General features: G+C 37.7%; 3 protein-coding genes across 3 annotated transcripts; 2 read left to right on the forward strand and 1 right to left on the reverse strand.

Moving 5' to 3' along the window:
• Positions 1 to 16,039: 16,039 nt before the first annotated feature.
• LOC139711179 (L-rhamnose-binding lectin CSL3-like) lies at positions 16,040 to 18,163 on the reverse strand. Its single transcript, XM_071623094.1, has 2 exons — positions 18,091 to 18,163; positions 16,040 to 16,680 (listed from the first exon to the last, which is right to left on the reverse strand). The coding sequence occupies exons 1-2, from the start codon at positions 18,161 to 18,163 to the stop codon at positions 16,040 to 16,042; spliced, it is 714 nt and encodes a 237-aa protein (XP_071479195.1).
• An 11,175-nt stretch (positions 18,164 to 29,338) lies between these two features.
• Positions 29,339 to 45,551, forward strand: LOC139711180 (cholesterol oxidase-like). Its single transcript, XM_071623095.1, has 8 exons — positions 29,339 to 29,368; positions 33,477 to 33,529; positions 36,651 to 36,889; positions 40,906 to 41,039; positions 41,520 to 41,713; positions 43,320 to 43,494; positions 44,027 to 44,460; positions 44,954 to 45,551. Exons 1-8 carry the CDS (start codon positions 29,339 to 29,341, stop codon positions 45,549 to 45,551), a joined length of 1,857 nt encoding a protein of 618 aa, XP_071479196.1.
• Positions 45,552 to 52,066: 6,515 nt separating this feature from the next.
• LOC139711181 (EEF1A lysine methyltransferase 4-like) lies at positions 52,067 to 57,566 on the forward strand. Its single transcript, XM_071623096.1, has 4 exons — positions 52,067 to 52,238; positions 54,560 to 54,716; positions 55,825 to 55,951; positions 57,255 to 57,566. The coding sequence occupies exons 1-4, from the start codon at positions 52,067 to 52,069 to the stop codon at positions 57,564 to 57,566; spliced, it is 768 nt and encodes a 255-aa protein (XP_071479197.1).
• The last annotated feature ends 7,078 nt before the right edge of the window (positions 57,567 to 64,644 follow it).

The following is a 64,644-nucleotide window of genomic DNA, read 5'->3' on the forward strand; positions in this document are numbered from 1 at the left end:
TCAATCTGCTTAATTAGTTGCTTTTTCTTGTAAAGTATTTGCATTTCGCAAATGAAATTGCTTTATCGATGATTTCGCAATATACACTACAACTGCACATGCATTTTTATTGATTTAAGAGAGTCATTAGCTTCTGCGCATGTACACTGCAAAAAGTCCGGTGTTAAATAGTGAACACCGAGCTGGTGTTAAATTTTAGGTGCTCATTTATGGTGTTAAATTAACACCTCCGGGTGTCATATCCAAATTTTAAACTGTTTTTTGAAGAGTTTCTTAGTAACTGCACTTCTTGTTGATTTTTAATTTAAACAAGACGATCAAGAATTTTACATTAAAATACTAGATTTTTGAAAAAAATGTGAAAATAAATTTACACCAAAGTAACACCAGCTGGTGTGGTCTCTTATTGAAGCTGGACGGGTGTCAAACCATTGATATTAACACCAACAAATATCAAATCAACACCATGTGGTGTCATTTTTGAATTAACACCAGTACAGTGTCAAAATAACACCAGGTACAGTGTCAAATTAACACCACGAAGTGTCAGGTGAACACTTTTCAACACCATCACAGTGCATTTTTAACACCTGTGGGTGTGGTCCTTTATTGAAGTTTGATCGGTGTTAGATTTAACACCCGTGGTGTTAAATCTAACACCGATGTTTTTGCAGTGTAGTTTTTAGATTTCTCAAAGCGCCGTCTTGTTTTTATCCAGGCTGGCTGTCGGTGGTCGGTGGACAACACTGGATCAAAGAAGGAAAGCATGTTCAAAATGTTTTTGTGACGCTTTTGACAGAAACAGGTGCACGAATTAATCAACGAGCGATGAATGTCCATGCGTTGTAGGTCCATGGTTATACACTACATTAACAGTTCACTGAACTGATAGGCGATGTCACGCCACCTATTCAGAGTATGAACAAAAGAAAAAAAAATCTCATGTCACAAGTAATCGTCACGCAGGCCATGGTCATAACACGGTGCAAAAGATTTCTTCATGAAAAGGAAGAGAGGGAGAACGAGAGAAAGAAAGTACGAACATAGCACGCAATACACTGTGAATGTCGTCTTGAAAAAAAGCAACGAAATGAACAAACATAAAGGTATTTGGGTTATTATGCATGATACATTGCTGGGCAAAAGAAGAAAAGAAGAAAAGATCATCTTTCAAATACGACGTGCTTTCAAGTAGAATTAGCACATTCTAACAACAAATAATGCCTATGCAAATCAAATACGTTGGGCTGGGAGTGAAAATAACACCTATAGCTACAGACAGAGCAAAACAGGATCAATCAGAGCATGGACCTACTAGTAGGTCCATGATCAGAGCGACACCCCGCTCAATCAGGCTCGCGGGATTACATAACGTCACTGAGTCAAACGTATTGAGTTGGTCTACTTCCTCACCCCAAATGGTGTAAAGCGTGCCTCCCTGGGGATAATGACTACATGGGATCACCTGTTGTGCTTGTACAAAATTAGACTGGTTACAATGAAAGAAAGAGACAGAGAGAGAAATAAAAGAAAACAACGAAGAAAAGCGAACAAGCAGAAGAAAGACCCAAGTAATAAACAGGTGCAGGAGCATGCTTCATCACGTACCTCATTACATACAAGGTGTAGAAAAGTGACACATTGCTTCACACGTAAGGACCATTCAAATCCAAATTGCAGAAGTTTGTATATGTATATGAAAAAATCAATTCCGTGGTTTTATCGTCAACAATAAAGATGTAAGAGTACGTTAGTGTCAAAATTGAAGAAAATCGAAAAGGGAAAGGAGTTGAGTGCAAGAGCACGGGGTCATTCGACTCCATCCAAGGACTAAGCAAGGACTAAGCAAATTAAAACCCCATAGGAAAAAAAAAAAACCAAACCAAACACGTAGTGCTGTCAAGCGTCATGTACTTATCACTGTCAATTCATACCAAACCAGATTTTCAAAGTGAAGTAAGTTTCGGTAAGCTATTTGAAAGCGTATCTGCACCTATACCAACAAATCAACCAATGGTTCGCGTTTATGCCGATTAAATTCGTCGCAAAAAAAAAAGAAGAAAGAAGGAAAGAAAGTAAAAAGAAAAGTATGGTTTATAGTGACCTCGTCTACAGCCACTCTGTCTATTTTCCAATTGGTCTACTGGCAAATCGTCTAATACCGATTCGTGTAATACCCATTTGGTCTACAACTTGTTTTGTCCAGTACACATATTGTCTAATAGTCACTTCGCCCACTACCCGTACTGTCTAATACCCAACTCGTTTAAGGAGCATTTCGTCTACTGAGCAATTGATCTAATAGCCAAGTCGTCTATACTCACAATGTCTACTTGTCATGTCGTCTAATATCCATTTCGCCTACTGCCACTTTGTCTACTCCCACCTCGTCTACAAGTCATCTCGTCTACATTCACTTTGTCTAGTTATCATATCGTCCAACCCTTAGTTCGTCTATACCCAACATGGTCTATACCCATCTGGTCTACACCCAACTCGTCTACACCCAACTCGTCTACTCCCAACTGGTCTACGTACACCCAACTGGTCTATACCCAATTGGTCTACTCCCATCTGGTCTACTCTCAACTCGTCTACTCCCAACTTGTCTACTCACATCTGGTCTACTCCCAACTCGTCTCCTCCCAACTCGTCTACACCCAATATTGGTCTACTCCCAACTGGTATACTCTCAACAATTTACCCAAACTGATCATTCCCATCTGGTCATGCTAATAATGAATATACCACTTTGCCTAGTGTGCAGTCCGTCTCACTGTCACGAACTATTCGTAACCCTGCCCTGGTACAAAAATCAACAATAATCTATTCTTTAAAGTTGTTAATTATTCCGCACGTGCTGAATATAACTTAGACATACTAATGGTGAGACACGACTATCCAGTCAACATCCTGGCCGTAAAATAACTAAATAATAATAAACTACACTGTAAAAACATCGGTGTTAGATTTAACACCACGGGTGTTAAATCTAACACCGATCAAACTTCAATAAAGGACCACACCCACAGGTGTTGAAAATGCACTGTGATGGCGTTGGAAAGTGTTCACCTGACACTTCGTGGTGTTAATTTGACACTGTACCTGGTGTTATTTTGACACTGTACTGGTGTTCATTCAAAAATGACACCACATGGTGTTGATTTGATATTTGTTGGTGTTAATATCAATGGTTTAACACCCGTCCAGCTTCAATAAGAGACCACACTAGCTAGTGTTACTGTGGTGTAAATTCATTTTCACATTTTTTCAAAAATCTAGTATTTTGATGTAAAATTCTTGATCGTCTTGTTTAAATTAAAAATCAACAAGAAGTGCAGTTACTAAGAAACTCTTCAAAAAACAGTTTAAAATTTGGAAATGACACCCGGAGGTGTTAATTTAACACCAGAAATGAGCACCTAAAATTTAACACCAGCTCGGTGTTCACTATTTAACACCGGACTTTTTGCAGTGTAGTTCAGTTACACTCCTCCATCACAAACGAATTGTCAGTCATACGAAACAGAATTACATTTCGACCGCCCACCCCGTCCACCCCCGTCCATGCATGCAGCGATCTTGACGGGATCCCGAATGAGGAATTATCGAGTAATATTTCATCGCGTTTGGTAGACAAGTAAAGGTACAACGATCCGAGTGATGTGTGCGTGTAGTTGGATTGACACCGGAGGCACGCGTATAATTACACATTCAGCACCACAACACAGCAAGTTTTTCACACTGTGACATTATTCTTTTTATACAAAGTCATAATTAGTACAAAAAAAAAAAATTAAACCGAATGGGGCACCAAGAGTGTTCAACGTATTTCAATGGGAAAGGAAACTAGATGAAGTAGACTTAAGTAAGGAGTTTGGAGTAGACAAAAAAACAACAACTATATAACAAGTAGGCCAGTTGGGAGTAGACCAGTTGTGTGTGGACGAGTTGGGAGTAGACCAGTTGTGTGTGGACGAGTTGGGAGTAGACCAGTTGGGATTAGACCAGTTGGGAGTAGACCAGTTGGGTGTAGACCAGTTGGGAGTAGACTAGTTGGTAGTAGACCAGTTGGGAGTAGACCAGTTGGGAGTAGACGAGTTGGGAGTAGACAAGTTGGGAGTAGACCAATTGGGAGTAGACAAGTTGGGAGTTGACCAGTTGGGAGTAGACCAGTTGGGAGTAGACCAGTTGGGAGTAGACTAACTGGTTATTAGACTAATTGAGTATTAGACAAGGTGGATGTAGACCAATTGGCTATTAGACAAAATGGGCTGTATACTATTTCATTCATAGACCTAGTGATTAATAGACGAAATGGTCAAAAGACATAATGGGTATTAGACGAAATGTGACTTAGACAAATTAGAGATTAGATTAAATGGTTAGTAGACGAAATGGCAATTAGACTAAATGGCATTTAGACAAAATGGTTGGTAGACGAGTTGGTAGTAGACGAAGCGAGTTTAGACGAGATGGCATTAGACTTGGTGAACAGTGGACAGTGTGGTTGTAGACGAGGTGCCAGTTTACCCAAAGTATTGAACAGTGGTGCTATATACGGGATCATGCACATGCATCGCTTAATCCTTGTCAGGATTATCAGCAACTACAACTCATAACATATAACTGAGTTGTGGTATTCATCCAATTCATGGATTACATAGAAAACGTACTCGTGCAAAAAATCAGAATAAGAAGTTCTCGAATAAGAAGTATTCCGACATGGCTGGTACTAATATAGCTAATCGAAGTCCATTTACATTAGTGTGAAGATTCCTACTGGGTATTGAACATCTCTGCACGTGATCGTATTAGAGGATCGTTATGGATAGAAAAGCAAAACATAAAATAAACTTAAAAATATATATATAATGAAATATATTTCAATTCAATTCAAATTGTCTCTCTCAGTGGTAGTAATCATTTCTATGAGTGAAAATTCACAACTTTTCGGGTAATATCAATCTGAATAAAAAAAGTAGGTATATATATGAGGAAACGAGAGTCATGAATAAATTGCACTGGTGTAGAAATATTAAACATTTCAAAGACAAAATTTGCACCATTTCAACAACAAAAACCCCAAAAACAAACAAACATGAAACAAATAACACACACACATACACGCACACAACACTAACGACGTGCATACAAATTCAGCACATACACACACACCCACACACACACACACACAAAAAGAGCGCGAACATAAAATCAATCAAGATCACACACCAACAAAATTGTATTTCCTTTTACGTTCTAGATTAACATGAAATTGTTTTATCGATTTGCTTGGATAACTTGTTTAAATGTCTTATATATTACAATACCATCTCCATCGAGATTTTGTTGTATAAGCCGCAATTCATGAATTAAGTTGATGAGTTACCTGGATATGCGTAGACGTCAGATGAAAGGAGTCTATTACAAGAGCGAATAAAGGATAGTAGACGATAGTGCGAAATCTAAACCTTCAGCGTCGACCTTCAAATTGCAAAAAGAAGCAATGTCTGTGCAGCACGATCGTCGAAAGAAACAGAAAACGCCGTCAGCGACCACTAAACGCAGGAGATACGTATTTCTTGTGTGTGTGTGTGTGTGTGTGTGTGTGTGTGTGTGCGTGTGTGCGCGCGTGTGTGTGTGCGGGCGCACGAACGTGTTTTTTGTTTGTCCCCCTTTGTATTCACGCGTTTCGTTTCCTTTCTTTTTATACTTTTTTTTGGGGGGGGGGGCGAGGAGGGAATTTCAACGTCTTTCGTCTTAGCTCTGTCTTTGCTTGTATAACACTTTAGTTTGTAATGTTAAAATCAAAATGTCGTCAGAGTGAAGTGTTCACGAGAACAAAGTTGTTTCGATCAGTCTTTATCTGATATATCTCTCCTTTTATTAAATCGTCACATGGGCTATTTTTCTGCTTTTTTATGTGTGTATACGCTGGTATTGGATTTCTCGTATTTTGGCGTCAAAATTACAAGATGAATTGCAAATGAGAAAGGGAGGAATTACATAGATATGCTAAAGATGTACGTACACTGCACAGAGTATAGACTAGAGAGAGATAGACAGATAAGGGTAAAGATGGCGCGAGTTCAGGTTGAATCAGCAGGTTTTCTAGAGTTAGCGTGCTTTGTACGATAGATGGCGTACTGTTTCCCAACCACTTGACAACCATTGGAAATCATTTCTTGTGAAGATAATCCATAGTTTATGGGCAGGTTGACAGATAACCATCAAGTTTACGAAACAAAAAAAAAAAAGAAATGTCAAATCATTTCGATTGAAAAGGATGTACATTGGCAATACCGTGCGTCTCTAAAATCTACCTGCAGGCGAAAATATTTCCTAAAATTACGCCTAGACGTAAATACACAAAAAAGACAAAAACCCGTCTACAAAATACTTACATGCATGTCCTCAAGTTGGACTAAAAACAACAACAACAACAACAACAACAACAACAACAACAACAACAACAACAACAAAGAACAAACATGACAACGCTCTCTCATCACTGGAATAAGAACACGCACGCAGACATTTTGGAATATCAACCTTGTCTTATTGTTTACTTGTTTCTCCTTTCACCGCAAAGCAAAGGTTGATATAGATGACACGGAAAGCAAAGTATTTTTTAGTTACCGTAGAGGGAGAATGACAGCCGAAGCTACATGCTTGAAAGATCGTTGTACGTCTTATTTTATTTCCTGCTATGGCGAAGGTGGAATATGCCAAAAATGGACACGATTATAATTATAATGATACTGAAGAAAAAAATGTGAACAACAGGTTGTACTAGACGTATTGAAAATCATGAAAGAAATCAATTACGATTATATAACATTCAAATAATACCGTAAACCACGTGTTATATATCCATGTTAAAAACCATGGAGGACTGATTATATGAATATACGTGGATTTTGTAAGTCCATTTCGTAAATAAACTCCCAATGAATTAAGGAAAGGTAGAGAGAGAAGCTTAGATTAATCATATTATAGTCAATATGCATAACGTGACATGGTGACTATGTGAAACGGTGTCGGTTATATACTTGCTCATTGCTGTCAAACGCACATGGCATCTGCTTGTAACTTCAAAATCCGCCAAGATTTAGAAGCAGCTTTTAACAATGATAGAGTTTGGGTGTCAAACTGCTTTTTATTTTATTTTATTTCATTTTTTTTTTGCACAGTCACTTTACTTTCTAAACTTCAAAATGTGATCACACTGTGATTAGCGCAGAATTATAAACCGGTCGGTACCTTTTAACAACGTCTGCATATAATTTATGAAAATTATGTATATCAAAACAACGCCAATCAGGGTGAAAGCGATGTGATCAATCATTGCGATTTAAAGGAGAAGTTCACCTTCATAGACATGTGGGTTGCGTAAATGCAGCAATACTATAAGAACACATCAGTGAGAGTTTGAGGAAAATCGGACTATCCATTCAAAAGTTATGAATTTTTGAAGTTTCTGCTCACTCAAGGCTGGATGAGAAGACTATTATAGCTTGTGATGTCACATGTGTACAACAATACAAAGAAAGTATAAAGAAAATTCAACATATTTTCACTTTTCTCGCATAACAAAAGAACATTCGACTTCTCTCCTTCAGAAGGCAAGGGGAATAATATTACCCTTAACATAATTATGTCAGTAACAAGTCGAGGAAATGTGCACTTTATTCAAATAGTAAAGTTTTGTGAAATTCTCTTTTTATTTCCCTTATATCGTTCTACGCATGTGACATACACAGAAGTAGTCTTCTCATTCAGCAGTGATTGCGTAGATACTTTAAAAATTCATAACTTTGAACGAATTGTCGGATTTTCCTCAAACTTTCACAGTTGTGTTCTTTACTAATATTGTTGCATTCACTCAATCCACATATCTTATGAAGGCGGACTTGTCCTTTAACGTTGACTAAGCAAATTGAATGTCGTATCAAAGACTGTATGACTGTAACCTGCATTTACTGCGGAGAGCTAGGTCTTTTATTGAACAGCCAACAACATTCTGGTTTTATCAGGCTTCAATCTAAAGTCATTGCCAATCAGAAATTAGACCAGTGAATTTTTTATACTTTTTCTGTATTTCAATGCATTCCTGTCTTTTTACAGGGCAATTTCGCATCTCTCGCTATTTTTTTTTTTCAATTAGCTTAATTCTTTTGTTAAAGGGAACACAAACCCAAAGAGCAATGTGGATTGAGTAAAAGCAGTAACATTAATAGAACACATCAGTGAAAGTTTGAGGAAAATCGGACAATCGATGCAAAAGTTATGAATTTTTAAAGTTTTGGTGTTGGAACCGCTGGATGAGGAGACTACTAGAGGTTATGACGTATGAGAGGACCACAATATAAAGAAAATATACAAGGAATTCCACAAAAATTCACTTTTCTAGCAAAATGAAAGAGTTCTTGACTAACCGCTTTCAGAAAACAGGGGGAATAAGTGCTACCCCTAACATATGTCAGTATCAAGTCGATGGAATGTGTAATTTTCATGAAAAATGAATTTTTATTGAATTTCCTTTTTATTTTCTTTATATTGTAGTCCACTCATACGTCATAACCTCTAGCAGTCTCCTTACCCAGCAGTTGCAACACCAAAACTTTAAAAATTCATAACTTTTGCATCGATTGCCCGATTTTCCTCAAATTTTCACTGATGTGTTCTACTAATATTACTGCTTTCACTTAATCCACATTGCTCTTTGGGTTTACTTTCCCTTTAAGTTTCAGTGATTTAAGCTACGCTATAATAGATTACATTGTACATTAGATGTACAAACTGTTGAATAACTTTGTTCTTACACATTAGATTTTTGAATTTCCTATATGTTTGTTTGTTATGAAACAATAAAGTAGTCAAAAGATGGGTAAGTTGCTCCGCCAAGATGCCAGAGGTGGTCAACACACTGAGAGAAGTGTACAGGTTCCAAGGTCGTTCGTCGTCCGAAGAGGGCGTAAATCCGTTTCAGCTACATCCTTCCTTACGACTACCGGATGCCTGTAAATGTGAACGGTAAATGGAAACGTACGACGATTTCAGTCCGTCCCAGGGGAAATACTTCTTCGGTGTAGACAATAATAGATTTTATCAATATATCTGCGAAAGATGTATAACAACGTTGTGAATTTACATACATGAAAACACGTGCTGTCTTAAATAACAACAAACGTCTAAGTTTAAATTGATTTGCCCAAAGTGCATTGAACAGAGAATCAATTACAATGAAAACAACTCGATGCATAAAAAAAAAAACAAATCATGAATTTTAATAATTACACAGCTCCCGCTGCATGCTATAAGGATTACATCCAGTTGACTGGCTGTCGGGTGGAAGCCCGGTGCATGGTCTAATGGAAAAGACACCTATCCGGTTATCAAGAAGTCGTAGGTTCGAATCCTGCCTGGGTATTTATGCCCATGATGTTTTGATCATGGCTACCACTAAACACTGATTAATTGGATGCTTATTTACATAATAGATTTAGGGCAATCTGTCGATCAGTTACAACAACAACAACTCCACGCATAAAATTAACTAATTTGAACATTTGCAACTGTTGCGGAGGAATCAGTGAGATTCGGTTCACTTTTGTTACATTTTTGTTTGGTTATTTGTACACTGTAAAAACATCGGTGTTAGATTTAACACCACGGGTATTAAATCTAACACCGGTCAAACTTCAATAAAGGACCACACCCACAGGTGTTGAAAATGCACTGTGGTGGTGTTGAAAAGTGTTCACCTGACACTTCGTGGTGCTAATTTGACACTGTACCTGGTGCTATTTTGACACTGTACTGGTGTTAATTAAAAAATGACACCACATGGTGTTGATTTGATATTTGTTGGTGTTAATATCAATGGTTTAACACCCGTCCAGCTTCAATAAGAGACCACACCAGCTGGTGTTACTGTGGTGTAAATCCATTTTCACATTTTTTCAAAAATCTAGTATTTTAATGTAAAATTCTTGATCGTCTTGTTTAAATTAAAAATCAACAAGAAGTGCAGTTACTAAGAAACTCTTCAAAAAACAGTTTAAGATTTGGAAATGACACCAGGAGGTGTTAATTTAACACCATAAATAAGCACCGAAAATTTAACACCAGCTCGGTGTTCACTATTTAACACCGGACTTTTTGCAGTGTATGTCTTGTAAATGCTAGATGCTGCTGTTGATTTGGTTTTTTTTTTCTCTTAGTCGATTGACTATTTCCATGTTTTTAATCTTTGTTTTTATTTGCTTCCCACGCCCTCTATTTAAACTTCTTTTCGGGTGTCACTGAGACACAGATGGTGATTGTTTATCCGATCGTTGTTACCAAGCTGTTATTGAGAAGATACAATTGCGAAATACATATATCAAAGAGTGTTGATTTCTCAAGGTATCGTATTTTTCGACTCGGCAGGTCATTTCATCAAGGTCGTCCCACGAGCTCGACACCCACGAGTAAAACTGCCTACGAGTTCGACATCGAAAATGGTTCATGACTGATACAGCCACGTGTCATAGAGCCCATGAGCTAGATAAATACCACGTGAAACAGGCCCACTACCAAAACAATATAAAGTACACTGCATAACAGACTAACAAGATAGACTCAAGGCAAATAATAGGCCAGTTCAGAGTTAGCTCATGCATCGGCGCATTTAGTACGGTCTGCTATGTCGAAATATTGGATCCCGTGAGATTTTCGTGCCAAAATTGATTTTTTAGGCTAACTTGGTCAATTCGGGGGTGCTGAATCCAAAAAACTTTGGTTCCATTTTTTTCGACCACGTCTTCAGCCGCCATTTTGAATTTCAAAATGGCCGCCATAGCAAACTGTATTTTGACCCAGTTCTCATAATGTGAGCAGCATAGAAGGTTCAAATTTGATGCAAAAAGCATGTTTATGATGTCAGACATTCTGATACACCATTTCCTGATATTGTAGACTGCTTTAATACAATTTGAGGGCTGCCATCTTGAAATTCAAAATGGCCGCCATAGCTGAATGTATTTTTACCTGTATCTCAGGTTGTAAGCATTATGGAAAGTATAAATTTGTGGCAAAAAGCATGCTTTTGATGTCAGACATGCTAATATATACATTTTTTGTTTTAAATGATGGATCATTAGTTGGCGGCCATCTTGAAATTCAAAATGGCCACCATAGCAAATGTAATTGGACCTATATCTCATATCGTATGCAATGTGTATGGTTCTAAATTCGGGCAAAGACTATCATGCATATGCTCTCAGACTTTCTGAAGCATCTTTTTCTGAAATGATGGTCCATGTTGATATTAAAGGTGGCCATATTGAAATTCAAAATGGCCGCCATATCATAATGTATATTTTGACCCATATTTCATGTTGTAAACGATACAGAAAGTTTACATTTCGGGCACAAACCGGGCTCATGATGTTGAACATTCAGATACACTTTGATCCCCTCCCTAAAATTGCAGATCATTTTTGAGGCTGCCATTTTATCATTCAAAATGGCTGCTTTTCAGCTAATATCTGTGGTTACAAGCAACTTTTAGGCATATGTATGTTTATGGTGGTGTACATTGTACGTTCTTTTATAAACACACACACACACACACACACACACAATTATATACATTCTGTAATAATGGATTATTCGCATTGGCTGCCACTCTTGAAATTCAAGATGGATTTCGACCCATATTTGGTGCTGTAAGATCTTTACCCTGCAAACTCAAGCATGCTGGAGCACTTTCATCTAGGACTTATATATGTAAGTCAGTCACTTCAATAAATGATATTATTATTGCACAGGCGGGATTGCTTCCTGTAGGTATACACTGCCATGTTGAAATGCAAAATGGCTGCATTGGGAAGCATTCCTTTAAGAGCATTGCATTTGGGTAAAACTTGTGAATGGGAAATTATGTGAATCTGGTGTCAAAGCAAATGACTTTCAAAAGTGTCTAAATAACTGTGTGTGAGTGACTAAATGCCCCCATTTAGACGATTTGGTTGTAGAGTTTAAATGAATAATATTAGCCGTTACTAGAAAATTTATCGGAAATTTACTTAGTTAATGTCTTCTAGGCTCATTCCCTGCATGTGCTTTTGAAGTCACAGCACTTGTATATGGCTGTACACAGGGGAGAATTGGTTCTAAATTCTTCCAGAATCAATGACTTTTGTATTTCTTGCCATATGAACATGATAATGAATTCTGTAGCTACCGTCGGTGTAGGAAGCTCAGAGCATTTAATTGCACAGTTTATGTATATCCGCTGGAAATAACTACAATGTACCAACCATATTATATTTCCCTGTAAGTAGAGGCACAAATTAGGTTGTGAAGGTTTACGAGGTTTGTTCTCTGGATGTGTTGTATCAAGACTCTACGAGAGCAAAGCGGGAGATTGTCCAGGTTGAAGTCATCCACTTCCAACTTCTGGAAGGCATGGACTGTGTCATTGCACATTCTGCATGATTCAAGGCTTAGAGAATTCTTGATCCATCTGCTCTTTGAGACATCATCAAATTTTCAACTTCTGCCTACGCCATGAAAGGCATGACCAAGCAGACCTTTGTTTTTCGCAACAATTTGCAGAACATAATCTCTCAACAATGTCAATTGTACTTTATCATCTCCTTTTCCAGTGATGGAGCAGACAACATGCGATGCAGTATTAAAAGTAAAGCAAAGATCCACCAGGAGAATAAAAATCTAAGTGTCTATACGTAGTAATCATCATTATATCTGAAATTCCCTGTTGCTCTTGAAGTAGCATCTAATACGGTTACAGCTCGTTATTCCGAAGGTTCGTTATTCCGAAGGCTCTTTATTCATAAAATTCGTTATTCCGAAGGTTCATTGTTCCGAATTTCATTTTCGGATTAACCAATCTTCGGAATAACGAACCTTCGGAATATCTCCACAAATTTTCGGATTAACGAACCTTTTTTCATTTTCGGATTAACGAACCTCTAGGTATAGGGACTTTGCGTGTTTCGGATTAACGACCCTTCGGAATAACGAACCTTCGGAATAGCGAACCTTCGGAATAACGAACAGCACCCTCTAATACATACAATGGAATTAGGATATCTGCTTCCTCGTTGTGACGGTGACAGCTTCCATGGCGTCTTTGATGAACCCTTGGTTTCTTCCCCCCCCCCCCCCCCGTTCTGTGTTAGATGAAATTGACTGATCAGTATTTCAACTTTCAGGCTCATTATTTGGCTCAGTTTTGTGGGTTTCTAAGGCATAGGTATGAAAAATGAACCTTTGTTGTTTGTTAGTGAGAATGAGGAGAATGCCATAAAATTGTGAGATGAAGAGTGATTGTGGACTTACTTAGAACAGTAGAACTTATAACTTCCGATAATTGCATCGTCCAGTAATGACTGAATAATGACAGGTCTATCAGACTGTTGTACCGGTTGAAGTGTTACAAGAAGGTAGTGGTCCTTTTAAGCTGAATGACTTTTTATCCAATCTTACACGGTGTATTTCAGTTGCAAGAGCTGAATGTCTGGCCTCTCTCATATTATCCCAGACAGATTTTTTTAATTCTTTCAAATACCCGTACAAATTCTTTGTACAGAACATGAAAACTTCCCTTTTCATCTCTTTCTAGAATATCCTCCTTGAAAAGTGGGATACCTGATTGCCTAACACCACATTCATCAGTTTCAATGCAGTGACAATTTTTGAGATTAACCTCGTGTGATGGTGTTCTAGATTGTTGAGGAATTCTGATGCATCCAAAGTGCCACAGAACTGAGTTTGGATTGCTCCTTTGTATTAATAGTTTTAGAATCATTGGCGGTACATCAGATCAGTAAGCATCTTGGAAGTCTTGATAATTGAGGATGACCCACACAAGGGCAATCAGGAAAAACCTACTCATTGGCATTCCTTATTCAATCTGTGTTATTCCAGAAATACATCCAGCAATTATGAGCTCCCTGATGAGTTGTTTCATTGTGTGGTCAACAAACAAGCTTGTGAATGGGATGTTTGACGTCTGGTAGGGTGACCATGGCATTTCTTGCCATTGCAAGACTTTTCCTTGTTTGTCTTCATTCTCTCGAGGCATCGTCAAGTTTTTGAAGATCACCTTAAATCGTATCAATGCTTGCTTTTGAACAAATATTTAATAACAGGAATTAGATATAACTATCAACGAGGTTCCACGACACCAAATAATGTTTTGCCTGAGAGGCAAAAACAAATCACTTGTACGCGAACCACATACCCGCTTGGCTATTATGGGACGTGGGATGTAACGCTTACACGCTTGCCCAAACTTATGGGAAGTTGTATGGGACCCCCTCCCCTCCCCCACCCCCCTCACGCAGTTTTTGCCCCTCAGGATGGCTTGATGACGTCAGTGGAACCTCGTCCTCACAGTCTGAATTTATGGCGGCCATTTTGAATCAAGAGATGGTTGTCGTTCTGCGTGGCCTGAAAATGAACTAGGACAATTTTGGCAAATTCATCTAAGACGCATACCACAGTATCATATGTTTTTCTATGGCCACCATCTTGAATTTCAAGACGGTGGCCTATCTAATGATCCACAATAGGAAACAGCTGTACTGGAACGTTGGAAACCACAAACATGTGCATTACTGAAAATTTGATGCTCCTACAATAATTGCAACATGAGATACGGGTAAAAACGCTATGGCGGCCATTTTGAATTTCAAGATGGCAGCCTTTAAATTGTATTAAAACAATCCAAAATATCAGAAAATGATACATCAGAGGATCTGACATCACAACCATGCATTTTGCACCAAATTTGAAGCTTCTACAATGCTCACTGTATGAGATATGGTTCAAAATACTGTTTGCTATGGCGGCCATTTTGAATTTCAAAATGGCAGCCTACTAATTGTAACAAAACAATCCACAATATCAGAAAAAGGATATAATAGAGTGTCTGACATCACAACCATGCATTTTGCACCAAATTTGAAGCTTCTACAATGTTCACTTAATGAGATATGGATAAAAATGCAGTTTGCTATGGCGGCCATTTTGAAATTCAAAATGGCGGCTGAAGACGTGGTCGAAAAAAATGGAATCAAAGTTTTTTGGATTCAGCATCCCCAAATTGACAAAGGTAGCCAAAAAAAAATCAATTTTGGCACAAAAATCTCACGGGATTACATAGTAGCCTCTACTAATTGGTACGAATTACCTTTTTTTTCAGTCGGGTATGAGGCACTTCAATAGTTTTCAGAGTGACATAATGCATAAGTTTTACGGAGCAATCTATGGGATTCATCAATCATGTTCAAACAAGGAATGAACTTGAGTAGACCAGATGACCGGAACGATCCGTCAATTAACACTTCGGAGAGCATCCATTTCATTATTTTGCATTGAATACAATTACTCACAGTCTCTTTATCTTGAAATTGCAAAATACCACTTTTGCTGTCAGGTGGATGCACATGAATAACCATTACATCACAGATGCTCATCCAAGTGAATTTAAAAATCAACATGCCTGCTGGTAGAATGACCTTTTTCTGCTTATGCACAAAGTGGAACTCCAAACTGGCTCAATAGCCCAATGAGTTCACTGGTCTCTATGGATCCCACGGTGGTGAATGAACTACTCGCTTCGCAAGTTGTCATCGGTTTATAGATGGCGCTATTTATCCTTTCGAGCTCGTGGCTCATGAAATGACGTGCTCGTGGCCCCTCTTCAATAACAAGTTCTTGGACTGTTTGACCATGATGAAAAATATCAGCAAGCACCAACTGAAACCAATACACAAACATTCACAGATATATCAAGAGCAAATCAATCATTTAGAAAGATGAATGAAATCTAATGAACCATGTATTATACCATATACAATGACTCTTGAGCTACAATGTATATAACTTGAGGGATGTATGTCTCGTGGGCTGTATGACTCGTGGACAGTATGACTCGTGGGCTGTATGACTAGTGGGTGTCGAGCTCGTGGTGTGCATCCTTTTTTTTGGAGGGGGGGGGGGGGAGGGGGTAAAGATATTATTGCTGTCTCAGTTTGAGGTTTGCAAGCGCCAGACGTGCACGCGATGTATCTTCATACTTACACCGAGCATGAACTGCGAGGTACTTCTGCGTGCCAGGACATGGGTCGCCAAACATTCTGCTTGAAGCGGATACCCGGCAAGAGTTCTTTCCCTGGCAGATCGACTTTACTTTGCTGAGGGTGCGGACTGAAGATCTGCACGAAGAGCTCTTCGTCACTTGTGCACACCAATCCTTTCTCCGGCGTTCGTAAACAGCGGTCCGAATCTGCAGCTTTCGTCCTGCTGGGCAGCGAAGATTGAGGACTCTATTCTGACAGGCATATCTCTTCAGCGGCGTTCCGGGAGGCACGCACGTGTACCTAACGACTAGGTACTTCGACGTTCCGCTGCAGGGGTCTCCACCGAAGAAGCTGTTGGTTGCCGGAACGGTGCACCTCGATTTACCTTCGCAAGCATTGGAGACAACGGACTTCGCGTTGACTATGGTGTTACAGTTCTTCCTGTCCCTGGATGTGCCCCCACAGGGCTTTCTGCTAAGTCTTCCGTAATTGGCGTAGAGAATATCGATGTTAAATGGGCCCTCTCGTGTGGGATTACAGCGCAGATTGAGGTTCTTACCGTGACAAACGTGGGCAACTGTGATCAAATGATTAAAAGTGATCAGACAGTGCGTCAAACTTTGCTCAGAACTGAAAGATAAAACAAAACAGCAAGTACGCTCATGTAATTCTATTACGCAATCGCTGATACACACTCAAGTTATTGCAAAAACAACAAAATGCACACTCACGTAATGTCTAATTTTATAGAAAACTTTCACATTAGTGGCAAAAATATAAATAGAAATGTTGAAATACTTTTATTTTGTTATTATAGATCAAGGTGGATATTTTTTCTTACTCGAAGCACAAAACAATAGATACAAGTATTACAATGCAAATGTTTAAGAGCGAAATGTTAAGCCATAGTGTCCGCATTTAAAATTGTTCACAGGGGGTCATCCCATTTGTCTGACACTCACGAGTCATACACACTGAGTTCTGTGGTCATACAGCCCACGAGTTCGACATTGATAACAGGCCCACGAGTCATACAGCTCACGAGTCATACAGCCCACGTGTTTGACACTAGGTATAAACAGCCCAAGAGTTCGACAGCTACAACACGGGGCTTAATGTGTCGGTCTCGTGGGCCTTGTGAGCTTAGTGACGAACTAATGGGCTGTATGACTAGTGAGCTGTATAACCATGAAGCTACTTGTAGCTTCATGGTATAACTCACGGCTGTATGACTTGTGAGCTGTATGACTCGTGGACTGTATGACTAGTGAACTGTATGACTCGTGGGTGTCGGTCTCGTGACGTGCACCCTTTCACAGGGTATTTAGAGTTGGCATTCAGATGTTCGACACTGCAGAACACATCCCTTGGCGTCACCGGTAATCCGAAACAAAATAGGCTGGGGGAAGGGGGGAGGGGAGGAGGAGGTGTAGGGAGGGCGGACGGGGAGGAAGGGAGGTATATAATACTCCCCTAGAAATAAAAAATGTCTACCACTTGGTAATTGTAGGACTTCCATAAAATTGTAAATTGACTCCCAGTGTTCATGTTACGCATTTTATATCGACATTCATGATTGAAAGCCCATCAAAATCACCGCTTTCCCACTAGAGTATTCATAAATCTTCACTGCCCATTTCCTATACTTTGACTTCAAATTAATAAGAATGAGTATGTGTCCTCGCTTCGAAAGAGATTGCATTCGCTAAATTATCGATCAGAAATACGATTTTGATATCTATATTATTGTTTGAACCAGTTGGGGAGTTGAAGAGTGATGGTGTCGACCATGTCAACAATAATTAAAGACTATTCCTGAAGGTCGTACTGTGCTCCACTTCAATTTGTCAACTCGAAAATGGAGTGAAACCGCATTATAAATCTCGTTGAACTTTCATATCAAATATTGATATCAATTGGCGGCCTCTTCAAGTACACATGTCTATTGTGAGAGATACACACAGGCAGCGGTATTGGTTTCACTTACGCCTTGACCTTTGACATGTAACCTCCCGGCAAATGCCGATAAGGAGGCAGACCAACAACAGCTTCCCCCTCATCCTGGTACGATTTCTAGAAGAAGAAGAAGAAGAAGAAGAAGAAGAAAACACTTAAATGATCATGACTACTTTCAAAAGACAAAATCAGACATGTAAAAACAAAATCACACGTGTGATTGAATGATGAAAGGAACGTATTGGTTTTGTTTGAATTAGGTTAGATTGATCATGGCATTAGCATGGCATGTGAAATCATCTTGCATTCACCTTTCGGTTAATGAAGTAATAAGTGGTAGTTACAGTTGCAATTTAATATCGACGTCAAGGGTAAGTCATGCTCTCTCCTATCTCCTTTCGTTGACGAAAGACTTACCATTATGACGTAGACCTTTCGGAATCTATGACATGCGCAGTTCAGTTCTCAAAGTTTAAAGGACAAGTTCAGCCAAACATATACGTGCATGAAATGAATGCAGCAATATTAGCAGAACGTATGGTTGCACAGTCCATTTTTTTTTTTGGCTTACCTTTCCAAGTTCTAATGGTCACTTTAAAGGTAGCAGATGTAAGCGATAGTGCTGTTAGAATTTTCATTATTGGCTCCCATCAGAATTTGGTATTGTATAGGTTAACCCCAAATATACATGTGGATTGAGTGAATGCAACAATATTAGTAGAACACATCAGTGGAAGTTTGAAGAAGTTCGGGCAATCGGTTGAAAAGTCATGATTTTTTTTTTTAATTTGGTGACGAAACCACTGGATCATAAGACTACTACAGATAATGACATCACATATGGACTACCATATAAAGAAAGTATAAAGACAATTCCACAAAATATGATTTCGTATGAAACGTACACATTCCCTGAACTTGTTACTGACATAAATTATGTCAAGGGTAATATCATTCCTCCCTGCCGCAAGAGGTAAGTCTTGTGCTCTTTCGTTATGCTAGAAAAGTGATATTGTATTTTCTTTACATTTTCTTTATAATTATGGTAGTCCAAATGTGATGTCATGATCCGTAGGAGTCTCCTGATCAATTCAATTCAATTCAAAGTTTATTTCATTTTTCGACAAAACATATAAGTTACACTTCTTTTGACAACAGAGAATAAGGAAAACAGAACATTATGTATTGAAAAAAAAGTAAAACAATTGAGGAGGACCTTATAGTAATTATACATTGTAGTAAAAAAAAACAGAAGTGATCGAAATAAAGTACATGTATAACTTTGCTTAAAGTGCGAAAAATGGAGAGACCCACTAAAAAGACAGAGATTGTAGAATGTGGGCCCCTCTGGAATAATAACATCAATGGAAAGATTAATTGAAGCATCATAAATACAAAAGGAGAGGAGAAAAAAGAGGAAGAAGTCTGGAAGCCCACTGAGAACTAGATTCACAGATAAATACACTTACTATCATAGACGAGGACAAGACTAGACAACAAAACAGCTGCTGGAGAAAAAGCTGTACGGGACAAAACGGGATGGACAAGACTAACAGACGCGAACAAACATGAAACAAGACTAGACAGCAAAACAACTTCTGAAGAAAAGGCTGTACGGGACAAAACGGAATAGAAACGATGGACAAATAGAAGACAAAATAGCAAACGAAAATGCACAACAGAGACAGCGATCTTCGACAGAAACGTATCAAGAGAAACAGATAATGGTTGTGGAGGGGAAAACGTGATTGTAGCGTCTGAATGGAGAAAAGTAAGGAAAGGAAGGGACGTGAGAACAGGACAGACATTCATGTCTTTGACTCTTTTGGCGAAAGCGTAGAAAGCAGCAGACATCCAAAAGATTATTTATTCTTCAAAGAGGAAAAAGTAAGTCTGTATGTAAGAAAGAAGGCCAAATGGCTAGTTGTGTCCTGCAAAGTCATACGACTGCAATAGAAAGGACTTCAGTCTTCTCTTGAAAGAATGTATGGATGGGGCGTTTTTTATATCATGATTCAGAGAATTCCAATAATTTGGGCCGATATAAATAAGTGTATTTTTAGCAAGAATCGTGCGTAAGAGGGGTAAATGAAATTCATTGGAACGCCTAGTGGGATATTCATGAAATGATTGGTTTTTTAGGAACATGGAATTAAAAATAGATGGAAGCAAATTGTTACAATACTTGTACATAAATTGGCCTAAATTATACAAAAATAAATCTTTAATTTTTAAGAGCTTATTAGAAGTAAACAACGTGTTTGTATGAGAACGTACAGGGGAATGGCAGATAATGCGGAGGGCTTTCTTTTGCAAGAGGGACACTCTTTCAAGTAAATTCTGATGCGTGTTGCCCCATACTAAAATTCCATAATTCAAATGAGGCAATATTAACGACGAATATAACATACGTAATGTTTTTTGTGGAATATGAAATTTCAATCTATTAATAACACCTGTATTACGCGATATCATATTACAAATATTATCAACATGTGATTTCCAGGAAAGTTTATCATCTACAATGACCCCCAAGAATTTAATATTTGATACTCTTTGTAGATGAAAATCATCTAAAACTATATTTGTGTTTAAATAATCAACAGTATTGCTGAAAATCATATATTTCGTTTTTTGAGCATTAAGTGATTACTTATTAGCTCTGACCCAATTTGTCACTTTATTCAATTCAATGTTAATTTTGTGAACAAGAATATCAATATCATTATGGGCAAATAAATACGTTTGTATCATCTGCAAAATGAATAAAAGAGAGATCATCAGATACACGACAAAAATCATTGATATAAATAATGAACAATAACGGCCCTAAAAGACTTCCCTGTGGGACGCCACATTTGACAAATAACTCTTGAACCACTCCAAGGCCTTCCCACGTACTCTCTAATGCGATAATTTATAAAGTAAAATGTCATGATTGATGGTGTCGAAGGCCTTGGAGAAGTCCAAGAAAATACTAACTAAATGAGAATGATTATCAATGGCATGAACTACTCTATCAACGAAATATAAAAGAGCATGCGAAGTACTATGTTTCTCACGAAAACCAAACTGATAGTTCGTAAAAACTTCATGTACCTTCAAAAAATTGCTCATTCTCTTATAAATAAGTTTTTCTAAAACCTTAGACAGTGAAGACAATAATGAAATTGGGCGATAATCACTGACTTCAAGTTTATCACCTTTCTTAGATATTGGTATTACTTTAGCCAATTTCATTTTATCCGGAAACACACCGTTGAGGATTGACAAATTAAATATATGAACAAGTGGATCAGCAATCGAGGAAAAAATCATAACACCCTTAAGTATGAAATTATCTATATCATCATAACCAGAACTTCGTTTGTTCTCAAAACAGGAAACTATATCAATAATTTCAAATCTATTAGTTGGTGTAAAAAATATGGAATCAGAGTTGCGCTGACCTAAAAATTCAGTAAAATGAGTTTCTGTTGGAGGAATAGTTTGAGCATAATTTTCACCTATTTTTGAAAACTAGGAATTAAAAATATTTGCAATATGAAGAGAATCATTAATCAATTCATCATTCACTTTAATTTTCTCAATGTCAGAGTGTTTACTAGGAACACTCATGGCCTGTTTCAGATTTTTTAAAGTATTTTTCATATCAAACCTATATCTCGAGAATTGTTTGAAGTAATATCTTTTCTTTTCAGAACGTAAAATCATTGTCAAAGTATTTTTGTATGAAGTATATCTATTTTTCGATCGCTCAGTTTTTTCCAACTTATACTTATAATACAAACGATTTTTCCTATTAATTGAACGAAGGATTGATTTTGAGATCCAAGGTAACCTGGGTGTATCTTATAATCTGTTCTATTTTTTTTTTGTTTTGGAATTACATCATCTAAATGATGATTAAATATTTCCATGAAATTATGAAAAGATATATTGATATCATCGCTACCAAACACTCCTGACCAGTCAGCATTCTCGAGAGCCACATCAAAACTAGCTAGCTTTTCGGGTGAAACTCTACGACTAAACAAAGGAAATGACAGAGGTTTAATATTGGATGATGTTTTAAGAGTAAAATAAGTCATTATTGGAAAATGATCAGTCATATCTGAAAGAATTATGAAAGAATCGGGGAGGGGTAAAATATTACAAAAGAAGTTGTCAATGAGGGTGGCAGAACGATCTGTAATACGTGTGGGTTTGGAGATAAGCGGGAGAAAGGATGAGGATAGAAGTGTGTGAATAAAATCACTAGAGATATTGTCATGCTCAGACTTCAGCAAATCAATATTAAAATCGCCGAGCTGTGTCGTCACCAAAAGTAAAAAAAAAAATCATAACTTTTGAACGGATTGCCCGATTTTCCTCAAACTTTCACTGATGCATTCTACGACTATTGCTCCATTCACTCAATCCACAGGTATTTTGGGTGTTAGCAAATGTTGATAGTAAATATCTGCATTTAATTCTTAAGCACATTTTAACATCATCCCAGACAAAAATAAAATATAGTGGGGAAATTTTGCACCAAAATTTTGAAGTGAAGGGAGGGGGGGGGGGGGGAGAGAAGCACTCTCTTCTCCGCAAGAAGATTACAAAATTCAAGTCTGTGCTTGTCGACCAAATTATCTTATTCCTGGGGAATATTCTACATACTAATCTGTCATGGATTAGAACGTACTTTTTCCGAGTCAAAAACATTGACCCAATGATACAAACAAAAGATCCTGAAAATGAATAAACGTGCCCTTACCTTATGGTTGGAAGATCTCACTAGGACTTAGGTAAGGAGAGAGAATAGTAAAAATTCGAAAGAACTGTGAGTATTTATAGCATTGAAGAATATTGCTACTATAGAGGTCGCATACCACTAACGGGATAAGATCACATTAGCTGAAAATCGGTCACCATGCTTTTTTATTCTTGAATGATATATTCATATGAGAGGAAACAAAATCAAAGCATGAAGGTTGTATAATAGCTTAAATACGCCCACCGTATAGTTCTTTCGGCGAACGGTACCTGACAAAGAGGATTGTCTTAAAATCTCCAAGGCCGACTTTTATTTCTTGATACATTTCTCCGAGAGGACAGAGATGATATCTTGAAAAGATCACAATGTTGCCTAAAAAAAAAAAGAAGGTTGTTGAAGGTTGAAGGTTGTGATCATTGTTGGACTGTCTTCTGGATAGAGACGCTGCTGCTATTTTGTACGGACATTCATGGAATTACAGGTTCAGAAGGTTGAGAATATTTAAGCCAAGGAAAAGAGACTGAGACTATGTACGTAACATGTCTATGTTTGCTTTAAAAAAACAACAACAAATAATCAATTCAATTGCAAAAAAGAGAATTGTTGATTGTACTATTCCTTTGGAGAGGTATCGTTATGATATCCAGACAGACAGTCAATGATTTCTTTTTATGTCTCATTGTGTGCTAACAGACTGTTAAACGTATTTGTCTGTTTGTTTATCTGTTTAACTTTTTGGATTAATGTGTGTTGGGACTTTTGTTGTGATCAAATGTGTCGAGATTATCAGTAATCTTTAAAGGAATGAAAAGGAGTGAAATTCCACTGGTCGTAAAGATAGAATGGTAGGAATTTATAGTCTTCTGTTACATTTTCATAAAGTTGGTATTTCCAAGGAGATAAGAGAGTTTCTCGTACCTCCTCGGTATTACACTTTGCATATGTTCGGCAAGCCTTTCTGTAGCTATCAATTTATATCATTTTATTAAATCGAAATAAATTAAAGGGATGGTACAGTATTGGTGGATGGAGATGAGAATTAAGCTTTTAACTTTTTGAGAGATACCAAGAAAACGCTTATGAAATAGTACAGAGCATACCATTTTAAGAGGAATTCAAAATTTATTTGATGAAAATCGGGTTTGGAATGACTGAAACATCGAAAAACAAAGTAGAACAAAGCGATCGTAATAAAAGGTGGGTCCCACAGTCTATTAGAATCGCTCTGTTTTGGATATCTCAGCCATTTCAAAACCAATTTTCATCTAATAAATCAACAATAAATCATGGAATTACATGCTCTTTCATATTTCATTAGAGGTTTCTCATTATCTCACAAAAAATGTTCGAAACCTGAAATCAGGTCTCAACCAAAACTATACGATCCCTTTAAGAATCAAATCAATATGATTTATATTTCCAGAGAGACATTACTGATGACGATACATTTATTTTTACAAGACACAGTCACACAGACCGGGGAGTTGGAAGGAGAGGGGTAGGGATATCGACACTTTTCTTTGCTGTTATCGTTGGCGGTATCTCATAAAGGAAAGGTTACATTGTTTGAGAATTTTTTTTACTCATTCTAATGTATTCTGGGTTACTTTTCCAATCCACGATGGTTCGTTCCATGCAGATACAAAGTTAATGTTGTCGTTGTTGCTTTAGATATCTTTTCATTAAAAAAGTAACTGAGACGGAGCAAGAAAACAAAAACAAAAACAAAATATAAGGCTTGAATTAGCAAGGAAAGAGAAGAAATGCATGATAACCTCAGCTATCCTTGGGTAATGCATTTTCATATCATTGATGAGCCAATTATGTGAGTGAGCCTTGAAGCTAATGCTTATCAAAGGAATAGGGCCGACACGTAAACAGTGTAATCGCATGATCGACAAAGCATATCAGTAGATATATAAATACATATATATATATATATATATGCGTGTGTGTGTGTATTTGTGTTTGTGTGGTGTGTGGTGTATGTGTGTGTATGTGTGTGTGTATGGGTGTGTGTGGTGTGTGTGTGTGTGCGTCTGTCTGTGTCTATGTCTGTGTCTGTGTAATGCCCCAGTCATACTGTGCATTACGATGGATTACGTCCGCCGCGGATAGATACGAATGAGTGGACGCAGGGGGACGCAGCGTGGACGCAGGCATCCGCAGGGACGTATGTAGACGTAACTGTCCGTAACTCATCCGTAAAGAAACGCAAAATTACGTCGCCGAACCTGCGAAATTTTGAAATGTTCAAAATTTCGCAGAGGGACGCCACGGACGCAAACTTACGCAAGTAACCGTAACCAAAAGTAACTATCCGTACCTGAACGTAACTACCCGTGGCTTGGACGCAGATCATCCGCAAAAAAATTACCTTCCGTCCGTTTGCGTTCGCTTACGTGCACCGTAAGTATCCGAAATTAACCGCAAGTTAACGTATCACAACAGTTTCGACGGCTTACGGATATTTACGGACAGCTACGGATGTTGCGGACAATTACGTCCTTCGACGTTTTCCATTTTCCACTCGCATGGGAACACAGAGACTCGTAGGAAGGCACACTACTCATGTTGCCAAGCTGCAGCGCCTTTACCTGAAGGAATGCTAAAACACAGTCGGAGCGGTGGAGAGGCAGAACTGCATGGTCAAATTATGAAATTTCTCCCACAATTAATGGTCATTTTAAGTGGCACCCATGTGCATATACCATGTATACTCATGACATCGGTTGACTCTTGGTGCTGAACCTTTTTTCTTGTACTCTTCGAATGTATAATTTTCGAAAAAAGCAATATTTTGGGTAGGGGATGGGGTGATAGCATTTTATTCACTTTTCTGGCCGGGGAAGGTGTGGGACAGGGGCAACTATATAAAATGAGAACGAATTTAGTATTTCTCTATAGTCTTACCCATGCACTTTACGCTCCATCGAATGTGTATTACATTTTTTTGTATAATTATAGTAATAATAATAATAATAATGATAAAGGACATTCATATTGCGCAGCTACTATAATAATATACTCTACACTGCGCATTACAAAATGACATGCATACAAGAAATTGAAACAGAAAATACATTACTTCAAGAGATGACTTGATATCGTACTTGGGTGTGGGAGGGGTGTTTGAAAGTTTTGATGTCTTTTTTTCTGTAAATTTAATAAGCATTGCTTTATCATATCTCCTTAACATAACCAAGTAAGTCATGAATATCGCTGAACAACGACAGGGTAACCACAGTTTGTCTATTCCATGACTACAAGTAATATTTTCTTACTCTAATGTTTAACTTTTCGATCTATATTGTATTTCATTTGTGGCATAGTGATGTTATATGTGACCCTGCACCACAAAACACACAAAAAGTCGCCACACATGAAATTTTAGTTGAGAGCATATTCTGAAAGAGCAGACTTTAAGCTTTAAAATGATGTATTACTCAAATCAAATGGACTCTCCTGACCTATCCAAATAGTGGAAAGAATGCACACACTCAGAAAAAGTGTAAACTGAGAAAAGAGGCTCTGAAGTACAGTGTCTATTCAAGCGCTTAATCTTTATCAAGCTGTACTGGTTGTGCGATGAATGGGATAAAAAAATAGGATGGAAACCACCGGAGTAACAACAATGAGGGGATTATCAGATTAAACTGAAATTTTAAAAAATTAAAATATAACAATAATAATAATGATAATAATAATAATAATGATAATAATAATAATAATAATAATGATAATAATAATAATAATAATAATGATAATGATAATAATAATAATAATAATAATAATAATAATAATAAGGCCTTATTTACCCAGGGTAGCCAAGTCAAGATCGGCTCTGTTGACCCATTTCACCTATTTTCAGTCCTCACACAAAATCAGTGTGTGCAACTTTTTGTTCGTTTTGTGATGCACGGTCACATATATTCTTTACATTTATGACGTTTATTCATGTTTGAATTGCACAAACAAAATTCAAACTTAAAGTTCAAAATTTCATATATCTCTTATTACTGTAAAGCAGATTAAAGGATTACGATTTTTCACAACTTGTACGTAATTCAATTTCAGTTTTCCCCAGTGTACAATGTGAGACAGTCCAAAATGTGATAACCTTGCTGTCATAATACACTGACTTAGCAGGAATCGTAAGAGAAAACCAAATTGTCCATGATTATCAATAACAATCTGTAACTATCCGTAACTATCCGAAAATATCCGCAACTCTCCGCAAGTGTTCAGAACTATTATGTGCCAATTCGTAAGAATATCCGCAAGTGGACGCAAGTATTCGCATCTGGTCGTATCTGTCCGTATCGCCCGCATTTTTTGCCCGCACGTTTTGTACAATTTTCTGGTGACGGCAAAGGATCCGCGGGGGTCCGCGGAAAAAAATGACTTTTTTGGACGTAACGCCGGACGCAGAGCATTATGTGACTGGGGCTATACTATTATGTGTGTGTGAGGAGGTTGTGATGAAATTCAGACACGCCAAATCAAAGTGTGTTCAGTTCACATATTATTTCTTTGAAAGCTACGTAACGAGATGTCGAAAACCTTCTATTGTTCCTACAGTGGGCTTTACTTTAACTCTTTGTTTAGATCGAAAATGTTTACTACGTTTTCACTATAGTTCTGGACTATATTTGCTGATCATAGAATGGGGGCGCCATTTTACTTTTTATAGGTTGCGCGTAATCTAAAAAGCTCCTAAGTTGCAGCACGACGCAGGGAGAGGAGAGAACGTATACGCAATCGTCGTCAAGCGTCCGCGCCGCAAGTCTACAGTTCCCTACAAACAGAGTAATAGAGACAGAGCAGGAAATAACAATAAAGCCTTGAAATACCAAGGAAAGAGAAGAAATGAAGGAAAATCTCGTCTATCCTTCGTTAATGCATTCGCATTATTATTTATAGGCTCATTTTGTGATTGGGCCTTGTATAGGTAATGCCAATCGAAGGTTTCCGTAAACAGCCCAATTGTATGATTAGCAAAGCTCACAAAGCTTTATATATATATATATATATATATATATATATATATATATATATATAGTATATATATATATATGGTCGATTCCATTGAAAAGTGTACAAATCATGTCCAACCCTTTCATCAAAAATTAAAGGCTTAATTTGAATAAGTTTTGTATTACACATATGCACAGTGATAAGACCTTTCGAGCCATATATATAATTTGATGGACTTTCCTGCAATGTTTTAGTTTTTATGAGCGAATAACCGCCAAAATTTGATGTTTTTTTATGAAAAATCCTTAAAGCAATTCCAAATTCCGTTTTAGTGGGGAATTAATATTGGGTTTAAGCAATATCTAAAATGCCCATAGGATTGACGCGTATGTGAAAATTATTTTCAGATAATCTCACTTTTATTCGGTAATCCTCCGATTTTTAATAATTTTTTTCCTGATGGTGAATTTGAGCGTTACGAATGTCAATTTAAACTAACCTCTCTGAATGTCATGATGTTGTTATATTTGGATGTATTTGTGTTTTACGCATAGCCTAATATGTTCACATGAAAAATGCATTGTCATAATTCACATGAAAGCATAACAATGGATGTTTTTTTTATCACAGGAGTTTTTACAGCTTGAAAATAAGACTGAAAAACATTTCACTAGTTGATTTCAAACGCTACATACAGAGTGCCTTGATCAGCGAAGTATATCATGCTGCTCTTATAAGTTATTACTTCGTTACCTACGTATACAATCACAGTTACCTACGAATACTTTTTTCAAATGTCCGTAAGATGAAATATTTAAGATACATGTCACAAATTCATAGCTTGCTAAAACTGGTACTTCATCCTCTTTTGATTGCATGAAAACCAACATTTGCAAGGGCCAGATCGTGAAATTATACTAACTGAAGCAATGTCATGTTTAAAGTTGTCTAGTTGAAAAAAGGTCAATTGAATCTAAAACGTGGGAAGCCAACCTAAAATAGGACTATATGTGAAAATAGCGACTCCATATGAATCACTAGGGCCTTGTAGTTCATTTACAATCTTTACTCTAAAGAAAATGTATAATACAATCATTGAAATTTGTGTGATTTTAACATAATTACCTAGTATTCGTAGGTATTAACATACAAATGTGTTATTCTAAGTTCATATTCTGAGAAAATGGTCAATTAGATAGATTAGTGATGGCAATTTTGGTTTTGAAAAGTTGAAACTATGTATTTTGCATGTGTAAAAGATAAAAGGTTTTGAACCACTTTGAAATTTGTCCTTCAAATGTGTGTTTTGTACACTTTTCACTGGAATCGACCATATATATATATATATATATATATATACATGTATATATACATATATATACATAAACATATATATATATATATATATATATATATATATACATATATAAACATATATCACATGTATCGTTATCACATTAAAGGTGTTTTCGGTTTTGACGGAACTGATTGAGAGACGCTCATTAAAGGAAGAGGGTACCGGCGATACATTTCTTTAAGGGCTATGGGAAAAGATTGTGGATTTCCCCCTATGGTAGGTGATACAGAATTCTTCATTTAAATAGACAATGTTAATCCGCCTCCTACCCCCCCCCCCCCACACACATATTAATTCTTATTAAAAATGTGTTTCATGCAAACTATGTGAGGTGGTTTACCTCAGTCGGTAGCGCGTTTGCCTCCAGATCCTTTAGGACCGGGTTCGATTACCTAGTCCCACTGAGCAATGTTGTGTGGAATTATACCGTTCCCTTTAGTAAGAGGCAAAAACACTCTGTCCCTTGGATATGACATAAAATGGTGGTCCCGTCATGTGTGAAAGAATCACAACTCATGTATAAAAAAGTCTCCGCTTCATTCATTAAGGGTGCTCCGACAGGTGTAGTCGCCACCCACGCACCTACCACACAGAAACGATGCATTCATCTTCAAACATGAAGCCTGCAGTTAACAGAAGAATAAGTAGTATAGTAGTATCATGGTAGTAGTAGAAGAAGAAGAAGAAGAAGAAGAAGAAGAAGAAGAGGAAGGAGAAGAAGATGATGATGAAGAAGAAGAAGAAGAAGAAGAAGAAGAAGAGGAAGAAGAAGAAGAGGAAGAAGAGGAAGAAGAAGAGGTGTTCAGAGGAACTCTTGTTGCAGACTTTGTTGTCGGCCTTGTCACGAAGCCGACGGTCTGCCCATTTAACCAGCAACTATCAATATCCTTACATGAAAATCATGGAAGTATGAACATTCAGAAAACGCATGTCTAGAAAAACGTGTTTCAAGCCCTTCCAGACCTTCGAGTTGAGCATTGTGTTCCTGCATAGATATATATATCGTTAAAAAAACAGTAAAGATTAAAGAAAAGTATTAAACAAGGAAAGTAATCATCACATTTAATGTAACCATGCCCCCATTGGAATGTAAGGAACGACACAGTATCAAATATAATCATAAACCAACTTTGGTGGCTTGGTATATAACACAGGTCCCGTTTCAGAAATCTTGTTATCAGTAGCAAGGTACGATAGTTGTTATAAGCGACTGACATCCTTGCATCTGACTGGCTGAGAACAAATTTGCCACAGAAATGTGGCAGTTGTTACTGTACGATGAAAAGTTTATGAAACGGGACCCTGGACTACCAAGCGTGAAGTTCTCGATTCGACTGTTCGAGTCAACTGACATCGGCAATTGTGTGCATAGGCTAAGCCCTATCCTATCTGCCTGGTCCTATGGATAAGACTTAAAAACGAATCATTCCAAGGTTGCTTGGTGACGGGTGCACGTCAAGAGACCGACAGCCACGAGTCATACAGCCCACGAGTCAAACAGCCCACGAGCTACATAGCCCACGACTCATGCAGCCCATAAGTTCCACACTGAGCAACAAGGCGCACGATCGATATCGACACATGAAGCACCGTGCTGTAATGTCGAACTCGTGGGCTGTTTTACCCACATGTAGCAAAATAAGCTCAATAAACTGACCTTTGAAATCGAGGTAAGTCTTGTCCGAGACCTTGTTGTTTTTTATAACATTGTGACAGAAGTTAAGGACTACTTCTAATACTTTTAGCAACGTAAAATGGTATTTCAATAACACTATTTGATATTATCTTATCAAAAGAAGGGATCTACCAATAATTCACTTGAAATTATGTTGACATGCGAAGGTTTTATTTACTTTCACTCAATGAGAAGTTTGTTAACAAAGTCCCATTGTCCAAATGGGTTGCTGTTCGTTATTCCGAAGGTTCATTATTCCGAAGATTCTTTATTCTGAAGATTCTTTATTCCGAAGTTCGTTTATCCGAAACACAGGATTCGTTAATACATTTGTGGCGTTATTTCGAAGATCCGTTAATCCGAAAATGAAATAGGGTTCGCTATTCCGAAGGCTCGTTTATCCGAAAATGAAATAGGGTTCGTTATTCCGAAGGTTCGTTAATCTGACAATGAAATAGGGTCCGTAACGAACCTTCGGAATAACGAATCTTCGGAATAACGAACCATCGGGCTAAAGAACCTTCGGAATAACGAACCTTCGGAATAACGAACTGTAACCGTCCCAATGTAATGTAGGTATGTACTAGTTGCTTTCATGGAACGGCTTGTTGTTGCAAAAAAAAAATAGCTGCAACTTAAACGTCTGGCGTACAGTTCTGGATGTCACTAAAATCGTTATTCCTTTACTTGTGGATTAAAAAGCTTATATTCGCAGTGGCAGATCCAGACGGGGAAGCACCGGGTGCGCGCCCCTCCTTAACTTCTTTGTTAAAGCAAAAGAAATAAAAAGAAAAATGGGGGCACGTGCGCTCCCTTTAAAAAGCCCCCCCCCCCCTTTATGGAATTCCTGGATCCGCCCCTGTACTCGTGTCACACAATGCATACGCTTTCCATACCCAGCAGTCCTCCCTTGAGCAAAATTCAGTACCCTGTAAAACTGCACTATGCACTTAATCTTTATTAGACTCTGTATTCATATTGTTGCAAAATTGGAGACGTCAACCTCGAAATGCGATACCTTCATATTGTACCAGCAGAATTACGTTCGCCTGGGTCTTACGTATCTGTAAAATGTTGCAAACTTTTAAGATGGTTGAAATTATATGCAACATTCTTTTCCTGTCATCTCATGCTGTAATGCCGAGGAGAATCACTTTGATTTTATATATGCAAAATACATACTGATGTGAAAACTAGTAGACATGACAAACAATAATTACTCTAACCAGATTGTACATTGTAATTGATTATAGCAAAAGTAATCTTAATAAAGTATTTATATCTTAAACTTGTTTTGTCCAAAAGTTCAAAATGGAAGAGATGTGCTGAGCACTTGTTATGGTATATGGATACAAGTATAAACGAATATGATAGATTTACAACAGAAAATCATAAATCACAAAGGTAATGCAGATAATCACGTAACAGCAGTCGAAAACCTTTCATTTCAATTCGATTTCAACCACCTTTCTCTTGACATTATTGATGATACGCAGACACATATTATAGCAATTATCCTTGATAGAATCATGCTCACAATCATTAACAATACTTGCAAAAATTTACCTGATATTTTAACTATATAATTTCAAAATTTCACGTGTTTTAGGGAAAAAAATCAGTTATCTTGAATGATCTGACTGAACTTGAAGAGTTGACGAGCATACGTATGAAGTTATCTTTTTTTCTGTAAACGGAAAAGTATTATGATTGTAATATTCTGGTATTTTAATAGATGTATTTACAAGATTAACTGACAGTGATAAGATTCCTCTTTATGTGAATTTAGAAATAATGGGCTAGATTAAGTATTTAAATCATATTCATGCACTGTATCGAAACAGTAACCTCTTTCTTTCATCGTTGTAATGATACGTTTGCTTGTAGCGAATTCTTAAATGTTTACCTTTGACAAGATTACGTTAAGCCAGCAGCCAGTACAGATTCCATTCACTGGGCGTAAAAAATAAAAACAAAACAAAAAACAAAAACAAACAGGGAACCAACACACAATAACATCACAATTCTTACGTGTTACGCTACATTTAAGGGCTGATACAGTTTCGGTTGAGATGGGGTTTGAGGTTTCCAACATTTTTTGATGATTTTTATTTTAGACAATGAGAAACCTCCTATGAAATATGAAAGAGCATATAATTCTAAAAGGAATGGAAAGTTTATCTGATGAAAATCAATGTTGAAATGGCTGACATAGCCAAAACAAATTTTAAATCTTATTAAAAGGAAAGGCCCACCTTTTATTAGGACCAGGGAGGTGGCAACCACCCCCCTGTCAGGATCGCTTTGTTTTGCTTTGTTTTTGGATATGACAGCCATTTTAAATCCGATTTTCAGCAAATAGATTTTGAATTCCTCTCAGAATTTTGTGCTCTTTTTTTCACCATAAAGTGGTTTTCTAAGTATCTCATAAAAGGTTAAAAGCCGAATTCTTACCTCGACCAATACTATACCATCCCTTTAAGCTCAAAAGCACTCATTCTCTATGTAAGAGGTGAACTGTGCAGCTATAATGATCCTTCGTCATGTGCTCATTTTCTTTGTGTTGATGACAGTGCTATGCTTCATTAAAGGCATTCAAAGACTTGAAAGGTCATCCAAACTTTTCCCGTGTACATAGGATGAGGAAAGGGAGAACCTAAGGGTCGTTTTACCCCAAGCGTCCGTCCAGCAATATCCAAGTAACTATGTATATGAAACCAAAATTAATCTGCATGAGCCTTGTTTAACCTAATATCAGAGTTATCATGTTGCATGGTGTTTTCTTTTTTTTTGTGAGTGAAATTTTTTTGGCAAGGAAATAATGCCCAAACTTCCAGAAGAAAAAAAAAAAGAACCCACATTTGATATTCCTACTTTGTAGTAGGCTTACATTAGAAGCACACAGCGCCTTTCAAATCTGATGAAAATAATTTTCATCAGATTTGATACAATTTATTTGATGCAATTATTGCGCTCATTGGCCAAATACACCAACCAACATGTGTGGACAATAATAGAGGAAAGTCCTGAACGGAACACACACGTAGGTATACATAGACGTTTAAAGAATGGTTTGTTGACGAGGTACACGATCCAAAACCCTCGTATCATCTCCACATTTTAAGAATATATTCCATTTCGTTCTTTCTCTGAATATTTTCGGCAGATGGCACTGATCTAGGTTTCAGACAAGATCAGATGTTCCCCTCGACGTATCGTCATCAATTTTGTCCAATACGCCCCTATGTTGTGTTACGTGGCGCGTGTTGTTCAATAAAATTATATGTCCATGACCTCTTATACCATATAACAATATAGGGGTAGTATCAACATTGGAATGCTGTGACATGTACTTAATACAGATCTTACCCATGCTACGTCGCGATATTCCTTTGATCATTCCATAATGGGACTTTGCGCTTCGAAGCACAATGAGGTAAAGTTCTCATTTTGTTTTAATTTTATGTCGTACCATTTTTCTGAAAGTGAAAGTTTAACCTTCTGCATCTACAATTTGTATATTCGTCGTGTATTGAGCTAAAACATTTATTGTCGAGTGTTATCGTTGGCTAGACTGTAATTGATACTAAACCAAATTTCAGTTGCCTGTGAAGTGATCACCCACATACCTGAAGATGTGATAATCTTACAAGGAACAATACGTCGATTATTGAAAGGGCATATTGCACAACTTATGTTTCATCTGCTTTCTTGTTTATTTTAGACAATTTACTCGCATTTAAGGATTATTTTACAACGTCATTGCGGTTCTTCCAGCCAACTCTCTCCACGGCTTCATTTCGTGAACATTTTGGTAGAATGATCCTGACTATAAATTTGTTGCGATTAAGTAGATATGAAATGAAAATCAGTAAACAAGCAGTGTGTGACGACACAGCAGCTGGAAGTGTCAAAATATGGCGTGGGAATGGTGTGGGCAGACAAGAAAAAGACATGTCAAATAATGATTACAAATATGCCAGACTTTTGCTGTTGCCTGCAGCTTGCAGACTAATGTCAGTCACTATTCATAATGAGTGTAATGCACAAAAGCTGTTATGCGCTATGTAACCGCCAAGAAATGGTAGTGACGTAGACATGGTTGCAGAGGTATTCATCTTGCAACACCCAGTATAAGAAGATTGAACGACATCAATGATGATAGTGATATAATCAATTGTAATAACGGCAATAATAGCAAACAAAAACAGAAGTTATAGTTATGACGATGTGATACTGATGGTAACGTTGACAGCGGCAACAATAGAAATTCAGATATTATGCAGGTATATCTGAATGACAACATTGTTACAGTAGAGTCTCAGTAATAGTGGTTACAGTAGTAGAAGTTTGGTTTATAATATGTGCAGGCGTATATATTGAAAAGATGGTTGATGGTTAGATAAATTATGATAGAGCACGTTTCATAACATCGTGAAACATAAAGGCAGCAATCGGGAAAGCAATCGTGTATCTACAAAATTGAACGATGGTTTCAACATGTTCAAAATATTTAATACATTGATATCCAGAAATTAGAAAACTTGAAGTAGAGAAATGGAAGATAGACTGCCGTCAAACATTATGACACAAGTAGAGCGACAGGCTAGCCGGTTGCACTTGACTTGGACAAGCATTGTGTTAAGTTATTATTGATAATTCTTTAAGACCCGTAAACCTACGCACTGCACGAACATTATCACCTTCTTGAGGTACGCATTCCTCGTCAATAAATTCAAAGTCGAAATGCGAATTTCGGTAAAATGACACACCCTATATAAAAGCCGACAAAGATTCATTTCCCGCTTACTCAAGGCTGCGGCAAACTACATAGTGTTACTAACATAACATTATTGACTTTAAATTATTCATTCTTGCAATGTGTGTTTTCTGTCCTATAGTGTCTGTCTCGGTTTGAGTTATACTGTTGTAATTAAGAAAGTCTAAGTTTCTGCATCGATTTCTTGAGTGTCCACAATGAGAGAAATAGTGCTTTTTAATGGACCCTCATTTTTTTTAACATAGCTGCAATAAGTTTTAGCTTTTGGTTATAGTAACCACGAATTTCCTTCTTGCAGTCAACTCATGTGTATTTTCAATCATTCGTAATGTATTTATATCATGTTCTGTAGAAGAAAAATGAAACTAAGTTGAATTGAACTTAATTCAAATGCATTGCATGGAATTTGTAACGCAACTATTATTTTGACAGACCATAATTGGTTTTACACGAATGAACTCAATGTATGGAAAAAGTACTTCACCTCCTTAAAACTCTTCACTCATTATGTCAGAGGTTTTATCACTTAATCCTCTTTTATCTCATCTTAATTCTCATAAAGGGATGGTTGAGGTCAGGATTCAGCTTTTAAATTTTTGCAAGATACCAAGAAACCACTTTACGAAATGTTCAAGAGCATATGATAATTCTAAGAGGAACTGAACGTTTATTTGATGAAAATTAGTTTTGAAATGGCTGAGATATCCAAAAACAAAGTAAAACAAAGCAATCCTAATAAAAGGTGGCTAATAAAAGGTGGGTCCCACTTTTATTAGGATCGCTTTTTTTTTTTAGATATCTCAGCCATTTCAAAACCGATTTTCATCAAGTAAACTTTCGATTCCCCTTAGAATTATGCTATTTTGTATTTATAAGAGGTTTCTCATTATCTCAAAACATCATCATAAAAAAAAAAAACACGTTGAAAACCTGACGCCCCATGTCAATCGAAGCTGTACTATCCCTTTAATATCTCCTTCGTCTTTTTTTCACTTCATCTTCCTCGGCATCTTCTCCTTCTCCCTCATCCTGCCGCCTCAGATCGACTACTCGTCGTTCAGGCTTTCCTCTCACGGCAGAGAACTCAAACCGCGGTACGACGTTGTCGTCGTTGGGTCGGGATACGGGGGTTCCGTGGCCGCCTGCCGGGCGAGCCGGGCGGGCAAGTCCGTGTGCGTCCTGGAAAGGGGCAAGGAGTGGCTCCCGGGGGAGTTTCCAGAAACAGATCTGAAGTCTCTGAGAGAAATTCAGGTTACGGCCAGCGGTCATCATCAATTGCTTGGTGAATACTGTTTGCGTGTATGCACATGTGTTTATGGTTAATTCTTACTATTGAGAATAATAACATAGGTTTTTCAAGGCCAATTTCGCACTTTTGTCAGTCCAATTCCTGATTGCTGCATTCAATTTAGCAAAATTTAGCGTAGATGACATGTTCGGTATTTCAATTTTATGATCTCTTCATTCAAATTCATTTTGGAGCATTCAAATTACCTATAACCTCATTCTAATTAACAATATTCAACTGAAATGCGTAAAACAAGCACCATTTCGTTATTCGTTCATTCAGTTTAGAATGATATAGTCACGTGATCACGTATATGCTGCGTTCATTCATTCAAATTCAATTTTGGGCATCCAATCTAACATCTTTTGCAATCAATTTAGCACACATTTTTATGCTTTGGTTCTTTCTTATTTTTTTCCAATATAGTTATTGTTTTGTAAGCAACATTACATGTCATATTTTCGTATTCATTTGAGAGATTTGGCAACAGTTTTTTTTAATGTGCTTATTCATGGCTCGACACTAACTTTTTTGTTTGGTGGCCCGATGGGGCCACCAAAATCCTAAATTTCATATTTTTGGTGGCCCGAGAGAAAAATTTGGTGTCCCGAAAAAAAACCAATAAAAAACATTAAAAGTCCTCTTTTTTTAATGAGTCAAATATTTAAGATTTATGATAGTAAGAATTAGAAGTTGGACATATCTACTCATACATAAACTTCAACAAACTTGCAACACTCACTCTCAGGCATTCAATCAGTCCTTTTCATCCATCCTTTGAACAAATCTAACTGCTAATTTCCGGCGCAAAAAGTTACGAATTTATTCACATACTTTTCAAAAAATTTTGGTGGCCCGAGGCGGGCCACCAAATTTGCCCTTTTCTGAAATTTGGTGGCCCGACTTTCATTTTTGGTGGCCCCGGGCCACCGGGCCACCGTTAGTGTCGAGCCCTGTCTTATCGAGTCTCGCAGTCCGAAGATCTTACATATTATCTGGCCGTTGAGCACTTTATTCCGAGTGTGTCGGCCAGTTCTCGGAAGTCATGGTTATGATCATCAAAATGTTCTTATAATTCTTTTTCTGTCTTCTTGAGAAATACGTCTGTATCTAACTTGTACCGTCATAACTGTAAGAAGATGAAGTTAATATGTAGTACTGGTACATGTAGGCCTATGATAACATGTATGAAAGAAAGGGCGTTACAGAACAACAAACTCGAGTTATATAAGGTTAAAAAAATGATACTTTCACTGCTTAACAGTGTCTGGATGAAACTAAAAGTCACATAGAAATACATGTTTAAATGTTCCCACCTTTTCAAAAACAAGAAATAACATGACGTTAATTTGAATGAAAATGTTTGGAATTTGATTGCGAAATTGAATGACTGAAATACCCTTTTTGGAGAGTGGTGGCGAATTTGAATGAACGTATAGTACCAGCCAATTTGAAATTTGATTTACATTTTTACGAATTCAAAAGCCACATGTTCAAATTTCATTGATCGAAATGCTAAATAATTGAACGCACAAGTTGCAATTTTGAAAGATAGACTGTGCGATAACGAGTTTTTTGCTAAATTGAATGAACCTTCTATCAAATTAAAGTGTATAGGGTGTAGTAAGACGACTGTAGATTGGTTTAAATCCTATTTAAGTGACAGACAGCAAGTGACGCAATTCAAAGGAGCCAAGTCCCACCCTTCAACTATTAAATTGGGTGTACCTCAAGGGTCAATTCTTGGTCCCCTTTTATTTTCAATATATGTCAACAGTCTACCCGAGTGTACTTCAGAAGGTGTTATAGATATGTACGCTGACGATACGACCCTCACTGTCAGTGCTAATGACGCAACAGTTTTAGAAGAAAGATAACTGTTGCACTAAATAAAGTAATAAAGTAATGGGGTGGATTAAGAAAAATCGGCTCGTCCTTAACACTGACAAAACTTCTGTCATGATTATCGGCTCCCGTGCTAATCTCGGGAAAATTGAAAATTTCAGTATTTCATTAGATGGTAGTCGGATTAAAAGAGTTCAGTTCACTAAATGTTTAGGTGTTTTAATAGATGAAGAACTGAAATGGTCTAAACAAATCGAAAATGTATGTAAACGTACCCAAAAAAGTGTCTGCATGATAAAGAGAGCGAAGGCCTTTTTGCCCCAACAATCCCTAAAATTACTTTATAATAGTCTAGTGTTACCACAATTTGATTACTGTTCTGTTGTTTGGTCAAACAGATTTCAATACCATACAACTAAGCTAGAAAAAATTCAAAAGAGAGCAGCAAGAATAATTTTGGACAAAACATATGACACACCGTCGGCTGATTTATTCAAAAGTCTTAAATGGATGACACTAGACAAACGTTTTGATTTCAGCCGCGTTATGATGATATATAAATGCGTCCATAACTTAGCACCTTCGTACCTTCAGGTGCACTTAGTTAAGCCTAGTGATGTACATGAACATCATACAAGGCTAATAGACAGTGGAAATCTATGTGTGCCAAGATTTCGCTCTGATTGTCACAAGTGCAGCCCAATCGTATCCTCTGTACTTGAATGGAACAGGCTAGATCATTCAATTAGATCAGCTTCTTCCATATATTCATTTAAGAGATTGTTTAAGCAAAGTTGCTATTTGTAAGTAACACACGAAATTCATTCTGGGCTTTATCATTCCTGTATAATAGCGTTTTTAATTGTTATTTCGGCATTCTGCTGAACTCTTGCTGTGGCATGTACTTTTTATGTTACTTTGCAATGTACAGTATGCTGGTATGTATCTACACTGTATTATGTCATCTTCTGTATATACGTTTTGCTATCTAATGTACATATGTTCATCAATATTATTCAGGGCTCCATGGAAGACCACTATTTATTGGTGAATGGACTACCCTGACAAAAGATTAGAAATAAATAAATAAATAAATAAATCAAATGGACTGACAAAAGTGCAAAATTGGCCGGGAAAACCTATATATGCAATCAAACCTTGGTTAGCGGTCACGCTTCTATAGCTGTCACCTGTCCACAGCGCCCACCTTTTTTCGTCTCTCCCGGGAGGCCGCCGAAGATAATTTATGTTTAACGGTATATGCATACACATTAGTTTCATATAATTATATATACCTATGTAAGATTATAAGAAAATAATAATTTATGCATGTTTGTATACATACATAGGGCCTATATATTTTATTCATTAATGTATAAAATTGCAATCGTATTACAACGTCTCTGAAGTAATGCAAAGGGGCATTGTGGCTATTAGTGGATGGCATTCTTGGCGGGGTTCTCGAGTTTGAATCTCTTCCATTGGCTACCCCATGTTCCTCTCAAAAGAGGTGTTAAAAGTGGTACCTGGCAACGCTATACTATATAGGGTACTAGGGTATGATAATATTACCCTAGTGGGGGCGCCGTGGCATAGTGGATAAGACTAGCAACTCCCGATCGGAGGACCGAATTCAAATCCTTCCCAGCGCTTACGTTCTTGGACAAGATGTGTTATCCTACCACGTCCCTCTCGACCCAGGTGTATAAATGGGTACCTGACAATGCTAGGGTAATAATAATGGCAGGACCCTCTGGTATAGAGGAGGCCAATACTGAAAAGAACTACCCTGCTGGGTAACAAAGACTGTATGTTACCATGTTACTCAAATGTTGCTACAGGGGTTGCGTTTTAATGCCTAACACCCTGCAGAATTGATTTTTGTATCTTAACTTCAAATTCGTCTTTCTAAAGTATATGTTCGAGTGATGGTCCACTTTCTGTTGTATGTTTTTGGACATATATAAAGGAAGACAAAATATTCCTGTAAAGCTTGCATACAGTCTGGTGGTCCGAATATATATATATATATATATATATAATATCGATAAACAAACATACTATTATTTACTTCATGCATACATTTATACACGAACTCCGCACTAGTGTTTGTTATAAACTTTGGTGATTTGATACTTATTACCACTTTGTTTCCTTGCATTGAGGTCATTCTACCGGTCTATACGACCTCGTCGTCGGACACGATGTCGCCGTTCTTCAAGGTTGCGGGCTAGGAGGAACGTCCCTGATCAATGCCAATGTCGCTCTCGATGCCGACCCGAGAGTCTTCGATGATGAGGTAACGCAACTCCGAGGAAAAGGGAATAGAGATTTACAGTTATGTGAATGAGAATAACTGTCACAGCTTCGTAAGCAATCTCTGTTTTTGGTCTGTATTATGATGCCATTGTTTGTGTGTGTGTGTGTGTGTGTGTGTGTGTGTGTGTGTGTGTGTGTGTGTGTGTTTAAATGAATACAGTATATGATGTGTGTCTTTTTAGATACTAATTATATAATGTTTTCTATAAACAATCAGCTTCATAATACTTATCGTTATGATGTTTGACTTCATTTCACTCGGAAAAGATTATATTATCATGCTCTGTATACAATTGTTCGCTTTTTTTGCGTACACAAGGTTGCGTCACTATTAGTTGAATCCATTTTTAAATCTTCAGGAGACAAAAACAAAATGGAACTGTTAATTTGCAGGTAGCCTTTTCTGCTTTGAAATAAAATGAAAGATATGCTTGCTGCTCATCATTTCCTGACTGATCAGGTGTGGCCGACAGCCCTCCGAGACGATCTCGACAACATCAACGGTCAGGATCGGACGCGATTCCTCGATATGATGAGGCCGGCATCGTATCCGGACGACTTTCCATCCCTGACCAAGCTGGACGTCATGAGGGAGGCAGTCGATTACCTGGTCAAAGACATAGAGGATCTGGGAACCGATGATGTGTTCTCAAAGTAGGTGATTCTTCTTTAGTTATAATGGCTTGCCGTAGCAGATGTAACCAAGACGGTCTTTAAAAAATTGTTTCGTTGTAATTCTTGCTTGGGGTGGCGTCTTACTATCCAGAAATTTACACAAGATGGCAACATGAATGTGGAATTTAGGCCCCAAACTTGTTTAAAAACCAATCAACAGCCCAAGAAAATGCAATGCCTATACAAAAGGTCACCAGATGACTCCCGAACAACTCAAGAAGTCTACGAAAAAGATGAATCCTCATAATAAAATAAAAATTAAAATGAACTAAGTTCTTTGGGTTAACCTTTTGGCTTGCCAAAAGATTTGACACCGCTTACGAAGTTGCTGCGGGCGGAGAGCCTGAGAAACTCCATCGGGGGTCTTCCGATAGCTTAACATGCTAAGATGCCCTCACGAATGACGGCAAGCGTATGCTATCAGAGCCAAATTTTGCGTTTTCCCTTATCTTGTAAGCATCTTTGATCAATTTGGGGACAGTGTGACGCCTGCATGGAAGAATGTATGTACGAAGCTAATGATCACGTAACATTGCAAAATTCATCTTGAAAGTCAACCCATTGCTATCTGTCCAACTGACTCGGGTAAGCCTATTGCCAAGAAATCAAAGCTCCCTTGCAGTATTTTTGCTAAGCCATTTAACAATTTGGCTTGATATCGAAAAGAAGAAAGAAGAAAGGTCAGTTTATGTATAAATTGATAAATCATTCCCTTCCTTTTGCGTTTGACTCCATGTTTATTCAAAATAAAACTGTACATTCATACCCCACTAGACAAACCAATGAATTCCAATTACCACTGTTTAGGACGATTTTTGCAAAGTCTATATTCTCCTTCGCTGGACCTAAATTCTGGATTTCCCTTGACAGCAGCATAAAAGAATCTCTAAGTTTTAACACTTTTACTTTGAAATTAAAGAAAAAAGTTTAATAATTCTAATATCATTTGGGATTTGCATTTCGAAAGCTGCTAACTGATTTCTTTGCTGTTAATGTCTTTACTTTGTTTAATTTATTTCGTAACCGTTATAATATATCACTCATAGATAGTCCACTTCTCGGTAAGACCAAAGTCTCATGTTCCCTGGCATCGACCCTTGAACTCTTCCTCCTTTGCCCTTTCCTCTGTCTTCCTGTCCCCTTCTGGCCTTTGACCCCCTGTTTATTCTCTCCACGCGTATGTAAGAGAGCAGCTTTGTTTCTGTCTGTGTGTGCGTTTGTGTGCGTACTCGTCTTATGTTCTGTTTCCCGAGGATTATGTCAAATTGTCTCGTTGCATTATTACTATAATTTTCACGACTCACGAGGGGACTGCATTCTACAAGCTTGGCTTTTTAGCAGTCCCCTCCATTTCCGACCTTTTCTTTGTTATGATTCAGTCACATTTTGTCCATGTATTTCTTCAACTAGTATGTTTATTGATTCATGTAAACAAAAAATGACGTGTATCTAAATTTCATTTGGAAATGTAAAAGTTACATTGTACTTAATTTGTTTATATGAAATTGTCATATTATATGCTTAAGCCGGAAATGAAATAAAAATGAAATGAAATAATTCTCAAAACCCGCTTCTCATCACATAGACCGCCGCTGTACGTGAACTTCAATGACATGGAGGAGAATCATGTGGGCGTACCGCAGCCAGCTTGTGTCGGATGCGGCAATTGTTGCAGTGGGTGCAACACCGGAGCCAAGAACACCCTCAACTTAAACTACCTTCAGGACGCCAAGGCCCATGGAGCAGAATTTTACACCAAGGTATGAAACAGTAACTCAAGGACATGAGAGGAAGTGAAAATGCTCAATTTACAAAAGTCGTGTGTTTTTTTTTAATAATCGACTTTTTTTTTTCTAGTTTAAATCGGCTGTGACTTTAGATTAGCTAATGTCTTAGCTTGTTTCAGGTGGGAAAGAATGTTTGCTGAGGAATTGAGGTCGACTTATGCCACTGATTTTAGTAAACACAATATACTTATTCGATTTGGATGCTGTTTCTTTGTCTTTTTTCTATTTCAACCATAATGAGAGGCCTAGTATGCCGAACAATAATTGATTTATGCACTGACATAGCAATGCGCCTGACTTATTTATACGCCTGAATCATTTCTTCTTCTCCTTCCTTTTGGATACCCCCCCCCCCCCCCCCCAGTTCTGGCCGACATAAGTTACAGTGCATTAATGTTGAATAGGTCTATCAAACATGAATGATAAGATACAACAGTCTGGCGCTTATGTACCGATACCTTGCACCTGTTTTTAATCGGAAATTGATAAATCTCCATTTACACAGATGCTTGTGCATTCCGTAAGCCGTGACAAAGAAAAAGAAGAGTGGGTGATTCACATCTCTTCGGACTACCTTGGCCAAAAGACCACGAATACTGTCCGAGCTGGTATAGTCATCCTTGGTGCAGGTGCCCTCGGATCAACCAATATCCTCCTCAACTCGGCGGCAGCGGGACTGAGCGTCTCCTCCAAACTCGGGCAGCGTTTTTCGACGAACGGCGACACGATAAATATGGCCCACAACGGCGAGCGATACACCAATGGTGTCGGAAAGCGGCCGAAGAAAGTCGATCCCGTGCACGCCGCCAAACCGAAGAATCCAGGGCCGGGCCCCTGCATAGCTGGAATAATTGACATGCGCCAAAAGGAGTTTGATCTCGAGAAGGGTTACGTTCTGGAAGACGGGACGCCGCCGTCTTGCGTTGAACTGATGTACAGGTAATCCCCTTCCCCCCAAACACACACACACACACACACACACACACACACACGAACAAACAAACTCGTCGATCTCAGTCAACAGATTCAAAAAGGGCTCAATTAATGTCCAGATGCAAGGGAAATACAAGCTCTGTTATTTCAATTCAATTCAATTCAATTCAATTCAATTCTATGTCTTCATTCCCTTGTCAATGAAATGACATAAAATGTCAAAATACTATCAACATCGATCATATTTTTCAAAGGTATAAGAAATTACATTTAATGAAACGCATTAGAAAACGTATAAAGTTAAAGTAATGTCACTGACTATGTACACACAACACACACACACCCACACAAAACACTTTTAGCAAAATTTCAGTAATGTAGCCTAATTGGAATGAAGGGGACAGTTTTCACAAGCAATGCTTGGGTATAGGAAAATGTTCCTAGGTATACATATACATTCCAACTCGATAATTATTGTTTAATCATTGTTTGTGATCAGGTTTCTGTTGATGGTCGGATGTGTTGATACGGGCATTGACACCACGCCCCATGAGAACGACTGGCGAGAGCTGGGCCGGATGCTGACGGGACGGGCCTATCATAACTCTCTGGCCCTGCTCTCCATGAGTCAAGATAATTCCCGTGGTCGACTCGTCCTTGACGAGAAGAGTGGCAGGGCGATCGTCGACTACCCCAACGTGGGAAAAGAGGATAACTTCCAGATCGTGATGGATGGAGCGAAGAAAGTGTGCAGGGGTATGAAGGCAGAGCTGATCCCGAATCCGTTCTGGCGCGGAGTCGTTTCCCACTTCCGACACGCCCACGGGATCATCACCGTCCACCCGCTGGGCGGATGCGGCATGGCCGAGAGTGGGGACAGCGGGGTCGTCAACCATATGGGACAGGTATTCGTCGGGGATACGGCGGAAACTCACAAGGGTCTCTTTGTCGTCGACGGATCTGTGATGCCGCGGTGCATTGGCGTCAACCCGTCGGTGACCATTGGTACCCTCGCCGAGAGAACCATGAGGTTGCTTGCTCTGGAAAACAACTGGACGACATCTCCCCATCCAGCAACAGACAACATCTTGTTGTGAACAATTTTTTGTCCGACGTTTTCTCTGTTTCGATGTGTTTATCACTCTATTGTTTCCTTTTTTTATTCTCTTTCTCTTTCTGTCTGGCATTCTCTGTCCTCTTCAGATTTAATTTTTGGCGAAAATTTACGATGTGTATTGGTTCAACAAAGACTCTCGGCATAAAGCAGCTACAGACAATGAAATAAAGCTCCGTCATTATCATTGTAAGCATATCAACACACGACAATCAATAATGATTAAAGGCATGAATATTTCGCAATCTACAGTGTAAACCACATTATCCGTGTGATGCAAGTGTGGATCCGCACGTCATTTTAATTGTGGCAGCCGTAATGAAGGATATGTATATATAGTGCGACATTTGAAGTGTACACACAAGTTAATAAGAATTTCAAACTTATCTTGCTCTATACGTAGTCGTTTAGCTCATTTTAATGAAAGAAAGAGCCCATTTCTGTTGCAATCATAATTCTATAAGATTTATACGGGGGAGGGAGGGGACTTAAAGAAAAAAGAAGAAGCAAGGCTTGAATGTACATAACAATGTACTTTAATTATGCCTGACCTAACAAGAAATTTTCATTCCAAAGAAGAATACCTGGTAACCAGACATATTCTTTGTGACTGTATGTTATACATTATACCACTCATACATAGTATGATAATGTAAATTTTTAGTGTCTTTGGTAGTATTTAAATTTCTCAACTAAATGCAATATGCAGGCATGATGGGTGAGAATAGAAGGTGAGGCAAAATGAAGACCTCTGTGAGGAAAAGAGCGGAACTATAAGAGAGAGAGAGAGAGAGAGGGGGGGGGGGATAGACTATAGAGAAGGACCACTGATATAAACATGGTTACAAGCCTTTACGCTTTCATGCGTTCTTTGTTCCCACTGCAAGACAACTTACAGCATGTACATTAAGGTTTTAACAGGCTGTAAATAGCAACTTCCTATTGTGTGCACTATGAAGAAATCCTTTTTTATTATTCCTTCTTAAAAGCAATAGGAATAAAAAAATAAAATTACATAATTATCAACGCGAATTGTTAACTTTGGTTTTTGATTGTGAAATTCTTGAAAGTAGTGAAATATTTTGATGGGTATATGCAGTAATGTATACTACGCGTGTTCCCCATCAACTATATTAAAGGGAGTGGCTAGTAACTGATCAGTGGGAATCAGTGGGAATGCTGGGGGTTGATTGTTCCAATCCTCGTGGGATTCATTTGAGTACATTATATATCTATTGTTGTGAGAAAATTATTTGCTTCAGAATGGTCTCATATTCAAATAATGTGCAGTTTAATGTTTCCGGGTTAGCATGCCTGTACAGTGACGGGGCCTTAAACTGCACATAACTTGAATATGAGACCATTCTGAAGCAAATAATTTTCACACAACAGATAGGTATTCTTAAATGAATTCCACAAGGATTGAAACAATCATCCCGCAGCATTCCCACTGATTCCCACTGATTCCCACTAATCAGTTACTAGCCATTCCCTTTAATTCTGAAATGAAATTTAATTGCTGGAATCCAGTTTGCACATATTACCTGTTGCTATGTCGGACAAGCCTCGGACAAGCTTCCAGATTTTTTAGAACTACCTTTGTTTTGAAGGTATGCATAAAATGTGAATATGTTACGAAAACGGCCTATTAGTGCAATCACCAAACACTCTGCCAAAGACGTATAAGCCATACAGTTCGTATAGTTCTACTTTGCGCATGAGCAGAACAAGGTCATTCGTACCAAGACGCCTGATGTTTTTTTTTAAATTCACGGAGATAAACATCTGTCATATAATGATTATTCATGCAATCCTTGTAAATGATCCTTGCCAGTACATCCACCTGGCAGCGAAAGTGGTATTTGGTAATACGAATAAAAACATGTTTTGATGCATTCAATACAAAACACAAAATGGATGCTTCCCTCGAGGGTTGTTGACGGACTATTTTGGTCGCCCAGTCTCTCTCGCTATGTAAGATCATTTTTGTTTAACACGAATTCCATTATTGTTACGCCGGGCAAACTTATCAGAATACCGGTATGCATTATACGTTGCTTTGAAAGTACCTAAACAATTGAGAAAAAAGAAAGGTCATTTGTACCAACGTGCACATGAGCTAATTACGAACTGGCTTATTTCAAGAGTATACATGCTTAGAACACGCTCTAAAAAGGCAAGCTGTGTCCAGTCCTATTTGTCCTGGAAATGTTTGACTGCTAGATGGGATGCAATCCATTTCATACATAAAGATTTTTGTTTGTCGTATCAATATGATACTAGTACTGTATATAGCCCTCTTTTTTTTTAGAATTGGTAATGGTATGAATAAAAATTCAACTACAACTCCATGAAATGAATTATTGATGGCGTTTTGTCATTCATTATCCGTCTCCCTGCTTTTTGATGAAAAAAAAAACTGTTTGCTCAGAGCGCTGTTATACAACAAAAACAATAAACATTAAAGGAGACCTCCGGATGATTTTCAGATTTTTACATTTGAACAACTATAAATTAGTTATACTGAGGACTGAGTTTCAGAATTTATGATTATTGGGATGAAGAATAAGAATATTTTCAAAATGTATAACAAATTGCAATGAACAAGGATGATGACATGGCAGGGTCACCATAAGAATGCATGAGTTGGGGCTCAAGGAAGCAGAACAAAAGAAGAAGGCATGCATAGATTATACACAGGTAAATTCGCAAACAAGCGGTATTGTAGTGGAATTGCACTGCTACATTTCTGAAATAATTATGTGAGCCTCCTATGTCATCATCCTTGTTTAGTACGTGTAATTTGTTTAAGGCTTTTAAAGTATTGTTTCTCTGCTCAAGAACCACAATAAATTCCACAAATTTATTCAGGGAGCTGTTGATTTATGTACTACATGATGTAAAATTATGAAAATCATCTGGAATGCCCCGTTTAATCATGATGGGAACAATTTTATTGCATAGAGTTTCCCTTTGAAAGTTTCTTCTGTGTCACATGACAAAATTATAGTAGTAGAGTGCACGTTCCAGGTAGGGGATCCAGCATTGTGGGATTGAGTATTCGACAGCCTTCGTGTTTGCTCGTGGGATCTGAAGTAACGTTTTGTCGTTCTTTGAGCAGAGATGATCCTGGATGCTGCTGGGTAGGTGGTAAGATAGGTGGAAGAAGTATTGTGAAGCAGTATTCGTCACGCACTTGTAAACCAAAAAAAAAAAAAAAAACAACCGGCCAGTTTATATTGTCAATTTGCTCTTTGTTTTAATATAGGAAACCAGTGTAATTCCTTCTGAAAGCTGTATTGATTTCAATTCAATTTCAATTCAATTCAATTCAATCATAGTTTATTTCCAATCATCGAAAATCAAAAACATAGTACAAAGTATACATGTCATGAAATGATATTGTTCAAACGTTTGCAAAAGATTCATGTAATATATATACGAGACAAATTATAGAACAACATATCATACAATAATTAGGAAAAACACTGTATAAATACTTCGTGGGCGAGCGGAAAATAAATTCGATTATGGAAAATAGTGATCCACTAAAAAGCAAAGCTTGTCGGACGTGGATCGCTAGTTAAATAATGAGTAAATGATATGCTATTCTATAACATTATACATGTAGTTATTTTATTGAAATGAAAACTATAATCATTTTCACAGTAAGCCGTTTCGCAGGTCATAAATACAGCGGTAGCTCATGTGTAGGCCTATATACGTTAGTACAAACAGTGAGGTGCTACAGGAGGAGATCTAGAGAAGAAACAATTAAGAATTTCTCCTTATGCTCCGTTTCGCGGAGAAGTTATGCACTCTATCGCAGGTGTTCATGAATTGCTTCGACCAGACAGCACTTCTGTTCAAGTATGCATCATTCCTAAATTACAACATACCTATAGCCAGCAGCATTTCGCTGTCCCCTTCGATATTTTAGGCTGCGATTGTTTAGTGTGCAAAGAATACAGGACACGCGAAGAAAATTAAAATTGTACATAGGCATTTTTATCTAACTGCATTATATTGTATTGTGCAACTGCATTGGCCTACACGTACTTAAATCGAAAGATTTAACATTTTAGTGCTAAACCTGACGACCAATGTTATGCACAAATGTGCAGAAGATGGCTGTTTACAATAATGTATGTTATCATTATTATTATTTCTGTTTTGTTTATTTTTAGATAATAATGAATGCTCCTGAGTCCGGGGGTTTTAAAAACACGGAGATTTGAAGAAAAACTTCGAGTAGTTGATCCGACAAAATTACCATTTTTGTTGTTTATTTGTCAGTTAGCATAGATGAATCCGACTTTTTGGGCAAACCACTGTAACTTATGACGGCCATAATACTGGGGGGGGGGGGGGGGTCCAAAGAAGAACGAACACTTTCAATGGGTTATGCATTGAGGCAGGTGCGTTCCTATGTTAGTGCATCATTTATTACATGTATTAAATAGACATGTACTTGAAGCCTCCAATTAGAATTCGAATACCATAAAAAAAAAACCAGTAAACCGAAGGTCTAATATAGACAGCGCTTCATTCGTTTTCAACGCGACATCACATTACAAGTATACATGTCTGATTACAAGTGACTATCTTATCATAATCAAGATACATTAGGATATTACTAAAGGTTTCGCCAACCGGAAATAATGGAATACATGTTCAAACAAAGAATAAAATTGCGTGGACCGGCTATATAGGGGACCAGAATGGTCCGTCAATCGACACTTGATAATTATTGGAAAACATCCATTTCGCTGTTAAACATTGAATGAATCCATTCACAACTTTTTCTTTTTAATGCTAATATAGGAGGTCCTGGAATATTAAAATAATACCGGACTATAGCCTGTCCGGTGGATGTGCTGGCAACACCGTGGAGGACTTTCACTCGCATAGCCCGGTTCAGTCTAATGTACTTTATGCATGCTTTGCTCTAAAACGTTGCCCTTCACAGTCACTTAAATGTCCTACCTATAGCATGAAGTAGCTTCATGCCTATTATAGCAACAACTGTGTGAATTCCTGGAGCAGGTGAATGAAATGCTCCATGACTGTTGAAAAAGAAACGTCCATAAATTGTAACATGAGGCTGTAAAACATCACAGAAACGGTCCATTGCCGCGCGGGGCTCTTATGCCACGTAAACAAGCATGAGAAAGTAAATTTCGTTTGGTAAGGCTGCGTTCACATAGAAGTATTCGGTATTCGGTATTCGGTATTCGATATTCTGTATTCGGTATTCGGGCACCGAGTACACCATCACCCGCACCGTCAACTCACCATCCCATGTAGTGAGGATTTCTTCCTCCTACATCCCAGCAAATCTTATTAACAATTTACTGCATCAGAATGTCAGTCTACATGCTTATTTTTGCTAAAGGGCAAATCCAGACCAAAATTGTCATTATTTCATAAACGAGAGACGGTGTACGCTGCAAGAAAATCGAACAAGCTCGATTCCCACTTTTCTATACTATTCGCAGCTATTCGGTACTTTCGAATAGTGCCCTCCTATGTGAACCGGTGTGAGGAAATCCTATCGTTCGATTCAAGCTATTCGCGTGCCCTCGAAAACGAGCCCCGAATACCCGAATAGTATACTTCTATGTGAACGCAGCCTATTAAACTCTCCACCCCAGATCCTTGGGCCTTAAAGAGGTGATTACAGCTTGAGTTGAGATGATGGGTATTTAGCTTTTGCGAGATGAGTACAAAGCCATCAGTATGAAATATTAATGAGCATACAATTCTAAGAGGGATTCCCAGTTTATTTGATTAAAATCAGTTTTGAAACAGGGCCGGCGCAGTGTTTTCAAAAGTGTGGGGGCCCACTTCCGGGTTTCATGAGCTAACAAGCAAAAAAACAAAACAAAACAAAAACAGGATCATCTCTTCTCCCCGTCCACTTCCGGGTTTCTTCAGCTGACAAGCAAAAAAAAAAAAAAAGGTCTTCAGAGAAAAAACATAACCTTACCGCCGCCATACTTCACGATCTCTATCTATTGCTATTTTAGTGCCACTTACGTACTTCCGGGTTAAAAAAAAAAAAGTGTGGGGGCCCAAAGTGATGACACCTTATGTATTCCTTTGTGGCGCACAAAAAGTGTGGGTGCCCGAGCCCCCACGGCCCCTACGGCTGCGCCGGCCATGTGAAATGGCTGAGATATCCAAAAACAGAGTAAAACAAGATGATGGTGATAAAAGATGAGTCCCACTTTTATCTTGGTTGCTTAATTTTAGATATCTCAGTCATTCACTACCGATTTTCATCATATGATTTTTTATATCCTTCTATTAAGTTCTAAAATTGTATGTTCTTTCGCATTCCATAAGGGTTTTCTCATTGCCTAAAAAAACCCAGAAATTAAAAAAAAGTTGGAAACATGAAGCCAACCAAAACCAAAATCTCCCTAAAAATACTCGTAATTAAACGATTACTTTAGCGCATGCGCGTTGAAGAAATGCAACAATGTGTCTATCGCAATGGCTGGAGAAGACGAGGGCAAGCGACACAGAAAGCCAGATTTTACCACGGTGGACTACTGGGACAGTCGCTTCCAGGATGAAGAAACGTATGACTGGTTGGTGAAATACAGTCAAATAAGACATTTGATAGCGAAATATGTGTCCAAAGGAGACAGAATACTTATGCTCGGTAAGTCTAAAACATCATTGCGAAAGCTGCACGCGGGTAACGGCACGGCACGGTAACCCTCGGCATACTAGCCCGAGAGCGAGAGTTGCGGCATGCGGAGGACCGTGCTGTGCAAAGGCCATAATGTTTTGATTCAGGGCCGAGTTGTGCGGCTGGTTTTAAGTCGGCATTAGCATTGCTTAATTCCACCCGGCATCCCATATAGAAACTCTTACTCGTGTATAGGCCTATATCAACATGATCAGTATCACCTGAAACCAATGCTTTGACTTTGTGACAAGTCTAAATGATATAATGTAACACGATGGAATGCCTGTCATGTATGTGATTTTGCTCGGCTGTGTGTGCGCACCATGTAGTACGCTACGTGCACATATGGTGTAAGAAACGGATTGTGCAAACTCGGCAAGTTTATGAGTCTCCATGGTATAGGGCTCACACCACAGAACTCTGACACATAAATATTTCCCCATAATAGGGATATGTGTTAAAAATCACATTTCAAAAAATTCTGTAAAATAGCTGGGAGAAATGAGGTGTTTCAGCTTCGCTAACCTGGATAAGTTAGATGTACCCTTTCATCCATCAAATTTTCAGGGTGGATAATTCAGTTCAAATTCTGTCCAGGGGTCCGCAAAGCCAGACTACAAGTTCTTGTCACTCAAAAAGTCACCCATTTTCCATACACGTACCCAATGAAATATAGTCCCCTCAAATTCCACCAGAAAAGCTTTCATCTTCCAATCAAAATGCAATTTGTAGAGGAATTCATACTCAATGTCTACAGCTATTCAGTTTTTTGCCAAACTACATCATTGATTTTTAATTAATTTTTTTTTTCTTCATTTATTTTGGTATCTTTGGTACGAATTTGTGAAGGGGTCTGGGACATTCCATTGTATTTACGGGTGTGAGCCCTACAGTGGAGGTCATATTTCTCATTTGACTTTTAAACATCATAAATATGTTTTTTAAATGATATTTGCACCTACATCATATGGGAAATTACACATTCAAGCCATCAAGGGTTATAAAGTTTCTCAAAGGGACATTTTTGAAACTCCTGCCCTTTGAGGATTAAAAAAAAAAAAGTAGTGTTGATCAGTTCTTCATAAGATGAATACCTAGATGCAGGCAGTAATCTTTGATTATGGGGGTGTCATCATCATATTAATTATTATTGCCTACAAAATACTTGAAAAGACTTTGTTTTGTCAAACAGACTAACTTTATGAATTTTGAACTGTTTCAGTGGTAGCCAAACAAAGAAATACATTAAAAAAACACAGTCATTCAAAGTTGTGTGATACTGATGACTGCTATGTACAAAAATCTATCTATACCACAACAAAATAATAAGAAAACAAATTGTAGCCAAACAGAGTTGGGGGGGGGGGGGGGGGGGGTAGGAAGGGAAAGGGGGAGGGAGGAAGAGATCTGACACAATAGATCAACATAAACCAGCAGAGTTTGTATGGGATGAATACTTCCCATAGACTTGTGTGCATTGCATGTTATAGGGCTCACACCCGTAAATATTTCCCCATAGGGATGTGTGTTAAAAATCAAATTTCAAAAAATTTTGTTTAGCTGGGAGAAATGAGGTGTTTCAGCTTCACTAACCTGGATAATACCCTTTCATCCATCAAATTTTCAGGGTGGATAATTCAGTTCAAATTCTGTCCAGGGATCTGCAAAGTCAGACTACGAGTTCTTGTCACTCAAAAAATCACCCATTTTCCGTACACATACCCAATGAAATATAGTCCCCTCAAATTCCACCAGAAAAGCTTTCATCTTCCAACCAAAATGCAATTTGTAGAGGAATTCATACTCAATATCTACAGCTATTCAGTTTTTTGCCAAACTACATCATTGATTTTTAATTATTTTTTTTTGTCTTCATTTATTTTGGTATCTTTGGTACGAATTTGTGAAGGGGTCTGGGACATTCCATTGTATTAAACGGGTGTGAGCCCTATATGGGCATGGGGATTTTAGAATGAGAGTGAATGGAAAGGTGCTCTTGTCCTTTTCTTCTTTTGTCACAATGTTTGGACAAGAAACTATTTTTTTTATTTACTTTTTATTTATGTTCCATTTATTTTATTTTTTTACTTGGCCTTAATAGGCTTTAGAACAAAAAAAGAAAGTCTGACGTGTCATGACATCTACTATCTAGATCTGTACACTGCTGGACCCAGTTCCAAAGTGAGAAAACAGTTCTGTACATTGTAGAGCTAGAATGGTCTACGTGTAACTGGTTTACTATATTCTTGTCAAGGCCTCCACACCATTCTTTTCCTCTGCCATAAACACAGGTTGCGGTAACAGTGAGCTGAGTGCAGAGATGTACAGGGATGGCTACCAGAATATCGTTAATGTTGATTTCTCATCTGTGTGTATCGACAACATGAGAGAGAAACACAAGGACTACGCCGGAATGGAATGGCTGGTGATGGACATTACGGATCTCAAGTAAGTCTTTGCAGATGTTCATCCCTCATTTCAAGATTATCACTTCATGTAGACCCAGTATAGTGATATTACATGATTAATGTTCTTCCCCATCAGTTCAGGTTTCATCACATAAGTACTTTCAACAAGTAACAGAACTACAAATTTAAAGATTTCAACTTGTGTATCTAGAATCCAAGCTTATCAGCCACACCACACAGCAGGGATGCCAAGTTCAAAAAAAAATGTATGAATGAGATTTTCATGACTCAACATCTCAGCATGCGAATGTGTGCGCGAGCGAGGGTGTGGGAGGTTTTTTTTTCCCCTGTGGCCCGAGTCCCACGTAAGGAGCTTTTTCAATTTTTAGCTCTTAATATGGTGCGATCAGGTGCATACTTGGGTGACTATAAGACAAAAGGGAAATATGCCGTCATTTGCACTATCACTTTAATCTTTTGAGCTATGCTCATCATATTATAGGCCCAAGTTGCAGACTTCGCCTGATGCGTGAGAAAAATGGGTGCCATGCGTGAGATCGTGAGATGGCCCCTACATGCTTGAGTCTCACGCAGAATGCATGAGACTTGGTAGCTCTGACACAGACACCTTGTCCCTTCTATTGCAAGGAAAAATGGGGGAAGTTCTTTTTAGACACATCTGATTCTGAAAATCTTAAAAAGGGCTATCAAATTTAATTTTTGAGTGAAAATTTCTTGTCATTGTTTGAGGCAACAACACACACACTTTACACAAACAAACAAAAAAATACAGAAAGAATGGAAATAGGAGAAAACAGATTAAATATCATTCAGTAACGGTGTGATGCAGAAAACTTTTCATCAGTTGTAGAGATCAGACAATAGGAGGTTCACTTGGCCTGAAGAAGTCCACAGGAGTGGACGAAAGCTAGCCAGCAAGTCAATAAAGGTTGGTAGAAGCCTGAATTGGTGTGAACTGGCTTATTTGGGAATTGCAATTGCTGAGCAAACCTGGGCTACTAGCCAATTAAAATACATGACATTCAACAGTGACATATTTTGAAGGTTTTGAAGCCAGACTCCAGCAGAAGTCACATGTCATCAAATAAATGTCGTCCTTGTCTGTAACCCCCACATGACTCTTCTAGGTTTCCCGACTCCAGTTTTAACGTTGTCATAGAGAAGGGAACCCTAGATGCACTGGTCGCCAATGAAAAGGATCCCTGGTACATGTCAGATGAAGGACTGCGCACAATGGAGACGACACTCGCAAAGGTAATTTGGGAGGACAGTGAAATTTGATATGACATTCATTCAGTGAATGTTAAAAAACCCATGGTTTATAGTCTTTGATGGGTTTTTACTGTCACTAATAAAGTTAATTGCCAGTTGACTGTTATTCATATGCAACTAAACAGTCAAAATATTGCTCCCTGTAACACAAAGATGGTCAATCCTGTCTATAGCGGCCACCCAAGGGAGTAAGAAAAAGTGGCCATTGTAGACAGGGTCTTTAACATGACTTTTCTATTGGGAGGAATTGAGTTTCTTGACCATATGCAGCAGGTGGCTGCTATAGGCAGGTGGTCGCTATGGCAGGTTTGACTGTATTACGGACATATAAACTTGAAGTTGGCTCAATAGCTATCTTCGACTGAACTTTAAGTTGGCTTTCAATGAGTGTGTCTGCGAGTGCATTGAGAACGAACTTGAAGTTTTCTTGCCTAACTTTCAATAGGCAGTTTTCATAACAGATTTAAATCTTATGCATACCTTTTAATCAGAGGTTGTTCTTGACAACCTGAAAGCTTGTTCGAGTCTTTTCTGACATAGCAGTAAATAATACGTAAACTGGATTCGATTTCATATAAGAATGGCAAGTCAAAATGGAACAGCTTGTCTCTGTGTTCCCGGGAATGAAACATCCATAAATTTGAATACATTATGAAAATGGCTTATTACACTCCAAGCACCCAGGTAGGTACCTGCAAAAATGATATCAAATTATCTTCAGTACTAGTATAAATTGAAAACTGAAAGATTGCACAATTTTTTAATAAACTACTTTTCTGACAAAAATGAAGTCACATTTTTTATTAGATTGAATTCTGAACATCTAATCCTCTCAATTTTTTGTGGACACAAACTTTCTTTTTAGATATCTTTTTATGCCAGGGGAAGTCTATACCATCATTAACTTATAAAGGTTAAAAACAATTGTCACTCATTGTGGTCACTCTACAAACAAATGTACTGAGAATGCTAAATCATGATAGATATATCAGTGTAAACTGCTTTAAGCATATTATGACAGATTGATTGTTAATATTTCGATGTGTCTGACTTTTTGGTAAATTTACAGAAACTGCTCAACTTGTCATTTATCAGTTTATTGCAGTCATTCAAAGCAATTTTCTCCACACTCTAAGGAGGATTTTTACTAATTGCCTTTTGATTGATTAGTGATCGATTTTGGTTTGTGACCTCATACTTAATACTCAGTAGTACATTGTGTTTCTAACTTTCTTTTCACATTTTCTCCTTGGACTCTTTTGAATGGATTTCCCCACCACTTAAGGTGAGCCAGGTGTTGAAGCCTACCGGCCGTTTCATCTCCATCACCTTTTCCCAGCCGCACTTCCGTCGACCACTCTTTGCAAAGAGCGGCCTCAACTGGAGTATCGAGCTGACCCTCCTCGGCGAAGACTTCCACTTCTTCTTCTTCGCCATGCGGAAGGGAGAGCCCCTTGACCCCAAGGACGCAGCCCTGGAGAAGGCGACGCTGGCGAAGAGGGAAGAGCACAAGATGGATCGCCATGACGATGCCCAGATGCAGCGTCTGGCCGAAGATGAAGATGAGGATGCCTTCCTGTTCAAAGTTTTGCTCTGACCAATGCTTCCTCCGCCACTGACTCACATTTCTATCTACCTCCCATACCAGCAGATGGAATGTTGTCTTCCCTCTCTGGTTGCCTTGGAAACACCATTCCAGACATGTACTCCTGTCGTAAGTATATTTCATCCATGTCTTTCAGTGTGCTTTGAAATGTATGGAAGTAATGAGCGAGGTGAGGTGTGTTTAATAGGGTGATTGTTGGCAAGAGGGAAGTGGTTGTATGGTGTAGAGCTGTACTACATGTATGACCATGTCATATACTGGAGCCAGAAGCAATTTGTTTTTATTTGTTTTGTTTTATTACATCTTGTGCAATAGCCAAAGAATGTGACTAAACTTTTATACATTTTTACATTTATATCTTTTTTAAGTAGAGGGATAGTGAAGTTTAGGTGATGAAGACAAATATTGCCTTGTGTTCGCTGTTTTTAAGATTCACAATTCCATGAATCTTGTTTCACAATATACAGAATTTTCACAGAAATGTGCTAAAAGCTTAGTATGTTTTGAGCTTTGTTTAGAAAGGACAGTGTATAAAAACCTATATATAAACCTGCATTCCTATGATATGTTAATGTGTGTGATTTGAAATCATGTCATAAAATTAATCCCTGGTAGTTTTTTGGTGAAAATGACTTTTTTTTTCTATTGCCTGTCATACAGTATATTTTATAGTGTTTCCATTTACATGAATACTGCAGCCGACTCATTCAGAAATTAACAACTCATGAAAATGTTGTCTCCTGTAGCATAAATGCCCTTTATACCATCACGAAAGTGTTAAACCTTTGTACCCAAAATGGATAATGCAAACTGGTAAATTTTTCTCACTCTAAAACTATAATTCTTAAATGCGAAAACAATTTGTGTCATTTTGTTTTGCTAATCCTTGGGCAATATTTTGTACAGGGCAGTGCCATTGTAATGAGGTCATCTGGTCCAGTTGATTAACCTTGTTATATCCAGAGCCTTGTTTTATGCGTAATGTTGAAACACTTTTTAAATGTACACAGTATGAACATCAGCTGCTTTGCAACATAAAGGTGTATCTTTATAGTGCAAATTCGTTGATAATTGAGTTTGAAAGTTTACTCTTTGTTTATTCAGTTTATGGTTGCATAAAGCATGCCTCGGTGGAGCTGGCGCAATATGACAAAAGGGTGTACCTTGACATACGCATGCGGCAGTGCTTACTGCAATTATGTTGTGAATTTTATGGTTACACTTTTTCTGCATTTTGGCTAGACTCACGAACGAGCAAACCGTTGGTTCGTGCGCCATCTTTCTAGCCCATTACCGTTATGGAAGGCCGAAAATCACACTACTACATTGCGCGCGCACATACACTTAACACACAATCACTGCTGCATTTGATGCGCTAACACCACCGAACTAAAACATAGTTTTAGTTCGGTGGCTAACACTAGCCTACGTATGAGAAGCCGAAATTGCAAAAACAATTCAGCGCGAACAGCACACCACTGGTGTTTGTATCACCCTGATCAGAAGCCACTTTAGTCCAGTCAAAATATGAAATGACCCACAACTAATTGCAACAGAAACGATTCCACTTGCATTTGACCCGAAAGAGCTAATAAAATAACATATTAAAAGTTCCCTAAAATTCGAGTGGTGGATCAGTGTCTAATTTGCATAAATTCAAAATGGCCGCCATACAACCTATTTATGCCTATATCTCGGGATATATAACCCACAGAAAGTAAATTCCGGTGTCTAAACCTATGTTTTTTAGGTCAAGGAATACAAATATGTTATCTTTAGCAATTTTCAAGCATCCCTGTATATAGTTTTTGCATATATTTGCATATAATTACATACAAAATGGCCGCCATATTGCCTGTGCAAGCCCGCATCTTCGTATATCATTAATGTAGTACACCCAGGAATACGTCGCTATACATCTGGACATAAAACCTGTAGAAAATAGATTCTGGTGTCTAAACCTTTGTTTTTTTAGGTTAGGGAATACAACTATGATATAAGCAGTAACTTTCAAACTTCCCTTTATATATTTTCTGCATATATTTGCATTTAATTAAATGCAAATTGGCCGCCATAATTCTTATCGTGAATATAATTTCAGATATACGAATACGAGCTACAGAACGTTAATTGTATTTCTACATCCAAGATTTCAAGGGCAAAATTGTTAGAATTCCATTCACAGCCTTTTTTATACCCAGTTTTATATTCTTGCATTGATTAAAAGTATTGTATTCATTAAACTCACATTTTCTTGAGATAAAGCCTCAGAGCAGAAAACAACTGTGAGTAGCATCGAATAGAACATACCTTTATTTAACTGTAATCTCAACTTGGCTTCCAAAGTGTGCTCAATAGGTACACAACAACAAGTTTCAAATTATGTAGCAGGAATCGTTAAAAAGATGTTTATGATTTCATGATATTCAATGTATTATAATCGTGTAATTTGCCCTCATGTTTACTGCTTATACTTGTGTCTATGTTGCAATACTTTTCTTTCTTTCTTTCTTTCTTTTTTTTTTTGGGCCAAAGGGGAGGAGGGGGAAAGTCATCAAGATCATAAGCTACTCTACAAAAGTTTCATGAGTTTAGACATTTGTTTAGAGGATGTTCTCGTCATATAATCTCATATAGCTTTCAAAGTGTGCTTACGGTACACAAAAAATTGGTCTTAAATCATTCAGCAGATTTTTTTTAAACATCTTTTTCCTTACCGGCGATGATTTGCATCCATGTTTAGTCGATACTTGTATCTTTTGTTGCAAAACTTTTGGCTAAGGCACGTTTATCAATGGGCAACATATGACCGTGATAATTTGTATGGAAGTGGATTTTGTCATATTTTTGCGCGGTTTCACCCAATGACTTACAGAAAACAGCCGGATACAAAAAAAAAAGAAAAGGAAAAGGAAATGCCTTAACATTAAATTTTCTATTCCTAGTACTCTGGATTCATCAGTCGATCAATACAAACAGCATCCGTCTCATTGGCTTCAAGCTCATAATACGCTTATAAATTCTGATAAGTGTTACTTTTACCATTTTTCGTGTTGTATCTGCACCTTTATTAAAAGAACTCCTGAAGGAAGTCTGATGCAACTGCAAGACAGGCTGTTAGCAACTGGTAGTGTATAATTGCAGGGCAAACAGATTTGACTGCACACAACCCATATAAGTGACAGATGCAGGCCATTATAGATCAGACACTTGTAATGTTGTATTTCTAAAATATGTGGAGTCAGATGATGCTGTTCTAATTGGTGACTAGAAATAAATAGCATTCTTGAAAGACATCAACACAGTTTACAACAAACGTGAGACTTACTCCGTTTGTACTCTTCTTTCATCAGTATGAAATGAAGCCGGGATCCTATTTACTTTGAATTAATCAACTGCAATTTCACACTATCCTAGTCCAGAGTTTGTGGTAAACGCATAGAACACCTTGAGTGTAAGCGAGTTTACATGTTTTACACTTTTATCATTGATCTATATTTTCAGAGATCACATTACATACCTTAAGTATCTGTATTACCGCTAGCCAGAAAATGAAAATGATGTACTTGAAACGGAAGAAAGTTTTCTTGAAATCCAATGACTTTGATTCATTAGATTTTAAATTCATCTTAGCCAAACGTTCAAGACAGTAAAAAAGGTTCAAGCTAATATTGTAAATAGTCATCATTTATCTTCTGGCGTCCGTCGACAGTAATGCATGCATTTTCAAAAACCATTTTCAGATTCTCTTTTAAGACCCCATGTAATTTTATGACAGATTTTCAACAAACTAGGCAAGTAGCATCCCAAGGATGACAGACTATCAAGTTATTCAAATAGACACCATGTCCAAAAGGTCCCAGAACCCCCAAATTAAGGAATCTAACATTAAAAAAAATATCACACACACACACACACACACACACACACACACACACATACACACAAAAGTAGAACCAGTTAAACAGAGCTATCAGGTAAAAAGTACAAAGATGAATATCTTGGAGACTGCATAGTTTTAAGTTTCGCAGTTTTATCTTCTTTTCAATTTCAATTTTCAATTTCAATTTCTATTTCAATTTTCGAAATATTACACATTATGATATATATACATTATATATATATTATATATATACTTGTAGTCCGCGTGTTGGTACCAGTACAGAAAAGATGACGAAGTATAAGGTGGTAATGCATTTCAGTCCAACAGTGCTATTTAGTCAGACCAAATTTTCGACGAATACATTTGTTTTTCTTCAGAATTGCCATTGTCGATCTTCAGGAAGACAAATGTATTCGTCCAAAATTTGCTCTGAATAAATAGCACTGTTGGACTGAAATGCATTACCAGCCTACTTCGTCATTTTATATATGGTACATAGTTTTTTGTTGTTTTTTTTTTTTCGTGTGGGCACTAATGTCCCCCTCTCTTTTTCGAGTTGCTGCTTTTATCAAACCAGAAGAGCATTGAGTAAATACATCAGTGAGTGTATTAGCATACTTTCAAGATTATTTATGGTAGATGCAGGGGTGACTCCCTTGGGGCTAGTGCCAAATAGGGACAAATTTTCACTCTTTCATCTTAAAAAAAAAACTGTTCAATTTGTTATCAAACTTGGCTGGTAGAATATTGGTAAAATGGGAACCATCCCCCGGCCACAAGATGCCCAAAGGCACCTCAAATCTGATCTAGGTGCGGTCGCCTTTGGGCTGGGACCAAATTATTGGATGCCACTTTTGATTTTTGATCCTCCTTTTGAAAACACATGGTCAAATTTACAACAAACTTAGTACAGAACTGAAGGTGCATTTATCGCTATAGTGTCATGCATATATGAAGAGTTTGTTTGCAAAAACCGATAAGTCCATATTTGCCAAATTGAGATATTTGCGATTAAAGGTCAAGAAAAATATAGAGAATAATAAGAACAATTTTGCTTCTTTTGACCATAACTTCAAAAATATACCTTTATATGTAGTGACCAATATATCATTTAAAAGGTATTATTTTGTACATTATGACAGAAATCGTACTTCAAAATCTTCAAAAATGGACTTATCGGTTTTTGCAAACAAACCCTTTGTATGGACATCATGCCTTCCTGGGCCCTGGAGGTCCCTAAAGGCTTCCAGACATGGCCCTATAGGTTCCCAAAGTCTTCCAATTTCCTTTCTCCCAAGTAATAGTCTGTAAACATGCAAGGAAGGGGAACTTGAGATACTCGGATGAGGGCTGGACCCCTGGGTCTTTTATTCAGAAAGTGAGTGAGTGACATGGTACCCTGATATGACAAGATCGTCATCTAATGTCCAAACTCATGAAACTTTTGTAGAGTAGCTTATGGATATAAGCTACTCTTAATTTGAATAGATGTAATATGTACAAATATGCAATTCTTTAGTGAAATATAGGTAATTATTCCTGAGTGGAACGTATTCGACATCAGTGATTCTCAGCAGTAAAATTAAGACAACAGACACCAACACTGGGTACCTTTTACAGATAGAGATATAAGCCTGTAGAGGCATTGTAGCGGTCATTTTGCATTTAATTAAATGCAAATATATGCAGAAAATGTATAATGGGAAGCTTGAAAGTTACTGCTTATATGATAATTGAATTAATTGACCTAAAAGCAAAACAAAACAAAGGTTTAGACACCAGAATCTATTTTCTGCGGGTTTTATGTCTGGATATAAAGCGACTTATTCCTGAGTGTACTACATTACTGATATACGAAGATACGGGCTTGCACAGGCAATATGGCGGCCATTTTGTATGTAATTATATGCAAATATATGCAAAAACTATATAAAGGGATGCTTGGAAGTTGCTAAAGATAACATATTTGTATTCCTTGACCTAAAAAACATAGGTTTAGACACCGGAATTTACTTTCTGTGGGATATCCTGAGATATAGGCATTATGAATAGGTTGTATGGCGGCCATTTTGAATTTATGCAAATTAGGCACTGATCCACCACTCGAATTTTAGGGAACTTTTAATATGTTATTTTAATAGCTCATCCGGGTCAAATGCAAGTGGAATCGTTTCTGTTGCAATCAGTTGTGGGTTAACCCACTTTTTGTCGTATTTTGACTGGACTACTTTGTGATCATCATTCTCAGACCTGTATAAATGATGTGAAAACAGTAACTTCAATACTACTATTTACTAAACCTGTTCATTAATCATGACCAATCCTGTAAATGACGAACTAATCCTGCAAACTACAATATTTGTTAAATATTGTGTTTTTTTTAATGAGAAAATATAGTTTTTAATCATTGTTACAGCAAATAAAATTACTTACCGGTAATTTTTGTGGCCCAAAAGGGCAACTGCCAAAAAAGTTCATATGGAGCTCTGGGAAATGCAAACATAATTGATATTCTATTCTACTGGCCGAACGGGCCATTAAAATTTTCCTAGTCACATTTAAAAAAAAAAAATGTTAATGGCAGTTTGATCACTTTCCTAAATATGCCCAAGTATAATTGATTCAATTTTAACTTAAACTAGTCAAAATTAATACCGTACAGTAGGTGTCATACCTGGCAGGGGGGGGGGGGGCGGGGAGGAATACCTGGCCCAAAAAGTGGTAGGCAAGTGCTGCTGGCAAAAAAAAAAAAAAAAAAAAAAAAAAATAGGGGGCATCGCCATCGGCAAGGGGATGCTATGAAAAATAGGGGTCATTGGAACGACCGGAATGTCAGATTGGAAGGAAAACACAATGCTTTGGAACATTTTTTTTTTTTTTTTCATTGACAAGGAAAAACAACATGCTTTGGAACGTTGGTTTTTTTTTTTTCGTATTTTTTCATCTACAAGACAAAAAAGTGTGATGTACTGGAACGGCTTCGAGCGAAAAAAGGCGATGCAACTCAGCGGCACATACCCACTACCCATTTTCTAAATGGCATTTTGTACTTACTAACCCCCCCCCCCCCCCCCCCCTCCCCCGGGTTATCATTAAAACATGGGTATTATGAAGTATAGTTACTCGGAAATGCTATCTACAGGAGATATGAAACTACTCTGTTATACAGCTATAGAAGAAAAAATC

Source organism: Diadema antillarum, unplaced genomic scaffold (assembly GCF_040938485.1).
Source record: "Diadema antillarum isolate AM-2024a unplaced genomic scaffold, OU_Dant_1.0 seq00001621_RagTag, whole genome shotgun sequence".
Lineage (NCBI taxonomy): Eukaryota > Metazoa > Echinodermata > Echinoidea > Diadematoida > Diadematidae > Diadema > Diadema antillarum.

Bases quoted from the DNA above. Each gene is read 5' to 3' on its own strand.
- LOC139711179 (XM_071623094.1), bottom strand. From the start codon at position 18,163: ATGAGGGGGAAGCTGTTGTTGGTCTGCCTCCTTATCGGCATTTGCCGG. The intron at 16,681-18,090 runs GTAAGTGAAACC...ATTTGATCACAG, and splicing joins TACATGTCAAAGGTCAAGGC to TTGCCCACGTTTGTCACGGT.
- LOC139711180 (XM_071623095.1), top strand. From the start codon at position 29,339: ATGGGAAAAGATTGTGGATTTCCCCCTATG. The intron at 41,714-43,319 runs GTAGGTGATTCT...CTCATCACATAG, and splicing joins ACCGATGATGTGTTCTCAAA to ACCGCCGCTGTACGTGAACT. The intron at 44,461-44,953 runs GTAATCCCCTTC...GTTTGTGATCAG, and splicing joins TGCGTTGAACTGATGTACAG to GTTTCTGTTGATGGTCGGAT.
- LOC139711181 (XM_071623096.1), top strand. From the start codon at position 52,067: ATGGCTGGAGAAGACGAGGGCAAGCGACACAGAAAGCCAGATTTTACC. The intron at 52,239-54,559 runs GTAAGTCTAAAA...CCATAAACACAG, and splicing joins AGACAGAATACTTATGCTCG to GTTGCGGTAACAGTGAGCTG. The intron at 55,952-57,254 runs GTAATTTGGGAG...CCACCACTTAAG, and splicing joins TGGAGACGACACTCGCAAAG to GTGAGCCAGGTGTTGAAGCC.